Raw genomic sequence first — 69,506 nt, 5'->3', positions numbered from 1 at the left:
TTTTTAAATTTAGCTTGGTAATATGAGTTGTGTACTGCATAGATGATGGTAGTTCCCTTATCCCAGAGCATTCCATCTTAATCTTCAACTCCGGCTTCATTCTTCCGAGGATTTCTGGAAATTTCTCTAAACTATAGCAATCATGTAGATAGAGATATTCAAGAGATTCCCCGCTAACAATGGAAACCTCTTAAGGAGTGTACAAAAACACAAATATAACAAATTGAGTTTTCTAGAACATTCCAACGAACAGTGAACCTCTTCAAGATTACTACTATATGATAGATTCAAATACTCCAAATTTGGCATCCCCGTGAAATCTGGTGTTTGCATCAGGTTTGTAGAGTAGCTGAGATCTAGTGTCCTTAGAGACGACAAATACTGTTAGATCACAGAAAGAATGAGAAGTCTAACCTAAAATGGGAAAAACAAAGTGTTGAACTCTGAATGATGTAGAAAACTTATACAATATACAACAACATACCCGATGTGATCCACAAATGGGGTCTAGGGAGGGTGGACGTATGCAGACCTTAGACAAAAGAAAAAGGAAATGACATTCAGCTATTGTACCTTTGTTCCAGTCCATAAATGATGCAACGCCAAGCTGAACCGGAGATTAAGATGAACAAGCCTTTTGGGTTCAAAATTTTCTGGCAATGACTCCCAAGGATAGTGGTAAAAGGCAAACCAACGCAAGCTATTGGGCAGGTACTCAATGGAATCATCATGTATATGAAAACCACCGATGTATAATATTCTAAGCCTTTTCATATTTTTCATGGCTTTTTTGCTAAAGCATATTTTTTGAATATATTGTAGCCAGATTGCTTCCATTGCTTTTGTCCCCTGATAAAAAGGATCATTAGTCTACATAGTATAACTTCGAATGTTTGTATAAAATTTGCACAACAACAACAACATGCCCAGTGGGGTCTGGGGAGGGTGGAGTGTATGCAGATCTTACCATTATTTTAAAGAAAGAGAGGTTGTTTTTGATAGATCCTCAACTCAAGAAAAAACGTTCAAAGTAGTATAGAGAAAGAAACAACAGAAATGAAGATAGTCATGGCAAAATACAATAGACAACCTGACAAATCATCCTAAACAGTAGTCATAACAAAATAAAGCGATAATCAAAGCGTAAAATAAAACCACAGATAATAACCAAACTCAAAGGACAAGAGACTACAAGAGTAAAACTACAAATAATAGTATAGAAGTATAAGAGAAACAACACTCAACTATCTAACTAACCTCCTATGTAAGGTTATGTCCTCGGTAAGCTGAGGTTATGTCATGTCATGTTTAATTGTCTCTCTCCAATACTTCTTCGGCCTACCTCTAAAAGTGTAATATTAGTTAGGTCTTTCTAAGGAAATGTGTCACTTAAGATAAATATTGTATGAGAGTATAATCAAAGAGAGCTCCAGTTCATTTATGAACAATATGTTGATACTATAGCTATAGTACATAAAGTAAATAAGAAGTATGCTGAGAAGATAACAAAATGAGGGACCTCTGGATGGACATGGACAGAAAAATCCTAATTTAGTTAGTAATGATATACTTACTTTACATGAATAATTTATGTGTGGGATACTTAAAAGCCAGTCAACAAACTTCAACACATGGCAGATCATGTACATTCTCAACTGTGGTTGAAAACTATTAAACCAGAGGTGTAACTGGAACAAAAAAGGAAGTTGTATGGGATGCCAAGTTGAAATATGTGAAACATGGGCTGAAAGTGCTCATCCACTTTCTCTAACTCTTATGATCTAACCTCTTCTCTTTAGCCTACTAACACTTAGCTTCTAGGTTCCCATATTCGTAACTTAGTTGAAGGAAACTTGAACTATAATAGGAGACTCATGATTATCTATATGCAACTCCCTTCGACACAATTCTTATGGATACTAAATAGAAAGACAAACTCACATCCAGCCTTCTCCACATTAGCAGCTAAAGGATACTAACTAGTCACCCAAAGCAACTCATAAAATTAGAGCCTCATACAACTCTATGCTATCTCAGATACACATTTTAAGCCTCTTCTTACCAAATGGCTTAGCTCTCAATTCACTATTTACATCTGAGGGTCACATAACCCCCATTCGTAATACACACTCCTAGCAAGTTAATATCTTAATCTCTCGCATACGCCATGTCAAGCCTACTAAATCAAATCTTAAAACTAGCACTATCACACTTATTCATTACACCTTATTACTCGCCTTATAGATACTTCACTCTAGTTACAGGCCTTAATCAACCACCATTCTCACTATTTGAGTTCTACTTCTCTAACTCTCCCCTTCTAACTCTAGGATCATCCTACTAATTATAGGTCACAATGCCTCCAATCACATTCTGTCGGATGGTAACACTAATCATTTAGAGACATAACTTCTCCATCAAAGATAATATCTGAATCAAGGTTTACAGAAGATAGTCTGGGATACATCTTGCTCTGGCTCAACGCACAATTCATATGAATAAGAGTGCCTTCTTTCGAATCAATAGACTTAAGCACACTAATCGGCTCCTCACAAGCCTGGTGCAGTCCCTTTACTTTATCAAGACTTTATCTTAACTCATCAACAAAAACCTCAGATTTAATGTTCCAACTACCTTGAGTATGAGGGGTAGTCAGATGAATTTGAGCAACGCACGAATTAGAAGAGAACTTTTATAGAATTAAACTCTATCGTACGAACTCAGAATATGAAAGAAGTGAAACAATTCCTAATGTCCTATAGCCTCCTGAGTATAAGTGTGATGCAACACACCCATAAACAAGACTCTACTAGATACGACTTCATATACTCTCTAGGACTCTTGAACTATGTACTCTGATACCAAGTTTGTCACGCCCAAAGAGGGTACCCTAGATGTGGCGGCATTCAGAAACCATTACTGGTTCCCAAGCGAACCATTTGGCCTGATCACACATCCGTTCATTCATTCAAGCACTTAAAATAAAGGGATAATTAGGTGGACAATTCCAATCAACAATCTAACTCAAGGAAGAAAGGCTATGGGCCAAAAAATCGAACTCCAATCTATGTCATTAAAATAGTCTGACAAGAACAATTCAAGGAAATAAAATACTCAATCAACCCATCACTATCTAATCTATGAAGCCTCTATCACTATTATCTAATTGGTGCCAATGACAGGTTCATGGCTACCTCAAATCAGAATAAAAAGACTAAACTTAACGCAAGAATAACATAAGTGGTAACCTCCAAATGTAGGGGAGAACTCATTAATAAGCTGAGTGTGAACAGGTCCTCAACGATGCACCTATTGATGATCCGTTAAACCTGTCTCTGCATCATGTAATGATGCAAGTCCAAATGGACGTCAGTACGTGGAATGTATGAGTATGTAATATGGCAAAATGAAACATGCATAAGGTAGAATAACATCAACTCAAGTTACTCAATCACGTGTAAGGAACTCAATCACGATATCATAAGTCTAAAGAAAGAGTAAGGTTTAGACAAAGACTAATCATATACAATCCAATCCAATCCAATCATTAGAGTACTATCAAGACCAATCTGGATCAACTCTAAAAATACTCATGTCGACTCAGAGGACTTAACTCGATAAATGTGCAAATTAGAATTTAGTAATGCCTTTCAGATCGACTCAATCATCTACAATCTCAATCAAACCAATCACATCATGCACAATCCACTCAATTTGAGAGTTTCTCTAACCGACAACCATCACCTATGAGCCAGTGATGTACAATAAAGTAGTGTCATTGCTTACACCCGTCTAATACTTTGCCAGGGTAAGGGACAAATCACTATCATTGGATCCACAATTTATCAAAGTACATCATTTTGGGACTTAAGAGGTTTAACCCTCCATCCTACACTGCCTATGTAGTTCATGAGATTCGAGTAGAGACTATACTTTTACCCAATTCGATGCTCAATAATCCTCCTAAGACTCAATATGTTCATATCTATCAGGTAAGATATTCAAGTCATCTCATCTGGTCTCATTGGACCCCTTTTTCAACTCATTCCCTCTATCAAATCAATCTTTTCAACTAATCAATTTCCCAATCGTTCTCAAATCATTTAGTTATGACGGGTTTTAGACAATCATTTATGACAACATACAAGACTATCAATTCGCCAACACTATCAATCATCATGCTCACATTCCAATCACAAGCATGCATTCACAGTTCAAGGCTCTAGACTAAATCCTTAATCATGATATGCTCTTTCAAATCAATTCAATCAAATCCACTCATTTAAATACTCAACTCTTTTAAATCTCTTTAAAAACATGCAATCTCGACTCAAAATAATGCATAGAGAAATCATGATCACAATACTGTTATAATCTTAAAGACTCTTTCCAATTCAACCCGGGCTCGGCTCATGCTCAAATCATCAAGTTCTTTTAGTAATATATATATATATATATATATATTCAAAATAATAAAAAACTTTCAAAGACTCCTTAGACTCAACTCATGTGAAAACTTAAACTCTTATAAAATTATTGCTCAAAATCAAATATAATCATTAATTAGGATTCATATGAATGAAGACATGCATGTATCCAAATCAAATACTCAACCCATGAACAACATCAATACGTATTTAAATAAGTACAAGAAACTCAAGAGACAATAGATAAATCAAGAATTTAATTCAGAGAACTCGAAAACTCCAACTCAACTCAACTCAAATCAATAAAGATGAAGGGGCACGTGGACGAACTCAGTCAAACATTGTGGTAGCCTTACGTACCTTAAAATCTTCACAAATCTTGATGAAAAATCTTAACTTGAAGAAGAACAATCAAGAGACCCTTTCTTGAAATTCTTAGATTTGTTTTCTTGGAAATCCTATGTTTAGGTTTTAAGATTTCTCTTAGCAATTCATAAATATATGAAGATGTTTGGTTTGGAAAGCTTGAAATCTATGAAGAAAGACTTACCTTATTGAAGAATCTTGAAAAAGAACCCTAACTTGATGCTTTCTTGAAAATTCTTGAATGTTAATGTTTAAGAGTGAATGGGAGGGTTTTTAATGAGGAAAAACTAATTTCTACACGTTTATGGACATTGAAATAGCTCCTCAAAGGGTTATAGGACAAAAATACCCTTAAAAAATAAAAGGGGCATTGTTTAGCTTAGGTAGTGGAGTCCACATCCTCTCTGCGAAGCGGAGCCATCGCTGACTTCTGCCAGGATAGAGCATCTCTTGTAAAATGGTCATAACTTTTTACTCAAAAATCCAAATGAGGCAAACTTGGAGGCTTTGGAAAGAGGACACGTTGATATTTAATTTGATAGAGGCCACCTAACTCTTACTATTCAGAGAGATATGATCGTTTAAAGTCGACCCTTATAAGATCTTATATGAAAACTTTATCGGTAAAGGATCTTTCAACTCAACTTAGTACTAGAGGTTCCTTACGATCATAATTCACCTATAATACACTTAAAATATTTTGGAATTGATCCTAACTCATATATACAATTATAATTCATCAAGTTTAAGTCTATACGCATATGAAGAATGATTCGAGTCTTGACGAAAATTTTTGGGTTGATAGCTTGTGTCCAAGAGACCAAATGGATAGGCTCTAAAGCTAAGGAGGTAGACGGGTATAAGCTTTGGTTCTCTGGTAGATCAAAGTACAGGAATGGGGTAGGCATTTTAGTAGACAGTGATTTAACGGATCAGGTGGTGGAGGTTAGGAGAGTCACTGACAGGATGATGTCAATTAAGGTGGTCGTTGAAAGGATCACATTGAACATTATTAGTGCTTATGCGCCGCAAGCGGGATTAAGCGATGCGGATAAGATGCGCTTTTGAGAGGATTTGGATGAGCTAGTGGGAAGCATACCTGTCACGACCCAACCCTGTAGGCCGTAACTGGGGTCCGACCTGGACCCTCTTATGCGTATTTATCAACTACACTTAAGTTGAACCGTGTGTGATGTGATACTATATACAAAAATCCCAATAGTTTAAAACTTTTTTTTCATGTACATGTAGCCTCTTTCACTTGTATCATATCATGAAAGGGCACGCGAGCCGACAAGGCTGCTATAACAAAAACATTCATAACATATCGAAACTAACTCACAAACAACCCACATAAATATATGTCTACAGACCTCTAAGAATAGTAACAGCAACATATGGCAGGACAAGACCCCCGCCGTACCCCTGAATGTACAAATATATACATTAAGTGACCAGCATCAAAATTTAGGCTCCAGAACAGTGAAGCACTTCCGACACAGCTGAGAGGAACTCCTATGCTGATGGATCTCTAGAATAAACATCTGTACCTACGGGCATGAAACGCAGTCCCCCGAAGAAAGGGGGTCAGTACGATATATGTACTGAGTATGTAAAGTATAACACATCGTAACTGAGATCATAACTGAAATAGGGATGCAGGGGACAAGTATAATAACTAAATGAATTACTGTACCTGCACCTTAGGACACGTAAATCATACATATCATCATATGTTGTGCCCGACCCTCTAGTGAACTCGGTGTTATAATCACTTCTTCATAATCACATATCATCATATCATAATGCATTTCATTTCATCATATCATCGTATACGGTATCATACCATCGTATACGGTATCATCTTATCATGTATATCATCATTTCACACCCGGTTCACTGCGGGGCTCAGGGTCACAATGTATTGCTTTAATCTCTTATGCATGCCAATATAAAGTATCCGGCCCTTTAGTGAGGGACTCGGTGAATGGAGTGGTGTACGTCTATAGCGTACCATCATAATATACATATGTACCCGGCCCTCTAAGGAGGGACTCAGTGTTCCTTCCTTATTTCACCACATATACTCTCATATTACTGCCGGCCCAGGACTCGGTGAATAATCGTATCTTCATAACATATAACATATATCACACCTCACGTACGGCATCGTCTCCTCGTGCGTAGAACTATATACATCTGGCCCAGGACGCGGTGAAAGAAGTAGTAACACTGTGCACGATAACATATCCCGGCCCATCGTGGGACTCGAGGAAGGATGGGTTACAGTATGTACGAGTAGAGTAGTGAGAAACCATATGCAACTAAGTCATTATCTAAGACTCGATGAAACAGTCAAGTGAACCGTCACCTGAAGACTGGGGGAGTAATTATCCGAGGTATCCCTTTAGATGTCATTAGGGCTTACATCAGTTGGGGCCTCAAGAATCACAGACATGCATCCAGATAATGCCATATAGCTTATGCAATCAGAAATATGGTTTATGCAATCAAGGACACAATTATGCAATCAGAGACACAGTTATGCAATCAGAGACACAGTTACCTAGTCAAAGACTCAACTTATGCAATCAGACGCATTTACCATTTCAGAGCCTTTAAATGGAGAGGAGCTGGTACTTCCACTTATTATTCATTATATAGCAGGCTCGAGAATAGTAGTTTGACTACTTTCAGACTCTTAATGTTCAAGAGTGACTACAAGTCACGAGTTACAATCAGAGCTCATAAATGGAATTACCTCTAAACCTATATCATATACCATTTAACTCAAAATTAAGCCATTCCAAAGGAAAGAAGAAATAGGCTTTACATGTACTAGTTTTCATCACATAGAAGACTAAAAGGCAAGGACTCAGCTATTACAGAAGTTCTAATACCAAGAAGTAAACAAGAGCCTCAACTCATACTCAGGGCTTTACGAATGGATTGAATCCCAAATATCATATACATATCATTTATAACTTATATCTAATACATGCCAAAAGAAAAGAAGAATAGGTCTACATATCTCTTCCAAAAACACGCCAAAGAAAAGCTTCACATACCTTGTATGGACTTCTCTTAATCACGTCCACATCGTTGTCCTCGAAACCTATTTAACATGGAAGTAATGTAAGTATTAACAACCTTGGACTTTTCAGCAACTTAGACTACCCACGAGTATTCATAACATTCATCCCTTCGCTCGCTTTCTCGGCTAGTTCCTTAACTAGTTAGGATGTTAACGAAAATCGGGCAGCACCTCCCCTATAATGTGCCCTATCCAAATTCCCAACCATGTCCTTAGAACCTGAAGCCAACCAAAAATGCAACTAGCAGCCCATACATATACATATTACGACCAAAATTATACAATATAAACCCCCAATAATTCACTCGAAACTAAGATACCAAAACTAGAGTTTTTAATCTTTCTTTCGCGAATTCTTTAATTACAAAGCGGAGGGTCATGTGGCTGAAACCAGCAGCTCCCACACCTCATTTAGATAACTTTTAGACCCTGCAAAATGCCACAACACAACCAGCAGCAGCCCCTATGCGTACAACACCTTATTTCGACGACAACTTAACTATAGCGATTCTAAATTCGTTTATTTCGAACGCCGAACTTTTCAAACGTTTTCCCCAACTTCCAGCAGGTACTAAGGTGTGTAATACACCATAATTTAATATTATAAACTTCAAATTAGAGGGTAAGAACTTACCTTTCCCGAAATTGGCTAGAACTCGCCAAAATCGCGCCTCGGAAATATTTTCAGCGTGCTGTAACGTCGTGGCAGCTTGCTGTCCATTTTTTGCTGCACCAAATCCTAATTTTGTACTACTAATACTTCCATATCATCATAGTATACGCTAATTAATTAATTTACGGAATGAAAATGGGACTTACCTATTTTTCTCCCAAAGCCGTCGCAATTTTCTCTCCTTAGCTTTAGGGCTTTTTGTTCACGTTGCTGCTGGAAATTTTGATGAACAAGCTGAAGATTTTTGGATACATATCAACTAATATAGGTGGTCCCAAGTGGTGACACGTGTCAGCCCCTAAGGATGACACGTGTCAAGCCATGATTGGCCACCGTGTCATGCTGCCAATTAAGGGCTGCCACGTGGCAGCGGGGTCCACCTCCCCCAAGCAGCTGCATCACCTACTTGACCCTAAGTAGGTGCATCACCTGCTTGCTTGAGGTGATGCCACGTGTCGCTTCTCCATTGGCTGCCACGCGTCGTCTTTTTCCCTTCCTCGTGGGTTCGTAATCTCGTCTTATTTTAAGAGCTCATGTAATCCGAACTACGTAAGTTTGGTATATCCTTAAGCAACTTAAGTGTATAAGACTCTTAACTTAGTGTCTTACGTAGGTAAATCGAGTCCTACGACTCATTTCTTAGCCTCCAACTCTTTCCGGATTCTTATGACTCTATCTCCAACCTCCCTTCTCGCGAGGTATCACAATCTTCTTTCCTTAGAGTTGTTTGATAGTGTCGTAGCTTATCCGGCTCACATGATAGTGTCTAAGGAACTTAAGAAGACGTCCCGAGCTCAAGAGTGCGGGGTGTAACATCCTTCCCCCTTTTAGAACATTCGTCCCCGAATGTTGAATAAAACTTTCCTTAAGACTTTATACAGATCATAGGGAGATGCCTTTCTACCGGAATGACATACATTTTCATCCAAGTAATTAATATACGAGTTCCAAGACTAGGGCTATCTGTAGACATCGGGAATAGGTACGGACACTTGTGTTTCATGTCCTTTTCAACCTCCCAGTTTATGTCTTCACGATTCTTATTCTGCCACAGTACCTTGATGGAAACTATGTCCTTAGTTCGCAACCCGTTTAATCTGCTGATCCCGGATGGAGATAGGTTGCCCCTCGTAGGATAACTCCCTGTTACGTGGACTCCTTCCACGGGAAATATTCTGGGAGCGTCGTTCCCATTCTTACGGAGCATTGATCTGTGAAAACTGAATGTATTGTTTCAAATCGGACGGTAGGTCCCACTCATAGACTACTTTATCTATTCTGAAAATGCTCTACGGAGGATCAATGTATCCCCTTCTTACCGACTTTAGGCTTCTAATCGATATCTTGTCCCAGAATAAGCTTTACTTCATCAATAATTTAGTGGATCACATCTGGGCCTGTCCCTTAATCGAAGGGCAAAATGTCATACTAAGATTCATCTGGGTTCCTCAATCCCTTTCGAAATGATTTCCAGCAGTTAGCTGTAAATTGAACTTTTCTATCTGAGATAATAGATGTAGGGACTCCGTGAAATCTTATTGTTTCCCTACTATGTAATTTTGCAGAACCCTCAGCTGAATATGCCTTTCTAACTGAAGGGGAACAGGTTGATTCTGTCAGCCCATCTACCATAGCCCGTATGAACTCCCAGTTCCTTAGAATGCGAGGTAAGCTCGTACTATAATACATATTAACTGCTTTCTACCTCTGAGTCGGGGTTTCCATTCCCTGAGATAAGCTATCAGACTGCTGATGCTTCTTTTAACTTAAGCTATTGTACAACTCCTCTTAATCCAACTTGTAATACCTTAGGTAGGTTATCTTTCTCTTTTACTCAGATCTTTTCTCCAGTTTTCTTACCATACATCATATTGTAATCCTTACATAAACGTGTGTACGGACATAGAGCAGTCTAGAAAATTCCTTAGCGTTGCTATACTAGTGGCTTACCTCCTTTAGTCGAGGTCAAGGCTCCACTATGGCTCTTGTCCTTAATACCGATTATATCTGAATAGTTCTGCCTCAAACCATCTTACACTTTTCCTGAATAGATTCTAAATATGGCAATCACATTGTTATTACTGACTTTCTTTTATCGAGTAATCATTTAACCTCGCTCTTAGTATGCCAATATTCATAGGTTGCACAACTATTATTGTGCCATTTTCACGAGGTGCATTGTATTTCAGTCATAATCTTTTTCTGCTCCTGGCGTACTCTGTTCTATATGTGTCGTTGTGCTAACCCGCTTTTATAATCTCTTTTTGTCATACTTGTTTTGTTCTCTTTTTCACTTCCCAGGGGGTCACCCATCCCAATGCTACTCTCATTCGAGCACGCTTAACTTCGGAGTTTTGATGGAATCCGGTGCATCAGTTTGGGTATGATCACGTTCATCCCTTATGGGGTCTCGTTTGACGTTTAAGCGTCCCCATTTACATGCGATAGCATCAGTTGATTTTCTTTTACGCTTGTACTTCTTTTGTCCACTTCCCCTCTTTTAGGGTGTACCTATGTTATTCTCTGTATATCTTTAGCTATTTACACGCGAATGATTCTATTCCAACATAATTAACGGGCTGCACCATATCTACATCTTCTGTTAAATCATCCCCACGTTAGGTTGCCTTTCTAGGAAACCCTAGCATACCCGTAGGGTGCTTTAGTATTCGCAATGTATCGTATAAAATCTCATCTAACAATTGATATTCGAGTAATATCCATAATGTAGAAGTACATTCAAAGCCATATTCCATTCATCCTAATCAGTAATTAGGGAGGGCTCATAATTGGTGCACATTCCCCACTCGAGTGTACTTATACTTTAATGACTCATGTTTCGAGCTTCGTTATTATACTAACTTCATTCCAGTGGATACTACTAATCATTAGAGTGGAGTCACGTGTACACCATACTTCTTTACGCCTCCTGATCTTGCACCTTTGTCGTGTGCCTAAGGCTCATTTCTAATCCTGCTTTAAACCACATCAACTTCGTGGTAGTAGTAGCCTTGTCTTAATACTTTTTCATCGTACTATACCTCCAGTTCATAACTGTCTATGTCTCTTTTTGTTCGATACTTATACTTAATTAATCGCATCTATCTCGAGTGCCTTTATTAGAACTTTTGTATTATTCCTTCAACTCATTTCCATTTTTGGTTGGGCGTAAGGAATTCCATATTACCTTTTATTTCCTTGCACTAGCCATCCTTTTCGTCATCATATAACCTTTATTCGAAACTTTCCTTATGGAACTTGATAAATCTTCCTTATTTGTTCCATAGCTTGCTTTTCTGTTCCACACCTATATTTACATTCCATTTACATGGACCACATCATACCTTCTAGTTAATTCCTTACTAAGTTTTTCTTATTCTAATAATGGTTTTTGTTATGTTCACCTGGTACCTTGTTCGCATTCAGACCCATAGTATAATACCGCTTGACTTTCTTCACGATTCTTACTATGGGTTACTTACCTTTCTTAGCTAGTCTTGTCCTTAATGTCTCACAAGCTATCTTATTAACGCTTCATATCCGTCATAATTCTTTTCCCTTTGTACTCTTGTCTTACTGTTGTCTTAACCATACTATTACTTCCTTCAACTATCACCTGTCATAGTTTATCCCTATGTATCAATTTAGGCAATGCCTTACTATCTCATTTTATCTCGATCTATCAGTCCTCTCTGAGTCATTTTCTTTGGCTTATAGTTCCTTTCTAACTTATTCTACTATTCCAGTATCGTCCTCCTAGTTTCTATTGCCATTAACTCAGCAATTAACTTATTTCTCGAGGTCAGCCATACTTGTTTAATCAAATCTCATCATTGTTGCGAGGACAACCTTTTAAGACATACTATAGCCCTGTATCTCATTCTCCTCTTATTTCTAGGAAAATTTGGGCAGAGTTTCCTCTGTATTTCTTACTATCTCAACACCTGCACGCAGAAAATACCAACAATGCCTCACAGGGCACACATATATACATTCATATTGTATAACATCTCAGCCACACAGGGCACACATATATAGTCATATCATCTCATATCGCAGCCGCACAGGGCGCCCATAATTAACAGTATGGAAATGAACTTACCTGTTATGTCCACTCGAATTGCACCTGTTATACTTTCTTGTTTACCTTTCCTCTCACTTTTCAATTGTATCTGTCAATCGCATTTCAATACCTTACCTGACATAGGGCTTTCGTGCCTTTGCTTACCTGTGTGCTTCGTAACATCCAATATTGTCAGTTACTTTCTTCTATCGGCGTTGTCTTCCTGCTAAAATCGCAGGTTAGTATGAGGAATTTCATTTCCTATAGCTCGGCTCTATCGCACGATCTTAGATATGAAAGAAAGTAACATCCTAAATATCCTGTAGCCTCCTGTCTATAGATGTGGTGCACAACACACCGATAAACAAGACTCTACTAGATACGGTCTGTAGACATTCCAAGGACGAACTGCTCTGATACCACTTCTGTCATGACCCAACCCTGTAGGCCGCAACTGGGGTCCGACCTGGACCCTCTTATGCGTATTTATCAACTACACTTAAGTTGAACCGTGTGTGATGTGATACTATATACAAAAATCCTAATAGTTTAAAACTTTTTTTTCATGTACATGTAGCCTCTTTCACTTGTATCATATCATGAAAGGGCACGCGAGCCGACAAGGCTGCTATAACAAAAACATTCACAACATATCGAAACTAACTCACAAACAACCCACATAAACATATGTCTACAGACCTCTAAGAATAGTAACAGCAACATATGGCAGGACAAGACCCCCGCCGTACCCCTGAATGTACAAATATATACATTAAGTGACCAGCATCAAAATTTAGGCTCCAGAACAGTGAAGCACTTCCGACACAGCTGAGAGGAACTTCTATGCTGATGGATCTCTAGAATAAACATATGTACCTGCGGGCATGAAACGCAGCCCCCCAAAGAAAGGGGGTCAGTACGATATATGTACTGAGTATGTAAAGCATAACACATCGTAACTGAGATCATAACTGAAATAGGGATGCAGGGGACAAGTATAATAACTAAATGAATTACTGTACCTGCACCTTAGGACACGTAAATCATACATATCATCATATGTTGTGCCCGGCCCTCTAGTGAACTCGGTGTTATAATCACTTCTTCATAATCACATATCATTATATCATAATGCATTTCATTTCATCATATCATCGTATACGGTATCATCTTATCATGTATATCATCATATCACACCCGGTTCACTGCGAGGCTTAGGGTCACAATGTATTGCTTTAATCTCATATGCATGCCAACATAAAGTATCCGGCCCTTTAGTGAGGGACTCGGTGAATGGAGTGGTGTACGTCTATAGCGTACCATCATAATATACATATGTACCCGGCCCTCTAAGGAGGGACTCGGTGTTCCTTCCTTATTTCACCACATATACTCTCATATTACTGCCGGCCCAGGACTCGGTGAATAATCGTATCGTCATAACATATAACATATATCACACCTCACGTACGGCATCATCTCCTCGTGCGTGGAACTATATACATCCGGCCCGGGATGCGGTGAAAGAAGTAGTAGCACTGTGCACGATAACATATCCCGGCCCATCGTGGGACTCGAGGAAGGATGGGTTACAGTATGTACGAGTAGAGTAGTGAGAAACCATATGCAACTAAGTCATTATCTAAGACTCGATGAAACAGTCAAGTGAACCGTCACCTGAAGACTGGGGGAGTAATTATCCGAGGTATCCCTTTAGATGTCATTAGGGCTTACATCAGTTGGGGCCTCAAGAATCACAGACATGCATCCAGATAATGCCATATAGCTTATGCAATCAGAAATATGGTTTATGCAATCAAGGACACAATTATGCAATCAGAGACACAGTTATGCAATCAGAGACACAGTTACCTAGTCAAAGACTCAACTTATGCAATCAGACGCATTTACCATTTCAGAGCCTTTAAATGGAGAGGAGCTGGTACTTCCACTTATTATTCATTATATAGCAGGCTCGAGAATAGTAGTTTGACTACTTTCAGACTCTTAATGTTCAAGAGTGACTACAAGTCACGAGTTACAATCAGAGCTCATAAATGGAATTACCTCTAAACCTATATCATATACCATTTAACTCAAAATTAAGCCATTCCAAAGGAAAGAAGAAATAGGCTTTACATGTACTAGTTTTCATCACATAGAAGACTAAAAGGCAAGGACTCAGCTATTACAGAAGTTCTAATACCAAGAAGTAAACAAGAGCCTCAACTCATACTCAGGGCTTTACGAATGGATTGAATCCCAAATATCATATACATATCATTTATAACTTATATCTAATACATGCCAAAAGAAAAGAAGAATAGGTCTACATATCTCTTCCAAAAACACGCCAAAGAAAAGCTTCACATACCTTGTATGGACTTCTCTTAATCACGTCCACATCGTTGTCCTCGAAACCTATTTAACATGGAAGTAATGTAAGTATTAACAACCTTGGACTTTTCAGCAACTTAGACTACCCACGAGTATTCATAACATTCATCCCTTCGCTCGCTTTCTCGGCTAGTTCCTTAACTAGTTAGGATGTTAACGAAAATCGGGCAGCACCTCCCCTATAATGTGCCCTATCCAAATTCCCAACCATGTCCTTAGAACCTGAAGCCAACCAAAAATGCAACTAGCAGCCCATACATATACATATTACGACCAAAATTATACAATATAAACCCCCAATAATTCACTCGAAACTAAGATACCAAAACTAGAGTTTTTAATCTTTCTTTCGCGAATTCTTTAATTACAAAGCGGAGGGTCATGTGGCTGAAACCAGCAGCTCCCACACCTCATTTAGATAACTTTTAGACCCTGCAAAATGCCACAACACAACCAGCAGCAGCCCCTATGCGTACAACACCTTATTTCGACGACAACTTAACTATAGCGATTCTAAATTCGTTTATTTCGAACGCCGAACTTTTCAAACGTTTTCCCCAACTTCCAGCAGGTACTAAGGTGTGTAATACACCATAATTTAATATTATAAACTTCAAATTAGAGGGTAAGAACTTACCTTTCCCGAAATTGGCTAGAACTCGCCAAAATCGCGCCTCGGAAATATTTTCAGCGTGCTGTAACGTCGTGGCAGCTTGCTGTCCATTTTTTGCTGCACCAAATCCTAATTTTGTACTACTAATACTTCCATATCATCATAGTATACGCTAATTAATTAATTTACGGAATGAAAATGGGACTTACCTATTTTTCTCCCAAAGCCGTCGCAATTTTCTCTTCTTAGCTTTAGGGCTTTTTGTTCACGTTGCTGCTGGAAATTTTGATGAACAAGCTGAAGATTTTTGGATACATATCAACTAATATAGGTGGTCCCAAGTGGTGACACGTGTCAGCCCCTAAGGATGACACGTGTCAAGCCATGATTGGCCACCGTGTCATGCTGCCAATTAAGGGCTGCCACGTGGCAGCGGGGTCCACCTCCCCCAAGCAGCTGCATCACCTACTTGACCCTAAGTAGGTGCATCACCTGCTTGCTTGAGGTGATGCCACGTGTCGCTTCTCCATTGGCTGCCACGCGTCGTCTTTTTCCCTTCCTCGTGGGTTCGTAATCTCGTCTTATTTTAAGAGCTCATGTAATCCGAACTACGTAAGTTTGGTATATCCTTAAGCAACTTAAGTGTATAAGACTCTTAACTTAGTGTCTTACGTAGGTAAATCGAGTCCTACGACTCATTTCTTAGCCTCCAACTCTTTCCGGATTCTTATGACTCTATCTCCAACCTCCCTTCTCGCGAGGTATCACAATCTTCTTTCCTTAGAGTTGTTTGATAGTGTCGTAGCTTATCCGGCTCACATGATAGTGTCTAAGGAACTTAAGAAGACGTCCCGAGCTCAAGAGTGCGGGGTGTAACATCCTTCCCCCTTTTAGAACATTCGTCCCCGAATGTTGAATAAAACTTTCCTTAAGACTTTATACAGATCATAGGGAGATGCCTTTCTACCGGAATGACATACATTTTCATCCAAGTAATTAATATACGAGTTCCAAGACTAGGGCTATCTGTAGACATCGGGAATAGGTACGGACACTTGTGTTTCATGTCCTTTTCAACCTCCCAGTTTATGTCTTCACGATTCTTATTCTGCCACAGTACCTTGATGGAAACTATGTCCTTAGTTCGCAACCCGTTTAATCTGCTGATCCCGGATGGAGATAGGTTGCCCCTCGTAGGATAACTCCCTGTTACGTGGACTCCTTCCACGGGAAATATTCTGGGAGCGTCGTTCCCATTCTTACGGAGCATTGATCTGTGAAAACTGAATGTATTGTTTCAAATCGGACGGTAGGTCCCACTCATAGACTACTTTATCTATTCTGAAAATGCTCTGCGGAGGATCAATGTATCCCCTTCTTGCCGACTTTAGGCTTCTAATCGATATCTTGTCCCAGAATAAGCTTTACTTCATCAATAATTTAGTGGATCACATCTGGGCCTGTCCCTTAATCGAAGGGCAAAATGTCATACTAAGATTCATCTGGGTTCCTCAATCCCTTTCGAAATGATTTCCAGCAGTTAGCTGTAAATTGAACTTTTCTATCTGAGATAATAGATGTAGGGACTCCGTGAAATCTTATTGTTTCCCTACTATGTAATTTTGCAGAACCCTCAGCTGAATATGCCTTTCTAACTGAAGGGGAACAGGTTGATTCTGTCAGCCCATCTACCATAGCCCGTATGAACTCCCAGTTCCTTAGAATGCGAGGTAAGCTCGTACTATAATACATATTAACTGCTTTCTACCTCTGAGTTGGGGTTTCCATTCCCTGAGATAAGCTATCAGACTGCTGATGCTTCTTTTAACTTAAGCTATTGTACAACTCCTCTTAATCCAACTTGTAATACCTTAGGTAGGTTATCTTTCTCTTTTACTCAGATCTTTTCTCCAGTTTTCTTACCATACATCATATTGTAATCCTTACATAAACGTGTGTACGGACATAGAGCAGTCTAGAAAATTCCTTAGCGTTGCTATACTAGTGGCTTACCTCCTTTAGTCGAGGTCAAGGCTCCACTATGGCTCTTGTCCTTAATACCGATTATATCTGAATAGTTCTGCCTCAAACCATCTTACACTTTTCCTGAATAGATTCTAAATATGGCAATCACATTGTTATTACTGACTTTCTTTTATCGAGTAATCATTTAACCTCGCTCTTAGTATGCCAATATTCATAGGTTGCACAACTATTATTGTGCCATTTTCACGAGGTGCATTGTATTTCAGTCATAATCTTTTTCTGCTCCTGGCGTACTCTGTTCTATATGTGTCGTTGTGCTAACCCGCTTTTATAATCTCTTTTTGTCATACTTGTTTTGTTCTCTTTTTCACTTCCCAGGGGGTCACCCATCCCAATGCTACTCTCATTCGAGCACGCTTAACTTCGGAGTTTTGATGGAATCCGGTGCATCAGTTTGGGTATGATCACGTTCATCCCTTATGGGGTCTCGTTTGACGTTTAAGCGTCCCCATTTACATGCGATAGCATCAGTTGATTTTCTTTTACGCTTGTACTTCTTTTGTCCACTTCCCCTCTTTTAGGGTGTACCTATGTTATTCTCTGTATATCTTTAGCTATTTACACGCGAATGATTCTATTCCAACATAATTAACGGGCTGCACCATATCTACATCTTCTGTTAAATCATCCCCACGTTAGGTTGCCTTTCTAGGAAACCCTAGCATACCCGTAGGGTGCTTTAGTATTCGCAATGTATCGTATAAAATCTCATCTAACAATTGATATTCGAGTAATATCCATAATGTAGAAGTACATTCAAAGCCATATTCCATTCATCCTAATCAGTAATTAGGGAGGGCTCATAATTGGTGCACATTCCCCACTCGAGTGTACTTATACTTTAATGACTCATGTTTCGAGCTTCGTTATTATACTAACTTCATTCCAGTGGATACTACTAATCATTAGAGTGGAGTCACGTGTACACCATACTTCTTTACGCCTCCTGATCTTGCACCTTTGTCGTGTGCCTAAGGCTCATTTCTAATCCTGCTTTAAACCACATCAACTTCGTGGTAGTAGTAGCCTTGTCTTAATACTTTTTCATCGTACTATACCTCCAGTTCATAACTGTCTATGTCTCTTTTTGTTCGATACTTATACTTAATTAATCGCATCTATCTCGAGTGCCTTTATTAGAACTTTTGTATTATTCCTTCAACTCATTTCCATTTTTGGTTGGGCGTAAGGAATTCCATATTACCTTTTATTTCCTTGCACTAGCCATCCTTTTCGTCATCATATAACCTTTATTCGAAACTTTCCTTATGGAACTTGATAAATCTTCCTTATTTGTTCCATAGCTTGCTTTTCTGTTCCACACCTATATTTACATTCCATTTACATGGACCACATCATACCTTCTAGTTAATTCCTTACTAAGTTTTTCTTATTCTAATAATGGTTTTTGTTATGTTCACCTGGTACCTTGTTCGCATTCAGACCCATAGTATAATACCGCTTGACTTTCTTCACGATTCTTACTATGGGTTACTTACCTTTCTTAGCTAGTCTTGTCCTTAATGTCTCACAAGCTATCTTATTAACGCTTCATATCCGTCATAATTCTTTTCCCTTTGTACTCTTGTCTTACTGTTGTCTTAACCATACTATTACTTCCTTCAACTATCACCTGTCATAGTTTATCCCTATGTATCAATTTAGGCAATGCCTTACTATCTCATTTTATCTCGATCTATCAGTCCTCTCTGAGTCATTTTCTTTGGCTTATAGTTCCTTTCTAACTTATTCTACTATTCCAGTATCGTCCTCCTAGTTTCTATTGCCATTAACTCAGCAATTAACTTATTTCTCGAGGTCAGCCATACTTGTTTAATCAAATCTCATCATTGTTGCGAGGACAACCTTTTAAGACATACTATAGCCCTGTATCTCATTCTCCTCTTATTTCTAGGAAAATTTGGGCAGAGTTTCCTCTGTATTTCTTACTATCTCAACACCTGCACGCAGAAAATACCAACAATGCCTCACAGGGCACACATATATACATTCATATTGTATAACATCTCAGCCACACAGGGCACACATATATAGTCATATCATCTCATATCGCAGCCGCACAGGGCGCCCATAATTAACAGTATGGAAATGAACTTACCTGTTATGTCCACTCGAATTGCACCTGTTATACTTTCTTGTTTACCTTTCCTCTCACTTTTCAATTGTATCTGTCAATCGCATTTCAATACCTTACCTGACATAGGGCTTTCGTGCCTTTGCTTACCTGTGTGCTTCGTAACATCCAATATTGTCAGTTACTTTCTTCTATCGGCGTTGTCTTCCTGCTAAAATCGCAGGTTAGTATGAGGAATTTCATTTCCTATAGCTCGGCTCTATCGCACGATCTTAGATATGAAAGAAAGTAACATCCTAAATATCCTGTAGCCTCCTGTCTATAGATGTGGTGCACAACACACCGATAAACAAGACTCTACTAGATACGGTCTGTAGACATTCCAAGGACGAACTGCTCTGATACCACTTCTGTCATGACCCAACCCTGTAGGCCGCAACTGGGGTCCGACCTGGACCCTCTTATGCGTATTTATCAACTACACTTAAGTTGAACCGTGTGTGATGTGATACTATATACAAAAATCCTAATAGTTTAAAACTTTTTTTTCATGTACATGTAGCCTCTTTCACTTGTATCATATCATGAAAGGGCACGCGAGCCGACAAGGCTGCTATAACAAAAACATTCACAACATATCGAAACTAACTCACAAACAACCCACATAAACATATGTCTACAGACCTCTAAGAATAGTAACAGCAACATATGGCAGGACAAGACCCCCGCCGTACCCCTGAATGTACAAATATATACATTAAGTGACCAGCATCAAAATTTAGGCTCCAGAACAGTGAAGCACTTCCGACACAGCTGAGAGGAACTTCTATGCTGATGGATCTCTAGAATAAACATATGTACCTGCGGGCATGAAACGCAGCCCCCCAAAGAAAGGGGGTCAGTACGATATATGTACTGAGTATGTAAAGCATAACACATCGTAACTGAGATCATAACTGAAATAGGGATGCAGGGGACAAGTATAATAACTAAATGAATTACTGTACCTGCACCTTAGGACACGTAAATCATACATATCATCATATGTTGTGCCCGGCCCTCTAGTGAACTCGGTGTTATAATCACTTCTTCATAATCACATATCATTATATCATAATGCATTTCATTTCATCATATCATCGTATACGGTATCATCTTATCATGTATATCATCATATCACACCCGGTTCACTGCGAGGCTTAGGGTCACAATGTATTGCTTTAATCTCATATGCATGCCAACATAAAGTATCCGGCCCTTTAGTGAGGGACTCGGTGAATGGAGTGGTGTACGTCTATAGCGTACCATCATAATATACATATGTACCCGGCCCTCTAAGGAGGGACTCGGTGTTCCTTCCTTATTTCACCACATATACTCTCATATTACTGCCGGCCCAGGACTCGGTGAATAATCGTATCGTCATAACATATAACATATATCACACCTCACGTACGGCATCGTCTCCTCGTGCGTGGAACTATATACATCCGGCCCGGGATGCGGTGAAAGAAGTAGTAGCACTGTGCACGATAACATATCCCGGCCCATCGTGGGACTCGAGGAAGGATGGGTTACAGTATGTACGAGTAGAGTAGTGAGAAACCATATGCAACTAAGTCATTATCTAAGACTCGATGAAACAGTCAAGTGAACCGTCACCTGAAGACTGGGGGAGTAATTATCCGAGGTATCCCTTTAGATGTCATTAGGGCTTACATCAGTTGGGGCCTCAAGAATCACAGACATGCATCCAGATAATGCCATATAGCTTATGCAATCAGAAATATGGTTTATGCAATCAAGGACACAATTATGCAATCAGAGACACAGTTATGCAATCAGAGACACAGTTACCTAGTCAAAGACTCAACTTATGCAATCAGACGCATTTACCATTTCAGAGCCTTTAAATGGAGAGGAGCTGGTACTTCCACTTATTATTCATTATATAGCAGGCTCGAGAATAGTAGTTTGACTACTTTCAGACTCTTAATGTTCAAGAGTGACTACAAGTCACGAGTTACAATCAGAGCTCATAAATGGAATTACCTCTAAACCTATATCATATACCATTTAACTCAAAATTAAGCCATTCCAAAGGAAAGAAGAAATAGGCTTTACATGTACTAGTTTTCATCACATAGAAGACTAAAAGGCAAGGACTCAGCTATTACAGAAGTTCTAATACCAAGAAGTAAACAAGAGCCTCAACTCATACTCAGGGCTTTACGAATGGATTGAATCCCAAATATCATATACATATCATTTATAACTTATATCTAATACATGCCAAAAGAAAAGAAGAATAGGTCTACATATCTCTTCCAAAAACACGCCAAAGAAAAGCTTCACATACCTTGTATGGACTTCTCTTAATCACGTCCACATCGTTGTCCTCGAAACCTATTTAACATGGAAGTAATGTAAGTATTAACAACCTTGGACTTTTCAGCAACTTAGACTACCCACGAGTATTCATAACATTCATCCCTTCGCTCGCTTTCTCGGCTAGTTCCTTAACTAGTTAGGATGTTAACGAAAATCGGGCAGCACCTCCCCTATAATGTGCCCTATCCAAATTCCCAACCATGTCCTTAGAACCTGAAGCCAACCAAAAATGCAACTAGCAGCCCATACATATACATATTACGACCAAAATTATACAATATAAACCCCCAATAATTCACTCGAAACTAAGATACCAAAACTAGAGTTTTTAATCTTTCTTTCGCGAATTCTTTAATTACAAAGCGGAGGGTCATGTGGCTGAAACCAGCAGCTCCCACACCTCATTTAGATAACTTTTAGACCCTGCAAAATGCCACAACACAACCAGCAGCAGCCCCTACGCGTACAACACCTTATTTCGACGACAACTTAACTATAGCGATTCTAAATTCGTTTATTTCGAACGCCGAACTTTTCAAACCTTTTCCCCAACTTCCAGCAGGTACTAAGGTGTGTAATACACCATAATTTAATATTATAAACTTCAAATTAGAGGGTAAGAACTTACCTTTCCCGAAATTGGCTAGAACTCGCCAAAATCGCGCCTCGGAAATATTTTCAGCGTGCTGTAACGTCGTGGCAGCTTGCTGTCCATTTTTTGCTGCACCAAATCCTAATTTTGTACTACTAATACTTCCATATCATCATAGTATACGCTAATTAATTAATTTACGGAATGAAAATGGGACTTACCTATTTTTCTCCCAAAGCCGTCGCAATTTTCTCTTCTTAGCTTTAGGGCTTTTTGTTCACGTTGCTGCTGGAAATTTTGATGAACAAGCTGAAGATTTTTGGATACATATCAACTAATATAGGTGGTCCCAAGTGGTGACACGTGTCAGCCCCTAAGGATGACACGTGTCAAGCCATGATTGGCCACCGTGTCATGCTGCCAATTAAGGGCTGCCACGTGGCAGCGGGGTCCACCTCCCCCAAGCAGCTGCATCACCTACTTGACCCTAAGTAGGTGCATCACCTGCTTGCTTGAGGTGATGCCACGTGTCGCTTCTCCATTGGCTGCCACGCGTCGTCTTTTTCCCTTCCTCGTGGGTTCGTAATCTCGTCTTATTTTAAGAGCTCATGTAATCCGAACTACGTAAGTTTGGTATATCCTTAAGCAACTTAAGTGTATAAGACTCTTAACTTAGTGTCTTACGTAGGTAAATCGAGTCCTACGACTCATTTCTTAGCCTCCAACTCTTTCCGGATTCTTATGACTCTATCTCCAACCTCCCTTCTCGCGAGGTATCACAATCTTCTTTCCTTAGAGTTGTTTGATAGTGTCGTAGCTTATCCGGCTCACATGATAGTGTCTAAGGAACTTAAGAAGACGTCCCGAGCTCAAGAGTGCGGGGTGTAACAATACCGCCTACTGAGAAGCTTTTCGTAGGAGGGGATTTCAATGGGCATATCGGGTCTATTTCAGGAGGGTATAAGGATGTGCATGGAGGCTTTGGCTTCGGGGTCAGAAATGGAGAAGAAATTTCACTTTTGGATTTCGCAAGAGCGTTTGGGTTGGTGATAACCAATTCGAATTTCCCGAAGAAGGAAGACCACTTGGTAACCTTCCGTAGTTCGGTGACTAAGACTCAGATAGATTATTTACTCCTTAGGAAGTATGATAAAGGTCTGTGCAAAGACTGTAAGGTCATCCCGATCGACAACCTTACAACCCGACATAAGCTCTTGGTGATGGATTTAGGGATCAAGATGACGAGGAAGAGGAGGGTTGGGGATGACCGACCTAGGATCAGATGGGGGAGTTTGACCATGGCTAGTGCCTTGGAGATGGGAGAGAAATTGAATGATATGGGGGCCTAGAATAGTAGCGGGGATGCAATCAACATGTGGGATAGGACGGCTAACTATATTAGGGTTGCAGCAAGGGAAGTGCTGGGAGTCTCGACATATAGTCATAGCCGACATCGAGGGGACTGGTGGTGGAATGGAGAAGTGCAAGGGAAGGTGAAAACAAAGAAGATGGCGTATGCAAAGTTGATGGAAAGCAAGGATGAGGTGGCAAAGTGGAGGAATGGGGAACTCTATAAGATAGCGCGGAATGAGGCAAAGTCAGCGGTTGCGATGGCAAAAACGACAGTTTTTGAATGCCTTTACGCTGAACTAGAAGAGAAAGGCGGGGATAGGAAATTGTTCAGGCTAGCTAGGCCGCGGGAGAGAAGGGCACGCGATGTGGATCAAGTGAAGTGCATTAAGGACGAGCACGGTAAAGTATTGGTAGACGAGACCCTCATTAAACAGAGATGGCAGTCCTACTTCCATAAACTCTTGAATGAGGAAGGGGATCGAGAGATGGTGTTGGGAGATTTGGAACATGCAGGGAGGCATCACAATTTTGGGTGTTTCAGGAGTATTACGGTCGAGGAGGTTAAGGGTGTTGTTCATAGGATGCGCTGGGGAAGAGCAACTAGACCTGACGAGGTTCCTGTGGAATTTTGGAAGAGCGCGAGCCCGGCAGATTTAGAGTGGCTGACTAGGTTATTTAATGTCATCTTTAGGATGGCAGTGATGCCCAAAGAATGGCGGTCGAGCGTAATGATCCCTCTATACAAAAATAAGGGGGATATCCAGAGTTGCAACAACTATAGAGGTATCAAGCTTCTAAGCCATACTATGAAAGTGTGGGAAAGAGTTGTGGAGATGAGGTTAAGAAGAGGCGTGTCTATTTCAGAGAACCAGTTCGGATTTATGCCGGGATGCTCAACTACAGAGGCCATCCATCTCATGAGGAGACTGGTGGAGCAGTATAGGGAGAGGAAGAGGGACTTGCATATGGTATTCATCGACCTAGAAAAAGCCTGCGATAAAGTGCCACGAGAGATACTATGGAGATGTTTGGAGGCTAAAGGTGTACCTGCGGAATACATTAGGGTGATCAAGGACATGTATGAGGGTGCCAAAACCAGGGTAAGGACAGTCGGAGGCGACTCAGAGCATTTCCCAGTTGGGATGGGGTTGCATCAAGGATCAGCTCTTAGTCCAATTTTTTTGCCTTGGTGATGGACGGATTGACGCGACAAATTCAGGGTGAGGTGCCATGGTGTATGCTTTTCGCGGACGACATAGTCTTGATCGATGAGACTCGTAGCGGAGTTAACGCTAAGCTGGAGGATTGGAGACAGACCTTGGAGTCTAAAGGGTTTAAGCTGAGTAGGACCAAGACAGAGTACTTAGAGTGCAAGTTCAGTGAGACACCTCAGGATGTTGGTACGAAAGTTAGGCTTGGTGAATAGGCCATCCAAAAGAAAAATAGTTTCAAGTACCTTGGGTCTATTATGCAAGGTAGCGGAGAGATTGATGAGGATGTCACACATCGTATTGGGGTAGGGTGGATGAAATGGAGGCTCGCTTCCGATGTGTTATGTGACAGAAAGGTTCCTCCAAAATTGAAGGGCAAGTTCTACAAAGTGATGGTTAGACCGGCTATGTTATACGGGGCGGAGTGTTGGCCAGTTAAGGTATCTCACATCCAAAAGATGAAAGTTGCTGAGATGAGAATGTTGAGATGGATCTGTGGGCATACCAGAAGTGACAGAATTCGAAATGAGTCTATTCGGAACAAGGTAGGAGTGGCCCCGGTGGAAGACAAGATGCGGGAAATGCGACTGAGATGGTTTGAGCATATGAAGAGAAGAGACATAGATGCCCCAGTGCGGAGGTGTGAGAGGTTAGCCATGGATGGTTTCAGAAGAGGTAGGGGTAGGCCGAAGAAATATTGGGGAGAGGTGATTAGACAGGACATGGCGCAATTACAACTTACCGAGGACATGACCTTAGATAGAAGGGTGTGGAGGACCCACATTAGGGTAGAAGGCTAGTTCATAGTCTCGTTATTCTCTCCTATTAGTAGGCGTATTAGCGCACTATAATTCTCTATGGTCTGATATCTATTATCATTTATTACCTTCATTTATTACCTTCATTACTTTCTTTACTTTGATTGTCCTATCTTGCTTTTCTATAGCGTTTTGAACTCCTTATTCCTATTCTTATCTGACTTTTTTCTTATTTGCTTTTACTGAGCCGAGGGTCTCTCGAAAACAGTCGTCCTACCTTGGTAGGAGTCAGGTCTGCGTACACTATACCCTCCCCAGACCCCACGGTGTGGGATTTCAATGGGTCGTTGTTGTTGTTGTTGTTGTTACATCTATTGACGGGCTTAAAAACACCCCTCAACTTGACGAACTAAGCTTAAATACACCCCTCATTTCATACACAAAAATGTGTCATTCACGCGCTACACGTGGATTTTCTTAACTGATGTGGCATATATATATAATTAAAAAAAAGTATTAAAAACACCCCCAAATTTGGCGTGAATTATTGATTTCGTCCCTGAACTATTGATGTGCTTAAAAACACCCCTCAACTTGACGAACTAAGCTTAAATACACCCCTCTTATTTCATACACAAAAATGTGTCATTACGCGCTGCACATGGATTTTCTTAACTGATGTGGCATATATATATAATTAAAAAATAAAAAATAAAGGAATTTTTTTATTTCTTTAATTAAAAATACAAATTAACATAAAAAAAAATAAAAGAAAGAGTTTCGTTATTCTATAGTTCAGCAACGAGCCTTTCAGTTTCCACCTCTCTTTCCCACCAAAGCTTTTCTCTAATGTCTCAACATAACCCTTTAATTTCCATGGAAATCAAAGGGTTTTAACCTAGAAAACGTTGGTTAAAGTACTGATAAGTATATGCTTTGTTATTTCTTTATTTTGTTGGCATTTTTTTTACTGATTAAATTTCAATTTGAAATTGTTTAGGGCTTTGTTTGCTTTCATATTTTGCTCATCTTATTAAACATCGTCTTCAAAGTTAATATCTTCTTAGATTTGGGTTTTCAACAAGCTCGAGCATTCAACTGTAAGAAATTGAATGACTGAACATTAGTGATCAAGTTTAATACATAAAATAAACCCGACAAAAAAAAACTAATTCATAACTTATATGTATATGTCATGCTCAAAGTTGGAGAGCATAGATGTCCGTTAAAGCCAAGTTAAAAGGGTCTACTCTAGTAGAATGGAATTATTGCTATCGAATCAGTCAACTGATACATTCATTTTAACTCGTTTTTTAAGTTTCATATCAAAACTATCATCAAATATTTATGAAAAATACATCTTAATTACCAGTTGTTCACTTTTTCTACCGATGGTGATAAGTAGGAAAAAGTGAACATCTGATGGCTTTGTATGATTCGATAACTATTTGATGATAATTCAGATAGGAGAAGTAAACACCTGATAGTTGCCCACTCTCATATTTATGACCCGTAATCAGAGAGTATTTGGGACTTCAAATTAAGATAAGTTTTTTTGAAGATGGGTCTACTTCAAAAAAAAGAAAAGAATTATTGCTACCGAACCAGTCAATTTGATACTTTTTTTTAATTTTTGCAGACGGAAAATGAAAACAAAAGTGGGGGATTTTAACTTCTCTCAAATTTTTAGAATAGATCAACTAGTGCAATATACTGATATTCTTGTGCTCCAAGAGGCATATTTAACGCGTTTATTTATTCAATCGAATAGTCAAGAGGCGAAAAGCTACGCAGAACAAACTCAACATCGCAACATGAACACCAGTAATGCTAAATCTCCAATTATGATAACACCTCATTCAAACCATGGAAGAATTAAACGAAAACAATCACCTTATGTGAAGGAGTTAAAATTTAAATAACAATGTACATATAATGGAGGAAATAAGCCCCATTGTCATAAATTTCTCTGAGAGATATAACAGGCATGAAATGGTTCATGCCATTTTGTAAATGCAGAATCTAAACTGTGGGCATTATTCTACAAACAAAAGGAACTAGATACTGTACAGTGATGATTCATTATGTCATGATCTTTAAGGTTAGAGAGGGAGGCAAACTCATATCCGACCCAGCCTCAACAAATGTTGCTGGTGCTTTTCAGCAGCAGCCTTATCAGCAGCTTCACGCTTGAGTGCCCTCTTTGCACGCCGACCAACAGTTTCTTTAGGAACAGCAGTCTCTTTCTTCTTAGTCTGGCGTGACGAGCCAGCACCTGAGTCCTGGGAGTTTGGTCGATGAGCGGGTCTTGCTTCTTGCCTTCCTGCCCTGACATAACCATTATCGCCCCATCTCCTGTTGCCTATGTGGAGCCTTGGTGAACTAGTAAAATGGAAGTCTTCTAGTTCTTCGTCATCCTCATATGCATAGTGGTAATCCATGTCATCATCGACTTCTTGTTTTTCCTCCACAATCAAGGGTTTGAACCATGATGCTCTCAGGAGAAGGCAGACACTCTCCTCGAACATGTAGTCCTGGATACTGTTGAAACAATGCGTCATTTCTTTGGATAAAAACAATCAACCACGACTATGGGGATGTTCAAAAACAAAATTACAGGAAATAAACAAGGGAAAAACGATGTCAGACAAGATTTTGGTCCACAATACAACTCAATAACATGCTTTTGACAAGCAAACCATATTCTTCCAAGGACAGTATAGATCTCTCTTCAACTAGGAGAACCATTGCAAGGAATCTATCAAGAATTACCTATTTAGGTGACTTCAAATTAGATATTCGGTGGTCAATTATATGCATCTCTAGGAACTTAGTAACACCAACAATGGTCAGAATCTTTAGAAGTCAGCTTGTGGCATATTCAGAATAGAGAATTTGCAGTAAGACCAAGTAGTGGTGAGGATCTCTCTAGATCAAATTCTTTATATTCCATGACCTTTCCAGGTTGCACCACAATTGACCAAAAAAAAAATGACAAACATTTACAACTCCACCTTTACTGGTCTAGTTTACCAAGGCAATAAAACAGCTCTGGGACTCTGACAAAAATCAACTGGATGATTAATTGGATCATTATGTATGTGAAGTGAATAAGACAATCATAAATAACCTGTCAACATAACAAACAGATTAAGAAAATAAGTGATGGATCCAGAAAAGAAGTAACAAAACATTTTTTCCTCCTCGAAGAATTATGCACATGGTTTCATAATTACTGGTGCAAGTGCAACTAAGGATGTACATTAAATACCACATTTGCCACATTATTAGCATCATCATGTATCACATACCCAAAAAAAGTTAAACCAAATTAATCAGTTATACCTTCCATCAAGTGAGCGATGGATGTGGAGAAACTCAAATGGATGTTTACACTGAGGGCATGTTGGTTCCTTCTTGTAGGTTGCCCATTGAAGGATGCATGTCACACTGTACCGAAGTAAGGAGATACATATTGCTGTCAGTACTCTCTCTTTATTACCAAAAGTAGACTTGCAAGAGCCCATGAAGGCTAAGAGGCAAATGTAAACATTAGAAGATTGTTACGGTATCCTCCAAGAAGGTGATCATTTTATAGCAATTTAAACCTTTGTTCTTTTTTCATGTAAGCTTATAGATAACAGGTTTGGCTCAGCTGAAAACAGCAATGCATAATCATTTGAACCTAAGAAACCAACACACATCAATGCAATTGATGCACAAAAATCAATCATAAATGATAACTAGCACGAATCCCCCAAGATCAACAAAAAGGCTATTAATACAACTACTGAAACAGAACATTCTTTCGGGTGTAAAGTAGATTGAGCATAGAATCGCTAGAAGAGAGCATGCTATTGATTATGAGAGGAGGTAAATTTCCTTTCTTTCCTTCTTGTGTTCACACAACATAGAAAAGCAAAAATTCCCCTGCAGTAATAAAACCGGACAATGCCAACAAAATTTATTCCTTCTCCACTCTGCTGATGGAGAGGTGCTTCTGAGGGAATCGGTATCTCTGGCATGTGAGTTTCTTTTCTTTATAATTCATTTGCCATCTATTTACTGTGATTTTGATAACCTAATAACAAACATACAACAAGCTATCTTTCTTGATAGTTCGATGCAAACCAAATGCAAGTGATTTGTTCACCTAAACAGTAAAATGGATAAATCCTATCAGAGGCATGCTGATCATATTGCAGTAGATAACTAACAAAACGTAGGATAATTAGCTTGGAACCAATTTTAAGTGATCAAAATTATATAAAACAGTAAATTGGATACAATTCTATCAGGGGAGTGATGATCAAAAGGGCAGTAAATAGATAGAGATTGGTTCTATATACATACCAGTAGGCATGCTCGCAACCTTTTACAAGAGCAGTTTCTTGAAGCACTATCTTATTCAAACATATGGCACAGACACCATGATGGTTGTTCACACAATCCACTTGGCGCCTTTCCTCAGAATTGCTCTTCATTTTAGTCTGAAATTAAAAATCCACAACAATCAGCTTAACCTGTATCGGCTAATCAAATAACACAGCAGTAAGTCTGTACAATGCAAATATTATACTCTATTCGTTAAATGGTGACAAGCAACACAACACGAGCCATAATCATGTACCATGATGGAAACAGGAAGAAAAATGATTGGCATTAATGGACGTCAAGTATCTGATAAGGATAAGATACTTAACTCTCATTATAAGGACTGACCATGAAATCTATTTCAATGGCGCCAAAATATAGTTAAATCAAGAATCTTTAACTAACTGCTATATCCAAATTCCAAATGCTTCCAATTGACCATTGTTTAAAGATCTCTATGTCACTCGAAAATGCAGAAAATCTACCCAAGGTCAAATCCCAGCAGAGACAAAAACACTAGTTAACCCATCTATCCTAGCATTGACGGACAGAGTTGTACTTATTGCAAGAATCCCGTGAAATTAGTCAAGGTGCATGCAAACTGGACGAGACACCACGGTTATCAAAAAGGAAAATGCAGAAGATCTCTAGCAATAAAGAATCCCTGATTTGTATTTAAAGACAAATTCTTGAGTAGTCAAATAAAATGTGTTCAGCTGGAACTTGATGCTATTAATTGAATTTGTAATCAACAGATACTACTAATTAAACTTCTTATAATCTATTATTCCAATTTATTCAACAACAGTAAGTCATAACACCAGATCAATTAGAGCGGGAGCCACAATAGAAGTTACAAGGTCCATAGAACCCCTATATTTGTATTAACAAGCTGACTTGAAAAGGGTAGCCCGGTGCAATAAACTTCCGCTATGCCATGGGTTTGAGGAAGGGCCACACAATTAGAGTCTATTGTAGATTGCATTTCTGCAAGAGGTTATTTCCACAACTCATGGAGCAACTTTACCAGTTAAGCAAAACAAGAAACTGAGTTAATATGTATAAATAAGGTATCTTGAACCCATTAAGCCAAAAGATTTAGGGTTCAAAAACCCATAAACCTAAAATCTTGATTTTGTCTCTAAAATCAAATCGAGCAAACACCCAAATCAATTGAACCTCTGTAAACCCATAAACAAGAAAATACAACTGCAAACATGTAATATTTTCAATGAAAATGAAACTTCGGTACACACTTGGGGAACTCAAATGAAACCCCCCCAAAAAAGCATTTTGAAGAAAACCCATTATTACCTGTTCTTGAATAGATAAATCTTGAATATTTTTCACGAGTTGATGATCCTCAATCTCAAGCTCGACAACTGTAGACATAGCCTAAAGATAGGATTTGAAAAGGGGGAAAAAGAAGAGAGAGAAGTACTATACTAACTAATTTTTCAGATGTAAATTGCGGTATATATATGTACAAAGCTGAGTAAGATGGAGAAATTTACAGAAAAAGAACAAAAAGAGAGATTCTGCAGAATTATGCCTTATTCCACAGAGGAGCTTGGAACAGGGGAACGAAGCTGATGGGGGATTGGGATTAACATACACGAATGTTCATTTAGTCTATCTGCCTCTTGGACTCAACCGTCAACCGGTTACGAATTTTAAAAATATTTATTATATATATTTTAATTAATATTTTATTTTATTAAATTTTTAATAATTAGGCAATTAAAATTATTATAACTATGAATTTTTGATATCTTTTACTTTTGTGTTTATGCTTAATTTTTCATTTCTTCTTTTTTGTCTAGCTTATGAAAAAGATATCATGTAATGTATGTTGTTATGATAAATCTTATGAATGTTGACTGTTGTATCTTTGCATGTTCTGTTATTTTGTTAATAATTTGTATTTCACTAAAGTGTGTACAATTCATTAACATGTGAATTTTTGACGTATTAGTGTTGTGTTCATCAATTTTTGATAATTGTTTTAAGAGGTCAATGTTGGCAAACCCATTTCAATCCGTAGTCCGCTTAGGGTTGGATTGGACTGTTATTTTATAAGTCATTTATTTAAAAGGGTTAGCCCGTCCTAAACCATTTAACTCGCTAGCCCTTTAGGGTTGGATTGGATTGGATGGGAGCATTTTGACAGCTCTAGATGCAATTGGGCTATCTTTTGCGCATGACTAATTTCATGTGATACTAATTTCAGAAAATGTTGGGTTTAGCAGAATTTTGATGATTGACGAAAAGCTATGAAACATGTAATTACAGTTGGTTCATGAAAAACTGTTTCAAAAGACTTCTTCTACATATACTAGGACTGTGCAGATAAAGTCATATGTACTTAATTCAAGGAACACAATTACTTCAAATAAATACACATTAAAATATATAATGCTGCATATCAGAAAATTAGTGTTTGATTACAACTTTTCGAAAAAGAGAAGAGTTCGAATTAAAGAGTTCTGATGTCAAGAGAAGTCTCAACTGAAATATAACTCTGCAAAAAAGTTATATAAACAAAAGACTTTGAAGGTTATACATTTTCTAAGTAGCAAAGGCAATTCTCAAGTGAGCAAGCTGCGTCATTAACACTCTGTTTGGATGGTGGTTTCCCATGATTTTATAGTATACGGTATCATATGGTACGGTATGGTATTGTACAGTACAATACTATATTTGAATAGATTGTATGGTTTACTATTGTTTAATGATAATTTTGTTGTTTGATTTGACTATATGACACTATACTGTAACTGATAAATTAATGAAAATTCCCTTAATTATTATAAATATTAATAATAATTGAAGAGAAAATTTCAATTTGAAATCCCTAGAAGCTTCAATGGAAGATATAACGAGCACAATGAAAGAGAGAATTTCAATTTGAAATCCCTAGAAGCTTCAATTGAAGATATAACGAGCACAATGAAAGAGAGAATTTCAATTTGAAATCCCTAGAAGCTTCAAAAATTGTTGTGGAGGAGAATGAGTAATACGACGGTGAAAGCAGTAGATATATTAGGGGAATTTTTAATAAAGAATAAATGATAAATTAGAATTATATAAAATTAAGTATGGGTATAATTGAAAAAAAAAACAATGGGTGACCACCAAATTAGTGGTTTTAAAAAGTGAGGGTTTTCATGGTGTTACAAAACAATGAAACTACACCATATCATACCATGTAATTAAAAAAACAATAAAAAAAAACGTGGTTCTCTTACTAACCATACCATACCACAGAAAACCACCATCCAAACAAGCTGTAAGAGATTGACTTTTGAAGCGGATCTTGATACAATGGAACATATCGAAGAATTTGGTGCTAGTTAAGGTATCTTATCTGAGTTATGTTCGTTGTTATGTATTAAGATTGTTTATTGCATTGTATCGTTAAGGCTTTCTAGATTCGGTGAGTTGTAAATTGGAGTAGCATCATTGTCAAGTTGGGACGACTCGAATACTTGGAACATAAATTTTGGGAGGTTTGTGTAGTTATAGGAATTAGAGTTAATTCCTTAGGTTACAAAGTTTGTAACCTTAAATTGTTATTGGTTCATTGTGTTTTGGGAAGTTTGGGTTAAATCATGTAAAGCCATAGAGGTACAGATTGTGAATTTTTACATCCTTATAAATCGGGTGTTTTTCACATAAAAATGAAGTGTTATTTATTTACTGCATTTACTGTTTGTTTAAAAAACATGTTGAATGACTCGTTTCACTAGTACGCTAATCTAAAGTAAATCATTAGGTCGTGTCGAGATCTTGTGTTCAAGTTTAAAGTATGAAAAAAATAATATTTTCTTAGTCCCAAACTCCCAATTTATATGACACATTTATTTTTAATTTGTCTAAAAAAAGAATGTATTTTTTTTACAAGTGTAAACAATTTAACTTTAAAATTCCTCTTTTATCTTTAATGAAATGATTTACAGTCACATAAATCTTCAAAGAGATCATAAATCTTCAAAGAGATCATAAATTTCAAAAATCTTTTTTTCTAAATTTTATGTTAAGTCGAATGGTGTCACATGAATTAAGACAAAAAAATATGTTAAAAAGTGTTTTTTGCCCTATAAACTTTTTTCGAATTTGAATAAATTTTGTTTAAATATCACACAAAATCGTGAGGACAAAATAAAAAGACATTTTATATGAGATTTATGTAAATTAAATGACTTTGATGTGTATCTAAGCAGGAACAAATTCAACTTAAATTATAAACTAACACAAGGATATGTATTAAGAAATCATCACTAGCATGAAAGCTAATTATAGGAGATACAACAGAGTTTCTCATAATCTCAACACTTAGATTGTACTTGTTTATCCTAATCATTAATGAGTTAATTAATACAACATAAGTTAAAATTCTATGTTATATGTTATTTGAGGATAATGTTGTGCTAATTGGTTAAAATATTCAGCACATCGATCAAACTTTGAATTATGGAGAAATATTTAAAAAAGTGAAAGTTTCATGATAAACATAAATAGAAATAAGGCTCAATATATACATTGCAAGTTTCATTAATATGAGAAGAGTGAAATTAAGGTTATGAAATTAGACAAAATTGCAGTGCTTGAATGCAAACAATTCAAATATTTAAGCTTGCTACTTCAGAAAAATAAAATGATAAATATAAATATTAACCTAAAATTTGAAATGGATTGCTCAATGATCAATAAGCTCTATTGGGTGTTAGTGTAATTAATGTCTTGCAAACCAAAAGTAACAATTATAAGACTAACAATAATCTATGAATAAAAATTGGGTTGCTAAAGCACTAACACACCCATAAAATGAATGTCCCAAAAATACATATGTTAAAGATAGATATAAGATCATATAAGATTAAAAATTATCACAACGGAGAAACGTTCAAGTAGCCTATATTGATGCGGATTTAGAATTTTTAAAATATGATTAAACAATAAAATTAAAAAATGGAGAAAATTCAAGTGGAATTGATTCTTAGTCCTTTAGATAAAAACTTAGCAATCAATAATGCATCATTCACCCTTATGGAGCATAGGTGTTAGCGAATAATATTAGATCAATTCTAGTAAAATGTACATAAAATATCTAATTTGGCAGAAAGATCATGAGTTCACGTACACCATAATTTATAGTGTAAATTTGACATGTTTTGGATTAAAATTATTCCTTATCTATGAAAGTAAGTTCATTTTGATCTTTCAAATATAACTTGAGTATTTTTAATCTTAATTTTGTTAAAACGGAGTATTTTTGATCTCCTTAACGTAACAATATTAAAAACTAATGGAAAGAATAATTTTTCTAATGATATAAATTTCAACTGACAGTGCTACCTCTTTCTTGATTGATACACATTTTAATTCTTTTTTGCCTTCTTCATTTCTTAAGATTAATATAGTAATAGCTATTAATATCAAAAGACAACACTTAAAGAATGCAACAATTTGTTCCATCAAAAATAGTGATCGTTTTTCCTTAAAGGCAACAATAAAATGGTCTTAAGGTGCAGATAATATAATCTTAGAGAGGAGAATGAGTTTGTCTGATAGATTTTATTATTTTACGAGTCACGTGAGTGTCACATGACTTTAGCAAATTTAAAAAATTAGAAAAGCAGGCAAAATTTGAAAGATAAAAAATGAACGCACTCTCATAAATAAGTGATAATTTTAGCATAAAATTCTGAATCTGACTTTGCTTCCAAATGCACAGGAATCATAATGAATAAAAATACTAAAACCAAATAGATCTAAAATCACACGAAAGAAAAATATTTTAAAAAACCTAAAATTCTAAAAATTCGTGCTGATTTGGCGAAAGATAAAGCTAGATTTTTTTTTACATAAATTAATAACTGGTAGTTGAAAATATGTTTTAGGCATACAAGTACTTTTATTGTAGGTTCTATATTTTCTTAAAATAATTTAATCTTCCAGAGATTTAAGTATAATCAATAAATATACAAATTTTTATTATGCTTTATTTGTATTTACATAATATTCTCATGTGATTTATTTGAATAGAGTAATAAATAAGTAATGTATTTTTTTTCTTTTCTTATATCCATTGAAAATGATTCATATAATGTTTCTAAGTTATTTAGGATTTGAGGCGTTATTGGTGTAGTAATTAATTCATGTAATATAATTAAACGGCTTAATATATCAATTGAAATATGCCTAAAATTTTACCATTTATTAATGTTGATGAATATCATTAAAAAATATGATATATTTTAATTGATTAACTTATCTACGTAATGAATTTTTGAGAATACACACACAAAAAATATATTCAAACTTTGAATTGAAAATGTTCAAGTATTATCATGTGTTTAAGTGAAACAAACCTCAGTCCGATTATCTAAATGAAATTACGGACCCGCAAAATTCCACATGGCACAATATCTCAAGAAGTTGACGTGGCAGTCTCTGATTGGTTGAGACAACCAATCTCAACGTGCTTCTCCCAATTGAAATCCTTCAAATTCCCAAATAAAACAGTTTAATGACTATTTGAACCAAACCTTAAAACCCTAATTTGATTTTTTTTTTATATATATATATATATAAACGTTACAAAAATTCTATCTTGTTGAATTTTTTTTTTCTCTTGATCTGTGTACTCGGAGATCAGCAATTTACTTCTGTTTGTAAGGTAAAAATAAATTAAACATCTTATGATATATGTGTTTTGACTATGTGTTTTGATTGGGGTTCTTTAATTTTCCCAAAGATTGGGTTTTTGTTGAGAATTTTGATTTTTTGAAGTTTTCAATTAATTGGGGTTTTCCTGTTTTTGTTGAGAATTTTGATTTTTTGAAGTTTTCAATTAATTGTTTTTTTCCTGTGTGTTAGAGGTAAATTCATGCAATTAACAGAATTGGGGTTCTTTTTATCTAATTAATTTGTTTGTATATTAAGAGGCAAATTTATTCATTTCCAAGAATTGGGTTTTTGTTGAAATGTCCAGAGAGACAAATTTTGATAAGTTTGGTGAGAAATATTGCTAAAGATTGCATTTTTTTCATTTTACATTAATGTTTTAGGATCTGAAAAGATGTACATGTTGATTATTGTTACTGATACTTATTTTTTTTCTGGCTTGTTGTAGCTTATCTCTGTTACTGTGGGACGGAGACGGACAGTGTTTCTGAGTTAGTAGTCTGTGAGGATGATGAATAGCGAACGATTAGCAAATGTTGCTTTAGCAGGTTCGGTTTCACTGTTCGATTTGTTTCATGTGTGTTTCTTATGGTAGCTGAATTACATAGTACAATGACATTATCTTGTGCAATTCGATTGATGAATGTTTCTTTTGGTAATGTATAGTATAGGGAGTTTGATTTAACTTGGAAATGAAGGAATCCATATACAGGATATGAGATGAGCAACGGTGTTTAATGAGTTTATTTTGATAAATCTTTAGAACTCGTGATTGTTAAGTTTCTTCTTTGATTATGAAGAACGGATTTATGAGTGTTTGGATGTGTGCCATTTAGATTTGCAGAGTTAATAGATGCTACAACTGATTATATATGATTCTGTGTTATGCTTGTTATTGCTATAATATTTTTCTCACTTCAGATGTGTTGTAAAACAGAACAGTTCCTCTATTCCAATGCTTTACTTTTATCCCCTTATTCTTGTTCAAAGTTAAGACCAAATATCCTACTCTAAAACTGCCATAATATTTTGTTGCTCATTCTAAGCAATAAAACCTCTGGAAATTCTCATTGGCTTCACATTAGCGTATTTCTTAAGCTTGATGATTTTAATACTATGTTTGATCAAATGGTGTGATGATTTGGGCCCACAGGAATCATTTTATGTATATATGTTTCTGAAGTAGGCATTGGGCTTATTATTCAAGGGGCCTATGGGACCTTCCTTTTTACTACTTCAATGCATGTCCAGCAAAATGTACTTTACTAGGCTAGGTGGTGTTTGACCCTTGCTGATCCCAGCTAGTTTGGGAGTAAGGCCTAGTTGATTGATAGATTGATATGCTGGTGTTTAGCACCCTCCCCTAGTTGGCCATTTCCCTTCAAATATCACAATCCTTTGTGGATTCTTGTTTCTTGGTTTTCTCTGCAATCGACTTTCCTTGTTAGTTTTGAGCTGATGGAATTGGACGATTATCTGATAGCCTGATAATCTTAGCTAGGTACTGTCATCAAGTCAGTTAGCATACATGCTGATATAGTGTTCTGATGGCTGTTCAAACGTTTCCTTCTCGTTCTGTTCCCTGTTGGGTGCCTGCTCATTACCTAATTTCCTGTATTTTAATCGGTCCAACTTTGTGGGTGTACATTGATGAATTTGTATTGAAAGGAATTTTAGATTTTTCCTTAGAGTCGGATGCTTTAATTAATCAAATGGATTCCTGTTAGGACAGTTCAGTCAACACACCTTAGGGAGCTCTATTATGGTTGTCCCTTTTCATCTTTTCTCCCCTTCCCCCAATGCATCATCTTTATGATAAGAAACTTGTTTCTGGTTGTTTGTGGTATGTTGAGAGGAGAAAAGGCTGCTGGTTATTCCAAATCTCCTTCTAGATTTCATGTTTTTGAATTACCTTGAGAACTCTTGCTTTTTGGTTGTGAATTTCAGGTTTGAGTTTGGCCCCACTGGTTGTGAATGTGGACCCAAATTTAAATGTCGTGCTAACGGCTTGCCTCACTGTTTATGTGGGTTGCTACCGTTCTGTTAAGCCAACTCCTCCTTCGGTATATTCCCGGACTCCTAATTGCAGTCTCCCTTCTATTTGTTTATTTGTTTATCTGTTTTGATGTTTCTTAAACTTATGCTGTTCTACTTTGTAGGAGACAATGTCTAAAGAGCATGCAATGAGATTCCCCTTGGTTGGAAGTGCAATGCTCTTGTCGTTGTTCTTGCTATTTAAGTTCCTCTCAAAAGACCTGGTTAATGCTGTATTGACGTGCTACTTTTTTGTACTTGGCATTGCTGCTTTTTCGTATGTTCTTTCCGTATGGATCATTCTACTATGCTTAATATATTCTTTTGCAATTTTCTAAGAAGTAGTTTCGTTATATGTAATTATATCATCCCTCTCTTTGGGCTTTGCAGTGCAACACTGTTACCTGCTATCAAACGATTCTTGCCGGAAAAGTGGAATGAAGATCTCATAATATGGCACTTCCCATATTTCCGCTGTATGGACCACCTCCTTTTTTTTTAATGGAGTAATATGATTTCATTGATAGCATCAACCAGATGCATAGGCAAAAATAATGGACTGCCTCTTTTTTCTCTTGTGAAAATGCTATTTAGTGACCGGCTTTTTTTTCTTCCTAAAGATTCTGAATCTTGTTTTGCTCACTATGGACTTTCATCTTTTTCCCCACCCTTATAAAATCATTAATTAATGGCATTTTCCCCACATATCACACTGGATGGTACACCTTCACGTCTTTGACTGGAATTTGTTGGTTTTCTGCCTTTTCTTTTCTCTGGAGATGATGTTTATTTGCTTCTTTCTCAGCTTTGGAGTTTGAGTTCACAAGGTCCCAGATTGTTGCTGCAGTTCCTGGAACTATGTTCTGCGTATGGTATGCTAAACAGAAGCATTGGCTAGCTAACAATGTATTGGGCCTTGCATTTTCTATTCAGGTTTGTCTGCACAACTAGCATAGTTACATTATCTGTTGCTTTGAAATCCTGAAACAACCTTCCCACATCATCTTTTCTCCTTCTGATGGTTGGACACTGAATTGAGTTTTTTTTCTGTTGACAAAGCTTGTCACATTGTTGCAGCCAGTTCTCTTACCATTGTGTGTCTGATGAACTGTAGATCTTGTTTCGATTACTTGAAGTTGAAATAGTTATTTTTGGTTGATCTGGCTTCATTTTATGCATAAGATTTTCTTTGAGTTAGCACCCAAGGGTGTGACCTAGTGGTCAATGAAGTGGGTTAGACCTATTAGGTCTCAAGTTCAAATCCCATCAAAGACAAAAACACCAGGTGATTTCTTTCTAGATGTCCTAGCCGAGCACGGAAGCTGGCACGGACACCACAATTATATAAAAAAGATTTTATTTGAATTTGTATTTATTGAAAACAATTTCTACTTTTTAGTATTTGTCATTTGTTCTGACGAAAAAATATGCTATCATCAATCATTCCTCTGGATCAGGTTCGTGACATGAATGTGTCACTCTCTCTCTCTCTCTCTCTCTCTCTCTCCATTTGATGTTGCCAATTAATTTAGCCCATCCTTTTGATCTTTACTTCTTGATACGTCATATAGTTTGGTAGTTCAACTTTCATTCATTACTACAGTTCACCTGTCTATGAGTCCTTTATTTCCCAAAAATGTCGTTGATATTCTTTGAAGAAGCTTATAGCCCATAGGTCTAAATAGCTTATAGCTACCATTTGGATCCGCAATGGAAGATCCTGGCTTACTTTCTCCACTGAATTTTGATGTCTTCCAGTTTATAGATAGATATTTCTTTATCTGTACAAAAGTTCAAGAAGTTAAAGGTGGCCATGCCACTACTCTCCTTGTATAACTGAAGTATTGAATGGTGGACTTTGTTTTGTCGTTTTAACTTGCAGGGGATTGAAATGCTTTCACTTGGATCATTTAAGACTGGTTCCATACTATTGGTAAGGAGAGAGGTTTTACTTTAATTTGCACTCCCCCGTCCCAAAATAAGTGTCACTTTAGCATAAATCACGTCCATTAAGAAATTAATAGATACAAGGTGTAGTTTACTAAACTACCCCTATTTAATAAATGTTTCTTGAGAATTGGACACTTTAAGAAGATGGCGTTTAAGGTTATAGTTGGAAAAACATACAATTTTTTTGTCTTGAATTCCTAAGGTGACACTTGTTTTGGGACAACTTTTTTGCATGGGACAGAGCGAGTAATAATTAGTTGTGCATAGTTTAGAGGTGTCATTCTGTTTATTCCTATTGGGCTCAAACTGCACAACTAAATAGTTGAAGTGGGACATTTAAATGAGCCATCTCCTAAGTGTGCATTGCATAAACACATCCTTTTTCCCGTGTATAATACATGGTGGGTCAAGAATTAAAAAGAGTTTCCTGAGGTTTTTTGTGTGTGACATTGGTTCTGGCACTTTCTCTATGCATTAAATTACCGTCTTTGTGCTGAATGAATCCTATTTTCTTTAACTGCAGGCTGGACTTTTTGTGTATGACATATTCTGGGTCTTTTTTACCCCAGTGATGGTTAGTGTTGCTAAGTCTTTCGATGCTCCTATCAAGGTGCGTATAGTGATTTTTTGTTCATCTAGCCTTTCTTTCAATTCAATGCTGATCTTTTTTGTCGTTTTAACTTTATGTAATTAGAATTTGCTTTTTGTTTCCCTTTGCAGCTTTTGTTCCCCACAGCGGATTTGAAACGTCCCTTTTCAATGTTGGGTCTCGGGGATATTGTAATTCCTGGTATAACATCATTCTTACCATAAAGGCCCGTTGCTTTTAAGTGACCTGTCTACAAAAGCCAATTTATGAATTTGCAATGGAATTTATCCACTGCTGAACTTACTCTGTTTCTTACCTCCCATTTATTTAGCTTTTGTCATAAACTAGTAATTATCCCGTTATTCAGGCATTTTTGTGGCATTGGCACTCCGCTTTGATGTCTCCAGAGGGAAGGGGCCTCAATACTTTAAAAGTGCATTTTTGGGATACACAGTTGGTGTGGTTTCAACCATTATTGTTATGAACTGGTTTCAAGCTGCACAGGTTGGTGTCTCAGAAAAGCTTGTTTTGTTTTATTCCTGTAGCAGGATGACGGTGCCCTTGTTTTTCAACCTTCTTGATATTCTCTAACTTTGCACTTTATTTACTCCTTTTGTTCCAGCCCGCGTTGTTATATATTGTTCCGGCTGTAATTGGATTTTTAGCCGTGCACTGCATTTGGAATGGGGATGTGAAGCCGGTAAACTTTTCTTTTAGTAATCTATAATTTTCTTACTCCATTTGCTTTTGTCTTACTGTTTATGGTCTTGAATGTTTGTTTACTCTTTAAATTATTGTGTATTCACAGGGGATTACATATATTAGAATTTAGTCCTTGGTTTTTCGGCCAAAATAAATAATAATAGGTCATTTTACACCGAGCATGTCTCGTCGGTCAATTTCTTTCAGTGACATCATTTAGGATAAAAATAAATGAAAAACATTCTTCATCGTTTGTTCGGAACTAGGAAGAGAAAAATCCACTGCTAGGGTTTTGTCATATTTGTGCAGTTTTCTCCTCTCATTTATTTTACGTCTTTTGATAAAGGTAGTGTCCAGAGAAAAAACTTGGGCAAACCTCAATTATTCTGTCATGTACCTGCTATCTCTCACCAACATATGTGCCGAATAAGTTTGCCTAGGCAGATAGGAAGAAATCATCTAGGTCGTTTTGCCTCCTCTAGGATTTGAACCCTGTTTTCCCACGATTTTCATCCCGTTTCATTGACTACTATGCCACGATGTGGCCCTCCTCTCATATAATCAAATTATGTGCTTTGTAAGGGAAGAATAATCTCTAATCTTGATTTGTTCTGCTTCTTATGAGAGCAACACTAGATGGGGCTTTTCTAAAGCTTTAAAACATAAAATTTTTCATCCAAAGCTGATGAATTGTATTCTTGGTTTTCTGGTTGAGCAGTTGTTGGAGTTTGATGAGTCAAAAACACAGAGCACTGAAGAAGCCGCCGCCAAGGAGAGCAAGAAAGTAGAGTGAGGCTTCAAGAAGACTTACAGCAGGATATATGACCTTCCAACTGCAGAGATTGTTGGTTAGGGAAAAAAAGAACTTTTTTGATTGTACTTAGATTATTGTTAGTGAAACATTGATGAGATTGGCTTCATATGTTATTTTACCCAAATTAACATTTAGATTGTCAATCTTAATATTTCACCCTTACTTCATGAGATTTATAGTGGTTATCTTTGCAATGATTACATATTTGTGGTCTTTGATCACTCTACCTTAGTGGTGTTTTTAGCCATAAGGTGCTTTGTCTTGGTAGATGTTTGCTGTGGTCCATCGGAAACAAGCTCTCTACTTTACAAACGTAGGGGTAAAGTAGCATATATTTTACTCATTTTAGCTATAAGGTGCTTTATCTTGGAAGATGCTGCCAATGCATGTCTCTTTATTTCAGAAAAATAGAAGTAAAATATGCGTACATCTTACCTTTCTTCATTTTTGAACTTGATGAAAAAATGATCATACTTAATAATATCCTTAGAGGTCATTTGGTTGGAAGACAAGTAATTAGGGATCATTTCGTTTGAAGATAAGTTATGTTGGAATTATTTATAATAGTTATATTGAGATTAGTTATTTTGATACTTATTGATTGATTGGTTTATTGTATAAACAATAGCATAGATTATACCCTCTACTTTATTTAGAAGAAAAGGGGGGTTTAAGTACTTTAGGAATATTTTTGTCATTTTATTATTTTATCTTAGGATAACTAATCCAACACTATTTGTCCTTTCTTTGATAAATATAGCTTATTCTGATACTAATTAATCTTAATATAATTTATCGCATGATTAATAACCAAACAAAGGATTAAAATATTAATTTTTTATACGAGAATTATATATCTATGCTTGTCCGACGTGCCAAACAACCTATAAGTCAATCAATAGTACCATAGTTAGAAATTAGGATATAGTAATTAATATGGGCTATTTGTTAGGGTTTGTGAGTTCTAAGAGAAGGGGAGTTTACATGGGACAAATAGCTTTCTCTATTAGCATTTAGGTTTCTCTGTGTTATATCATTATTATATCAAATTAATTCAGTATGATTCAGTATTTTAAAGGTTAATTTTTGATATTTTGCTGTACAGTAAATCGTTAATCATAGTTTGTTCTATTTCGACTTACATATACTTGTATAATAGAGAATTATGACTTCAACTTTTCAAAAAATGTCTCATGAATTATATCATACTGATACCTTACACATGTAGAAATATTCAAACAAAAGTACAAGCATTTCTTGTTGTTAATCAATCATACACAAGGACGGTTCAAACTTTTAGAAATTTGAACCAAAACTTGAATAGAAAAACAAGTGGACACACCGAGATAGAATAGTCAAAATTTAAACGTCTAAATAACCAATTTTGTACTAATACTTTTATATAGTTGCTGGTGTTATAATAATATGTATGATGTAATGTAATATTTACTTCAATATAATATTTAATATTTTTTTTATTTAGAATTATTTGACATCTACGTACGATGCCCACCTCTAGTCATTACCTCATAATAAAAGTGTTTGTAGTCTTTTTAAGAGCAATTAGTAAAACAACAACACATCTTGATGAAAATTTTCAGCATTAAAGATTAATAGTAATATATAAGAATTGGTGGGATCAAATAATATAAAATTAGAAGTCAAGATAGTTATAAAGAAAAAAATATGCCTCAGAAAATATTTATGGTAATCATACACCAAAATATAACTATCTAATGAAAAAAGACGTTTTTGTGAAGTATCAACAACAACAACAGCAACAGCAACAACAGCAACAGCAGCAACAGTAGCCGCAGCCAGCAGTGGCAGCGGCAGCGGCGGCGGTGACGGCAGCAGCAACAGCAGTGAAAATATTCCATAAAATGAGGTTTCAAGATGATAGAGTGTATCCAGACCTTACCTATATTTTTGAAAGTGGAAAGGTTATTTTCGAAAGATCCTGACTTAAATGAAACAAATCAAAGTAATAATAGAAAGAAAAAACAACACTAACAAGAAAGTAATGCGGAACATATATGCAAAGAACCGTAACATCAACAATCTGGTGTAATCACCTAAACATAGTAAATATAGTGCTTTAGTACCACCAAACCAAAAACTACATGAATTGACTAATACTACGAAAGCACTCGACTACCTAATATCAATTCGTTGTTCCAATTAATTTCGTTTTGTGATTTATTGTTTTTTTTTCCGGTCATGAAAGGCATTTAATTTCGTGATGGTAATTCTCTTGAAAATACAAAAAGAAAAGTCCTGAATTCTTTATACCAAATTAATGGAATAAATTTCCTTCATATATACTAGTGTATAACGAATTTATAATAATAAAAAATAACAAAGAAATGATAACACATAGTACGATAATTAGAGCCACATAGTACGAATGAATAGCATGTAGGAATATATGCACCATGTAATATGGTTGTGGTATTTGGTTGGGTCCCATCGTTCTTATTTAGAGATCTCATATTTGAATTTTTGGAATTAATTTTTTTTTGTTGAGAGCGCTATTTTCAAAAATGAATTTTATAATACGTTAATTTTTTAAATCTAGTCGAACTTTAATATAAATATCGAGTGAAAAAACCAAAAATAAGAGGAATATATGCAATAATAATAGCACCTCATTCCAAACACGACTCTAATATCACCCCGCCTCCCAAAGAAAAATGATAATTACAGTAGATGGCCATTCAGTTATTTTAATTACCAAAAAATGATCATTCGATGTATAATCATGAATATTCGGTATATATTCATATATACTCAGTGTATATTTCATGTATAGAGTGTATCATAATGTATATTCAGTGTGTAGTTCATGTATAAGTAATCTATAATGTATAGTCAGTGTATACTTTCTATAACTTTTGACAAGCTATATAGTAAATTCACTATTTATTTCCTATGATTTTGATCCTTTTTTTTATGTAAATAAAACATGGCTATATTTGTTGTAACTTATTAGTTTATTGTAAATATTTGAAATTGTCCCAAAAATAATATTAAACAAGGAAGAAAATGGATATCCACGTGGAGCACCATTTGTTTTTTTTTTTTTAGTGTAAGCACTATTAGATATTAGTTGAGGTATGTTTCGATAAATATTTGTGATAGTCTAGATATAAAACTCACATTTAATAATTCAAATATAAAATTCGAAAAACAGAATACTTGTGTTTTTGGCTCTTTTACTTTTAAAAAAACCTTTAATAATATAGTATTAGCGTTTATCCTGTAATTTAAAAAGAACAATTAAATATTCATGTCACTCCCTATGTTCCAAATATACCATATGTCACGATTTAGCACGACCCTTAAGAAAATCATTTAACAACCTTAATCACAATAGTATTAATTAATTGTTCAATTAACTATTTTTAAAAAATCTTTCTTAATTGTCTCATTTAATAAACACTTCACTAATTAATTAAAGCAGTAATTAGATGACTTCTTATTTGTCTAAAACGTCAAATATTTTATAAAACAAATTAAAACCTAGAATTATAAGACTATTAGCATGTTTTGCCAAGTTTTGGAGAAGTTAAAAATACTTATTTTAGAAAGTTAAAGATGTTTGACCAAGCTATTAGAGAAAAAAATAAGTGTTTTTGTGCAGTATCAGAAATTATTTTTCAATTGAAGCTAAAAAAATAGTTTCTCGCTAAAAGCATTTTTTTTGGAATTATGACCAATCACAAATTAAATACTGCTATAATATTGAAAAAAGTGTTTTTAAAACTAATTAACCAAACACAAATCGTTACTCTTTAAAAGTACTTTTTCAAATAACATTCATAACAAAAAACGTTTTTTAAAATAAGTAAATTTTGAAACCTTTGGCCAAACACCGGAATAACAATATTAGCATCCCCAATGTGATTTGAAAAAAGTGGGATGTGTATCGTGTAAGTACACAAATCTTAATTACCCCTACGTTGAAAAATGTAGCTAGAAAGGTTGTTTTCAATAAGACTCCGTCCTCTTTAATTTGACCGAACACCTCAACAACAATAACAACAATAATATATTCGATGTAATCTCACAAATAAAAGCTGAATAGGCTAATGTATATATATATATATATATATATATATATATATCTTATTCCTACCATATAAAAATATATAAAGAGACTAAGGCTGTTTTCGATAGATTTGCGGCTCAAATCTTCTTTGGCCAAACACCTATACACAAAAAAGTTACAAAGACAACTTCTTGGTTGTCTATATATCTCTCCCTTTGCAATGTCCATTTTGCTTTTTTAATTGTTAGTTTAATAAGAAGATGTCTTCAATATTAGGCATCTTCTTGTTCTTATACTTATTCTTGTTGTCATCAATTTCAGCCAATAATAGAGAGTATAAATGGAGAGTTGAGTACATGCATTGGTGTCCAGATGGTGTGGATAATGTTGTGATAGCTATCAATGGACAATTTCCTGGTCCAACAATTAGAGCAATTGTTGGTGACACCATTTTTGTTCACCTTACCAACAATCTTCCTACTGAAGGAGCAGTCATTCATTGGCATGGAATCTCACAGGTTAATATTATTACCTAAAAAAGTTTTATTTGGTGCAAGTGGCGAAACACCATTAAAAGATAGGAGTAAAGTTGTGTATATATTATATACTCTTATCAGATTTTACTGATGGAATTCGCTGAATTTGTTGTTGTTGTTGTTGTTTTTGTTGGTGAAAGCTAAGTGGCTAAGCCGGAGATTCCACTAAAGGTGTTTCGATTTTATGTATATTATATATAACGTAATTTTGACATACATACTTAATATTAATATAATTTTTTTGATTAAGGGTGTGTTTGGTATGATAGAAAATGTTTTTCATGAAAAATAAGTGAGTTCCTTAGCAAACATTTTCCTCCATATCAAACAAACCCTAAGGGTGTTTATTTGAACATCCTTCACTCTATGTCACTTATAGGGTATGCTTGGTACGAAGGAAAATGTTTTTTCAAGAAAAATATTTTTTAGAAAATAAGTGAATTTTTAATTTATTTTCTTGTATTCGGTAGGTAAATAAAAATTATTGTTTCTTTATCATTTTGGTTTTTCATTTGTGGATTTGGTAAATTTGCAATTATAGAGTGGAACACCATGGGCTGATGGAACTGCATCAATCTCACAATGTCCCATTAATCCTGGAGAAACATTCCTCTACAAATTTAAGGTTGACCAGGTAATCTATCTCTTTAGGAAAAATGAATTTATTCCAAAATATTTGACATTATATTCTAATTTGTAGAATAAGAAACATTTATAGTAGTATGGTCTTTCTCTTCAAATTCTTATCCCTCATGCTTAAACTAGTGAAATGTTAATTAAGTGAAACATGCATTTAAGAAAGAGATAAAAGAGTAGTGTAGATAAATATATACTTCTATAACTAAGGCTAATTATTCATTGTATTTCTGAGACATATTCAAAATTTGAAAATTATTTATGCGTTATTATAACGATCTCCAAATTATTAATATAGTAATAATTAAGATACTTAACAAATATATATGAAGGGGATATTAGAGCAATGATAAAATTATCTATGTGTAACCTGATTTGAGTCGTGGAAGCAACCACTAATGTTTGCTTGCGTTAGAGTAAAGTGCTTTACCCTACCCGCTCCCTGCATGAGCCTTAGAGCAACGGTGAAGTACTCTTTATGTAACTTATAGGTCAAAATTTGACCCGTGAAAACAACCACTAATGCTTAAATTAGAATAGGATATCTATATCATACCCTTTGGAATGAGTTTGATCTTTTTCAAACATACGTAGACGCATGATGCTTTGCCTTTCCTTTGTCCACTTTTGCAATATGAACACAATATACATCCAACTAAAAATTACATTTTTTAAAAATATATGTGTTGATTAATTAAATACAATAGGCAGGGACATATTTCTACCATGGACACTATGGGATGCAAAGATCAGCAGGATTATATGGTTCACTCATAGTGGAACTGCCAAAAGATGAAAAAGAAGCATTCCATTATGATGGAGAGTTCACTTTGTTACTTAGTGATTGGTGGCACAAAAGTTCTCATGACCAACAAATTGATCTCTCTTCTAAGCCTTTTCGTTGGATTGGTGAACCACAGGTAGGTCCAACAATATCTACTCCCTTTTTCCAATTTTTTCCTAAAGCAATTGACACTATTTTATTTTGTTTTTCGGAATCTGTATTGCCGCTTGACTAATCTGCATTCACGTATTGTATGCAGTGCCTATTTTTGGGTGTGACGTTTATAATAAAGCTTTTTTTTCATATTTAGGTATCGGACCCGAGACCTCTTATTAAGTGGAGGGATCGGATCCCAATCATCCCACAGAACACATGTTGATAATTGACACTATTTTTTTGTTTTCCTATTTGGTGTTCGGTATCTGTACTGGAGCTCAACTAATTTGGATTTGATTATTGCATGCAGTGTCCATTTCTGGGTGCGACGCTCCTAATAAGTTTTTTTTTTCATAATCAAGAATCGAATTCAAGACCTCTTATTAAGGGTGGAGAGATTCCAACCATCCCACCATAACCCATGTTGATAATTGACACCATTCATAAAGTCAAAACAATTTTTTTCCTTATATATGATTTTGAAATTTCAATTATAATATACTCTAGTAATTAACAATATCCATTTTAAAAGAATTATTGTGACCATTTTTCTAATTTATTTTTTAAAAAAACAATTGATTTTTTTTTGTCATTGTGAAATTAAACCAGAGTTTATTGATGAATGGAAGAGGTCAATTCAATTGTTCTCTTGCGGCGCAATTTAGCAAATTACCCATTCCTCAGTGCAAGTTAAAAGGGGATGAGCAGTACGCACCCCAAATTCTCAATGTTCATCCAAACAAGACTTATAGGCTTAGAGTGGCTAGCAGCACAGCATTGTCTTCACTCAACTTGGCCATTGGGGTAAGTCACAAAATTAATAGCTTTATTTATATATCTTTTGTCACATCAAAATAATTATTCTTTTTCACTTTTTAAAAAGTTATTATTCTTTAATTTGCAACCTTATATAATGTGTCAAGTGTCAATTCTTTTTTTTCTTCGTCAAGATGATGTCAGAATCAGTTTATACTCACTACAAACTACTAAATTGAACATAAGTAATGACTTTTGTGTAACAACAAAAAAAAAATTAGTAGCTTTTTTCATTTAGAGTTTTTAGGTTTGGGATTTAATGTAGTGTGGGGATAAAGTTATTGAAAGTTGAGACTTGAGACCACACTATTAGGGTTTAGAGTTAGTGGTTGTTATTCCTCTATTTCCAAGGTAAAAAATTGAATCTATTTCACGATTGAATTATTGATTCATTCCTTAAATAAGTGAGTTAACTTACGTGTATTTTAATTAATTTTTTTTATTAAGAGCTTTTAAAGTGGAACTACTAGAAAACAAAAAATTAGCGGCAGACAAAATTTTATAGCTACTAATTACAAAAAAAATCAATTAGCTAAAAGCTTTTTAGCAAAAAATTAGTTAGAAATTATCGATAAATTTCATAAATAATTCCATATTTTCTTATAGCAGTGGAGGTTAAAATATTTTGAATCCATTTTACATCGAAAAGTTGATTTATATATAGAATAAGCAATACATGCAGTTTCAATTTATTAGGAGCTTTTGAAGTGGGGATTAAATATAGAGTAGGAGATATAAATTGAAGTTGTTGAAAATTGAGGCAACATTTCAAAGGTAAAAAAATGAATTCATTTAATTTCGATAACGAGTCAGTGCTTTCTCTTGAATAGAGCTCTCAGAAATTTCACATCATTGTTTTCCACACCCTCCCTTGATAACTCTTGGTGATGTGACTATCACTAGTAGGTTGCATCGTACCAATATTAGAAATAAAATAATTTATGTTGTTATGGTTTAGACTTTTGAATGCAAACAATCGAATATACTACTGCAAGATTTTTCACTGCTTTTATTCTTATTGCTCTCACCTCTCTCTACGCCACCTCAATAATTGAGACTCCCTAACCCTTTCTATTATCTTTAGAAATAGGGCAAGAGAGTAAATTCCTTTTCATAAAGATTTTGAATATGTGATAAAATAACGAAAAGAGTTGACTCACGCTTATTTGAAATTGAATAAATTACAAGTTAAAATTATAATTTAAAATTTGGACCACTTCTTTATATCATCTCAACCTTTTAAAAAGAGAATTTGATAGATATGCATAATTGGTGCAAAGTTGAAAAGTACATAGCTTTAGGAAGGTTGTTCAATATTTTGGAAATAGGGACCTTAATGTCCACCAAATAAAAGTTGGAGAAAGTGGGGATTTTTTTTTTTAGCCAAACGGATCCTTAAAGTGACAAAAACTAAAAATTACACCATTTAAGGAGTCAATTTTTTTAATTTTTAATTATGATTCTTTTTAACGTTTAGAAAGATTTTAAAACTATAAAATTATGTTTTATATAATTTTTGCATTTACACATACCTTAATGTCCATATTTCCTAGCTAACTTATTTGAGACTGAAGTGTAATTGTTGACGTCTAAACTCATATATTAAAGAGTAATATACACATTATTTAACTCTCATACTCCAACTGCAATTATCTTTTGGTAATTAGAGGATGTAATACTTGCATTAAGAAATATATACTTAATATTTTACATTTTACCTATAAGTTAACTGGTATTAGTTTTAGGGTCCGAAAAATTCCACTTTGAGAGGAGGGGGGAGGAGGTAAGAGGATGTAATACTTGAGTTGAACAAATATATACTTAACATGTTGCATGATAACCAGAGAACTTAAAAAGAATTTTTTATATTATCGATGTATGTAAGTTAAATTTTATTACTTAATAATTCTTATACTAATTGTGTTGATATTTTATGTCTATATAGGGTCACAAAATGGTGGTGGTTGAAGCAGATGGAAATTATATTCAACCATTTTCTGTGGAAAATATGGACATTTATTCAGGTGAAAGCTATTCAATTCTCTTTAAAACTGATCAAGATCCTTCAAACAACTATTGGATTTCAATAAGTGTAAGAGGCAGAAAACCAAAAACACCACAAGGCCTCACCATATTGAATTACATTCCTAATTTTGCTACAAAACTCCCAAATTCACCACCACCTTTGCCACCTCTTTGGAATGATTATAACTATAGCAAAGCCTTTTCTAACAAAATCTTTGGCTTGATGGGGTTGTCCCCTAAGCCTCCAGTTCGACAAAATCGTCGTATTTTGCTTCTCAACACACAAAACAGGTACTTTCTTTATCGATGTTTGACTAGACATGAAGTTTGAAAAATATAATGTAAGTTTCAAAAAATTATGTATAGAATCTGGTGGGATCTACATGCTTAAACAATGGAACTTTTCTTATTGAGTTTTTAGCTATTCTTATAAAAGAGTTAGTAACCGAAAAAAAAAGAAAGATTACATGCTATACTAGGTTAAAAAAAAATATATTGTTGTTCATGTATATAAGTTAGATTCAAAAGATCATTACAATTAATTAATCGTCCATAAAAAGTGATTTTATAGCAACCTAGCTAGAAATTAATTAAAATAAGGTTGGTTAACTGCTACTTATAACAAATTAAATTACATTGAAAGTGTTAAGATCCCTATAATTAGTGTCTCTCTCTCTATATATAAGTTAAATCTTGTTTACTTATTTGAGTTTAAGTATATGGGCATGTAATATCACATTACTTATAACTTATAAGGTACTTACAAGTGAATTTTTATAAGAAAACATTAATTAGTAACATGATAAAATAAGTTAAATAACTACATGCTAGTATAAAACAAAATTACGTTATCAATATATATATAACTTAAATTATATTTACGATTTATACATTTCCTTACTTGGAATTTCTTTTTCTTGGATAAACACAAGAAAATATTTTTATTGATAAGTGATCATGATAAGACTTGGATAAGTGGATCCATGACCTTTATTTATTTTGTTACTATACATGTTGAATTATGAAAGTGATCTTAAATTTTAAATTATTAGAGATGATTTAAGATTTTTGACTCATTTATTTATTTATGTTTTGTAACAACAGGATTGAAGGTTACATTAGATGGTCCATCAACAACATTTCCTTAGTTTTTCCAACTACACCCTATTTAGGGTCAATCAAACATAGCATAAACAATGCATTTGACACTACATCTCCACCAAACTCTTTCTCAAAAAACTATAACATTATGAAACCACCACCAAACCCTAATTCAACATATGGAAATAGGGTTTACATGTTGAAATTCAACACTACTATTGACATAATCCTTCAAAATGCAAATGCTTTAGCTGAAAATGAAAGTGACATTCATCCTTGGCATTTACATGGACATAATTTTTGGGTATTAGGATACGGAGATGGAAAGTTTGTACATAAAAAAGATGTTAAGAAATTCAATTTGAAGAATCCACCATTAAGGAATACTGTTGTGATTTTTCCTTATGGATGGACAGCAATAAGATTTGTGGCAAATAATCCAGGAGTATGGGCATTTCATTGTCATATTGAACCTCATTTGCATTTGGGCATGGGAGTTGTCTTTGCTGAAGGTGTTCATCTTGTTAAGAATGTGCCTAATGAAGCACTTACTTGTGGTTTGACTGAGAAAATGTTTGTGAAAAACAAGCATTAATAGTTGTAGTTAATGTTGTCTTCATGATACTGACTTCTCTTATGGTTTGTAATATTATGGTTACCTTCTTGTGGTTAACGAAATTTTATCGTTCACAGGAAATTCAGATTATATTATAATTAATAATCTAATTATGTTAGGCTACTCCATTGATTTGGACTACAAATGATGAGATGCACTTTATTAATTAAGATCAAGATGTCAGTTTATTCAAGAGACTGATCAGTTTGATGTCATGTGTTAATGACAGAACACGTCAAGTCAAATAAAAGCATTAATATATACGATCATGCCACTTGTCAAAATGTCATAGTATGCCTGGTTAGATCAAACGCCGATAAAAATAAATCATGTACAAATAACATATTTCGACTAATCAAATATCATCATGTCAATTTTAATTTGATCGGTGGAATTTGTTTTTACCGGAGGTGTTCATCCTGTAAAGAATGTACCTAATGAAGCTCTCACTTTTGACATGTTTGTGTGTTTTAAGAATATCAATCGAAATTCAATTAAGAAAAACTATATTGGATATAGTTAAGGTATATTACAAAATGCAAATTATATTTCCCCAAGATATTTTTTGAAATGCATGGATAGTCAAATAATTTTCCCAAAATTTTGAACTATATATATCTAATATATTTTCTTATAAAATTTTTAATGTACTTAAAAATGTTTTAAATCATTATCTAAGCAAATTCATAAGTCACAGAAATTCTATAAAATAACTACTTTTTTTTAGTATAAAATAACTACTACCATTAATTGAATTACCTGAAATTTAGAAATATATTTTCCTGTACCAAAAAATAAAAACAAAAACCGAGCTAAAATTTCAGCTAGCTAAAAAAAAAAACAAAAACGGGACGCACAAATTTCTTCCTTAATACTTGTCAAATTCTACATTTTCCTTTGTTTTCAATCGTCTCTTTCATCTGAAATCAGCCATGGGTTCTGGTAATTACCCAAATTTTTTCATCAAATTCAATAATTTTTGGTTTCGTTTTGTATTCTTGGTCCGATTTTTGTGAATATATTGTATGTTGCAGATGCGGATATGGAGGATTATGGATTCGAGTATTCGGACGAGGAGCAGGAAGAACAAGATGTTGATATAGAGAATCAGTACTACAATTCAAAAGGTTTTACAACTTTAATTTTGAGAATTTTTGAATGTTTGTAAGTACGGTAATGTATTTGAGCTATCGTTTGGCCATATATTTAGGATCAAATTTTAAAAATTTATTTTCAAATATGTGTTTGATCATAGATTTTGGATATTCAAGTTCCGCACCCAAGGTTGTGACCTAGTGATCAATGAAGTGGATTGAACAACATGACAAAGAGCCCATTTGGATGAGCTTAAAAAAAGTAACTTTTATGTATGAAGTGCTTTTAGAATTTTAAAGTATTGAAAGTTATTTTTATAAATAAGCATTTGAGTGTTTGGATAAAAGTGCTTATGTTGAAAATAAGTGTTTGAATTTTAAGGTTAAAAGAATAAAAAGAGCAGTTTGAGAATTTAGTTAAAATATAAGTGATATAAAAGTAATTTCCATGGTCAAACAAAATGCCTTTAAGCAATTAGAAAAAAAAAGTTAGAAATCCTAACTTTTTATTTTTGACTGACTTTAAGAACTTTATGGCTTAAAATTAGCATTAGGCAAACACGTTCAAAAGCTAAAAAGGGGCTTACAAGTTGGTTTGACCAACTTAAAGCCCATCCAAATGGGCTCAAACACTAGGTGATTTTATTTTATTTGTTCTAGCTTTGGTGGATAGATTTGATTAGTACCTGTTGCTGGTGGAAGGTGGCAGATTTCTCATGTAACTAGTCGAGGTACGCACAAGCTTAGCTTGTATACCATGGTTATCAAAAAAGGACCATTTTTGGGAGAAGTTTCACTTTTGCTCACAAAACTTCAAATTTTGTGAAGAGGAGAGACACAAATGCGACTTAGGTGGTTTGGGCATGTGAAGAGGAGAGACACAAATGCCCCAATGAGGAGGTGTGAGAGGTTGGCCATGGATGGTTTCAGAAGAGGTAGGGGTAGGCCGAAGAAATATTGGGGAGAGGTGATTAGACAAGACATGGTGCAGTTACAGCTTACCGAGGACATGACCTTAGATAGGAGTATGTGGAGGACCCGCATTCGGGTAGAAGGCTAGTACATAGTCGCGTTATCCTACCCTATTAGTAGGCGCATTAGCGCACTATAATTTCCTTTGTGGAGGACTCAGATTAGGATAAAAGGCTAGGTGATTCATCCTTTGCACCATAGTAATTGTAGTTCTGCTCATTGTTTATTGCCTTTTGATTTCTGCATTGTATTGTTGTTTATAGTTGTGGCGCCGTTGTACTTTGACTGTCTTATCTATCTTATCTTATCTTATTTATTTATTGTAGTTAATGCCTCTTTCTTCCCGTACCACTCTACCACGACTTTCCCTTTTGCTAGTCCTGTTTTCATCTTGTTTTCTATATGCTTGCCCCTATCTGACCTTTTATCTTGTCCTCTCTTAAAGCCGAGGGTCTTTCGGAAACAGCCGCCCTACCTTTCAAGGTGGGGGTTAGGTCTGCGTACACTCTACCCTCCCCAGACCCCACATTATGGGATTATTCTGGGTTTGTTGTTGTTGTTGTTGTTGTTGTTGTTGTATACATGTTCAAACAAAATTTCAAGTTCCGAAAATCACAATTGTAAAAACTCAAATTTTCAAGTTTCAAGTTTTAACTTCAAAATCTATGGTCAAACGGGAGCTGAGCATTCTCGGTGATTTTCACTACATCATTCTACATTCTGAATTAGGTTCAGGTTTTTGTTTCCTTTGTTTAAGGTTTGCATCTTCTTGTAAATTTTGGTATTGTTCCCTAGAGATGTTCTATCTGTTTGTATATACTCCCTCTCTGTATGAACACATATCACCAAAGGGAATAATATTCTGCAATGATGTCATGCATAGGTTTGGTGGAAACTGATCCCAAAGGAGCACTTGAGGGATTTGCTGAAGTAGTACATATGGAACCTGAGAAGGCAGAGTGGTAAGGAGTTGAAAGTGTAAATTTGCAGTCTTCAACAATGCTTTTATAATAGATTACTGCTTGTGTAGCTTTTGTGACTATTAATATGACCTGAAAGTCAAAATCACATACCTCGGTTAACAAAAAGAGGTCAGAATCAATTAGCAGGACTTTATTTCTTTTTTAAGGTTTTAGAGCTCGTTGGATAATGGGCTTTTCCTCTATCTTTCTTCACTTAGGTACCAAGCTTGCTTCTCATCAGCTAGTAAAATTCGAACTCGTGACGTTGTACCTATAACACAAACCTCTCTTTCTTCTATCCATTCTCTTTCTCATTTCTTGTGCATATATGATTCAACAAATTTGAAATCACTAATGAAGATGGAGTCCTTTTATTTATTTTTGAACCGTTTTTTTTTTCATGTTCTCGCATGTGGTTTTCTATCCTCTTCTCTGAATTGGAATTGCGAATTTGCTTATTAAATCCCTTATCCAAAAAATTTAGCTATAGTTCAAGTTAGTAATGCTAAAAAGACGTAAGCCTCTTATCCAGGTCTCATGCCTTATGCTTTCAACTAATGAACTGATGAGTTTCCTAAAGCTTTTAAGGATTTTAGAGCTACAATTTGCTATTGTGTTGCTTTTATCAACTATATCATTATCTCCAGGGGATTTAAAGCTTTAAAGCAAACTGTTAAGCTTTACTATAAGCTAGGGAAGTTCAAGGAAATGATGGATTCTTATAGAGAAATGCTTACCTACATAAAATCAGCAGTGACACGGAACTATAGTGAGAAGTGTATAAATGGTATCATGGATTTTGTTGCTGGATCAGCTAGTCAAAACTTCAGCCTTCTGCAAGAGTTCTACCAGACAACACTGAAAGCCCTCGAAGAGGCTAAGAATGAGGTTAGGATGTATAACTTTTGTGGCATACAGTAGTCTGTTTGTAAGTTTCTCTCTTAAGTTCATGTGTCTTTTTGTTAAGGTCTCATGATCCCCTCTTTCTTTCACAGAGGTTGTGGTTCAAGACGAATCTAAAGCTTTGCAAGATTTGGTTTGACATGGGGGAATATGGACGAATGAGCAAGGTATCTTCCTTGCTCAGATTAGAAGCATATGTAGCTATTATTTTGCTATGGTTTTCATGAACATAACTTGACAACTTTGTTAGATTCTGAAAGAGCTCCACAAATCTTGTAAAAAAGAAGATGGCACTGATGATGAGAAGAAAGGGACACAATTGTTGGAGGTATATGCAATTGAGATTCAAATGTACACAGAGACAAAAAACAACAAAAAGCTGAAGGTATGTTAATACCTTTTCTTCCCATTTATTTGATGATACACTCTTTTGAGTTGGGTGTCATTTCCTTCATTTTGGCCTTTTTTTTTTGCATTCTGATGCCAATTTCAGTTACTTCTCTATATCTAAGTTTCTTCTTGGTTTTTGTTGTCTCTTTTATTCCTAAAGCATGTTATTTCTAGAAGCTCACGTTTTTTGGAAAGAAAAGCACCACACAAAAGGTAATAGTACATTCCGAAGGTAGTGATTGAGACTCTTTGGAAGATTCCAATCTTTGTAACACATAATTTGCTTTGATTTTTCCTTTCTTTTCCTGAAAATAGTGAGAATCTATTAATTCCTCCAATAGTAAGAGGTTGTTTCCCTAGACTTAGGCATGCTCTAGGGAAGACCTAAACTTCTAGATTTTTTTATTTTTCAATTTAAGTTCAAAAACAAGCATGCAGAGGTTGAAGTGAAACCTAAACTTTTTATCCAGTAAGTATTGCACCAAAAGAAAACAAAAACTAACCACTTTAAATGTTGTTCAAAGATTGCCATTTGGCAAAATAACATTGCAAATTACTCACCTTTTAATATAATATATTTAGTCCAAAGCTACATTAGCCCAAAAGGGTGGATTTCTGAAGGACTCAAAGCGACATTATGAGAGTATCATACATGTGTTGAAATCCAGTAACTTTTGGCATCTCTCTCTCTCTCTCTGTCTCTATCTCTCTATACTTGATGAGAGAGACACTTAAATGACTTGTTTGTATTACGTGCAGAGTATATATTTGTATGTTAATCAGAATTCTTAAACTTTCTGATATTTATTTTTGCATTAGTATCTTGAAAACATGTATTCCGTACTATTATTGTTACCTTCCTCAAAAAAATGTATTCCATAGTATTACATCTCAAAGGTATACTTGGTTTAGAATTTGCTTGACATGTCATTTAAGTGTATGTTGCTCGGATCCTCCAAAATGCCGCCACACTCATACTGGATCCCTCAAGATCTGACACACACCTGTCGTTTTCTTTTTGGAGGTTTTAGGCAACATAGCATGGAGTGATAAGCTGCTTTTCTCAATCCCTAATTCATGAAAATTATGAGTCTAATTCAGGAACTGTACAACAAAGCACTTTCAGTCAAGTCGGCAATTCCTCATCCAAGAATAATGGGAATCATTCGTGAATGCGGAGGTAAAATGCATATGGCAGAGAGAAAGTGGGCAGAGGCAGCTACAGACTTCTTTGAAGCTTTCAAGAACTATGATGAAGCTGGGAATCATAGGCGTATCCAGTGCCTTAAGTATGTGTGCAGTTCATTATGTGTGTGCTTCATATGGGTTGGTTGTGTGTGCATTTATTTGTTTTGTGTGTGCGTTTATTTGTTTCCTTTGGCATTTCCACTTTCTTCTTGCATTTCCACTATGTGTTCAAGCTAGGGATGGCAATGGACCGGGGAGGTTGCGGGGCGGGTTATAGTGTTTGGGGGGCACTGCTGGTTAGAGCTTTTGTGGGGGCAGGGTGGGTACAAAATATTTTTGAAAAAAAACATGCAGGGCGGGTAGGTATGCGGGTTGGGGATTTTTTCTTTTGAAACTTAAACTAAAGGGTAAATGTGTTAGTGTTTCTATATGTAATTGGAATAGGAAAAGCTCTTTGAATATATCAAAATTATTTTGGGAAATAGGGGGGGGCAAGTGAAACAAAGTCTTGTTCAAAGTAAGTTATTGGTTTCCTTAGAGGAGTCAATTGTTTTAACGCGTGCCATAATTATCATTAACTCATACTTAATTATTAATTTCACTCCTCTCTAGTTCAACAAACTTTAATGACCTTGTATAATTAATACACAATTAATCAAATTTATGTATAAAAGGAAAGGCAAAGATGGAAGAGGACTTAAAGCTTAGTTCAGTTAATGAACTATATATATTCTACAACTTGTCTTTCAAATGAAGATATATATATTATTTGAACGTCAGCAGTAAAGATCGATTACTGGTACTTTTCTTTTAATTTTAAAAAATAGTAAATTATGCGGGGCGGGCTCATGCGGAGTGGGGCAAAAACAAAAAATTATGCTATGCAGGGAGGGGAGGGGTGGGCCAAAGTCTTTGCAGGTTTATGCGGGTTTGCCCTGCACCTGCCCCATTTGCCATCCCTAGTTCAAGCTTCCCAGACTGTAGTTCGTTACTTAATCACTAACAATTAACTTTATAATGTGCTAGAGCCTAAACCTGGAGTTTATGACCTTGTAAACTGAATGTAACCTATGTTTTATAAACTTTTATCATTGTTATTGAACCATTTCCTCACATTTACTTTCACTATGTGATGTTTTAACATTGACCTCTGGTAGTTTGCTTAACATGAGATAACAAATAACTACTAAGCCTCAATCCCAAGCTAGTTGGGGTTGGCCATATGAATCGTCACTATCCGTTTTGCTCCAATTAGACCCATCTTTTTTCGAACATCAAAAATTTGGTTCTCTAACCTTAGAAGTTCTCCACATTTCTACTGACATACCAATTTCCCAACAATAGTATATTTACTCCTTGCAAATATTGGACTAATGGAAGTGTTAACAAGATTAAGCATTGATCTCAACTTTTGCTATTGCCTATATGGATCTTTTCTCTTCCATTATTCTCTTTTTTCCACAATGAGGAAAAATTGCTTCCTCCTCCCCCTTCAAATTTGGGAGGGTTGCATATTTCTCGACTTTTACCTTTTTATTTCCTTATCAAGTGAAGGAAACAGTTTTCACCACTCACTTTTTTTTAGCTACCATTCTTATGATCAAGCCAACGAAAAGTGTGTCAAATGTTCAATCATTTTGCTCCTCAGGCTTGTAGTTTCTTATCTCGGAAACAGCCTCTCTATCTCTATGAGGTAGTGGTAAGGTCTGCGTACACCCTACCCTCCCCAGACCCACTTGTGGGATCCCACTGGGTATGTTGTTGTTGTTGTTGTTGCTTGTAGTTTCTTATCCTGAAGTGGCAGTGTACCTCATGTACCTCCTGATGTTGGTTTTGTGAAATATGTTGCAGTTCGCTTAGAGGATATGTATGTGATCTAAACAGGGTGTTGTAGACGTGCAGTACACCTGGGGATATGAATATCTCTGTACAAAATTGAACTATTCAAACTCTTTTGTTATTTTATTGTGATGTAATACTATGCTTTCATTAGGGCGTGACATTGAGGATCATAACTATTTAATGATGCCTCAATCAATCTCGAAATCATATAGTTAAAGACAAAGACATTATATGGTACATTAGAAGTAGAATTTAAGCAAGTTCGTTATGAACTCAGTGCAAACATGTAAACGCACACAACACTTTTAGATAGCACTTTAGTATAGAATTTAAGGAATTTGTTTAATGAATTCAATGCAATAAGGAAGTTCTTTAATGAATTCAATGCAAACACACACTATACTTTTATATAGTACTTTAGAAGTAGAATTTAAGGAAGTTCATTAATGAATTCAATGCAAATATGCAAACGCCCACTACACTTAGTTTATGTCAGGATGCATCTGTCCACTACTTGGAGAAAATTGGCTACTGTTCTCTCAAGTACCAATTTCTGGTATTTTCTTTAGTGTGCCTTTAAGCATGGTTGAATAAGGACTGAATAGAACTATGATGAAAATAAGAAATGCTTACTAACATGGAGGGAGGATTGCATTGATAATCTGATACATTAGGCATTGCTGGGCCACTGGTATAGGTGATGGGGCGTGAGACAAATCTTCTGCTTCTCTTGGAAAGAGGTGCATTATTTGCTTCATAAATTGGAGGTCATGAAGATGAGGTGGAAGATTTTAAGTTCTCATATAGGCCAGTCCAAATGTTGATGTTTCCAAACATTTTACTGCTAAGTTAATTTGTGGAGAGGAGGTGTTGTTTAATCTGGTGCAAAACAGAATTAAGTCATTTTGCCTATTAGATCTTTTCAGAAAAGGTTCTTATTAGACTTTGAGGTTATGCTGTTTTTGGAGCGTTGTTTTTAATTTGAAGGTTCCTCACGAGTTCCCGTTTCCATGTTCAGCCCCTATATTCTCTGCTTGTTATGTGGTGTGTGAAATAATCAACGTGACAGTGTGCTTTTGGTCACAAACTGCATCCTTTTTGGTGGTTTGTTCTATCTCTTACACTTGAAATCCATTTCTTGATGTATCTTAAGATGTGGTTCTCTCTACATTTTTGCTGAATGGATGCATGTTTTGCACATGTTGGAAACTTTGTTTTGTTACTTGCATGTAAATGAAGGTTTAAGTTGTTCCATGCCAATTTCTGTAATTTGGTACTAGATGATTGTTTTGAGCATTCACCTTCCATCAGAAGATTACAGTATGTGAATTCCATTGTTGTGTTGACCATTGCAAACCTCTGCTTTTCCTAATGTTGCACTATGTTTGGTTCCTTTCATTTATAACAGGTACTTGGTCCTGGCAAATATGCTGATGGAGTCTGAAGTTAACCCTTTTGATGGCCAAGAAGCTAAACCGTAAGTATACTAAGAAGTTTTTGTTTGCAAGATTCAACATCATCAATTTGTCATTCTTATGACTTGAGCTGCATTGTGTCTGTACATGACTGTTTATTCTTTTCAGTTACAAAAATGACCCTGAGATATTGGCAATGACAAACCTTATCGCAGCATATCAACGAAATGAGATCTTGGAGTTTGAGAAAATTATCAAGGTACAGTCATTCTGTTAATTTCAATATTTTGTGTGTTGATTGATCCTACAGTCTGTAGTTGGTTTCTTCTTTATCATTTTCTAACGTGCTTTTCTCGAAATTTTAACAGAGTAATAGACGCACAATAATGGATGACCCATTCATTCGGAATTACATTGAAGATCTTTTAAGGAAGGTCAGAACTCAGGTTTTACTGAAGCTCATCAAGCCTTACACAAGAATCCGGATTCCCTTCATATCCAAGGTGATAAGCTGTCAGAGTCTTCTTTCTTTATTGGGAATCTTACAGCTTCTTCCTTTCCCCTTAGTTTTTCCGTGATGACCATTGTCTCTATCTATTCTATTCTCCGCTTTACCCATCGCCTCTTCATATTTCTTAGTTCTGTTTTGAGGTGCGGAGTGTGAGTGGATCAAATTCTATCAAGCTAGCTTTGTTTTGATGGCATAAATATTGTATAAGAGAATGTGTTCATACTTGGAAGATACATAGATACTCATCTTACTGATCTCCTCGAGGGTGAATATTACTTGACGTACAGGAGCTGAATGTGCCGGAAAAAGATGTTGAGGACTTGTTGGTTTCACTAATCTTGGATAGCCGGATTGATGGCTACATTGATCAAGTGAACGGACTGCTAGAGTGTCGCGACAGGTCAACTACTGATAATCTCTACGTACCATTGCTAATTCGCTTAACGCTACCTAATTTTACGTACTAACTTGTTTTACATGACGCGTTTGTGGACGCAGATCAAAAGGGATGAAGAAGTACACTGCCATAGATAAATGGAACACACAGCTAAGGTCTCTCTACCAGACTGTTGGCAACAAAGTATGTTGAGGTTTATATAAACGTATGCTCATCCACAGTTTTGTTTCATTTAATTTTAGTTTATACACTTGTTGCTAGTAGTAAATTTTATCCGCCTTTAATAATTTTGATTGTAATTTCTAAGGTTAAACTTAGTTTGTTTGTAAAAAGTTTGAAGCACTATGACATTTAATTCTGTTAAATTGTGATTTGGTTTATTTAACATTTAATTCTGTTAAATTGTGATTTGGTTTATTTGAGCACGTAATAATAGTAACATATTTATTGTAATTACACGAATGAAGTTTGAGGAGGGTAAAGTATACAAAGATTTTATTCATACTTCTTGAGAAGGTAAAAAGATCGTTTTTAAAAGACCACAGCTCGAGAAAAAATATTTCAAAGCTTGAGCACTTAAATCATATTGATATAGAAAATCTAATTGCAATCTTTTTCCAATATCCAATAACAAATTCTGCGTAAGATTAAAGAAAATAAATCAAATCGTCCTATTAAAAAGAAGTAATTACACCTCCAATTTTTCTTTTAAAAATCACCCCCACTCCCCTCCCTCCACACCAACAACTATCAATAAAAGAAAAATCTATGTAATAGTTTTCTATATTATAATAAGGGAAATGAGTTTGATATACCCCTCAATTTTACTATTTACACCTTATTTTTTATGATAATAAGGAGATTTTATAATACTTCTACGAAAAGCATTGCAAATTGTTTTCGGTATGCACCGATACATACTTATGGGACATTGTATGGCCTGAATTATCAACATTGCATGATTCAGTGCTTCTTGAATAAGTAGTTCCTAGGGTGTCTGCTTCAAAAAACTCTACAGCACACACCGGTGGAACTTCGAGTAGCCTCACTTCTTCCATAAACATGCGCCTTGCCCTTCCTTAGCCAAGCTGTCCGCTACCTGGTTTTCTTCCCTGAAAACATGCCTAATGGAAATGACCTGCAGCTCCCGCATTAAGAATCTGCATTCAGAAGTTATATTGTTAAAACAAGGGTAATTATTAGTAATCATCTGTATGGCTTGCCTTGGATCTGTATTGATTTCCAAGAGCCTTAAGTTTCTGGACAAGGCTATTCTTAGCCCATACAAGATGGCCAACAGTTCAGCTTGTGCCATACTAGTGTAGGCACATGATTTGATGTAACCAATTATCCAGTCCTTGTTATGGCTCCAAATGACTCCTCCCATCCCTTTTATCCCAGGTTCTGTTGGAACAGCTCCATCAATGTTGAATTTGAAGGCATTGATGGTTGGAGGTTTCCAATAGATTTGGACTTGAATTGTTTGTTTCCTGCCCAATGTTTTCTTTTGGGTAAGGAAGTAGTATTCTCTCGCCTGTGCAATTATTGGCTAGCATTAGTGAGATTCTTTTTATTTTGAAAGAGATTCTCATTCCTCCTTTTCCATATTTCCCACAGGCAATAAGGAAGTATGATACCCCAAGGTATCCACTTGTCAAAGGCCTTGTTTTTTAGGAGCTTCCAATTCTACTTCCAGTTGTTAGAGTTCATATGAGATGAATCAATGTAGTCCACAAAGGTGCTGAGCTTGACCATGTTTTCCCAGAAGTTTTTGGCTTTGGAGAAATGGAAGAAGATGTGGCCTATACTCTCAGTTTCCTGATCACAGTACTTGAATATAGGGTTCACATTTAATCCGATCCAATGAAGGTAGTAGCTGGTGGGTATTCTCCCATGTGAGAATAATCAAAGAAAGGTTTTGATTTTGTTAGGAGCTTTGATTTTCCAGATCCAGGATCTGTCAACTGTGTTGTCTTGGGGTTGGTTATGATGGTCAATGAGCCTGTAAGCACTATTAGTAGTGAACACCCTAGTATGGGTAGGGTCCCAAGTGATCAGGTCCTCTATTCCTTTGGAGTCTGGGAGGAAGCTATCCTTTATTCTTTTAGTGAGATAGTCTGGGAGGATGAAGGATAGAGGTGATAGGTCCCAGACTTTGTCTTTGTACAGAGAGCCGATCCTAAGCTATTGGTCTTGGATAGTGAGTGGCCCATAGATGTGGCTTCTGATGGTTCCATGGTTGGGGATCCAAATATCTTCCAGGAAGTTGACTCTATTCCCTCTGTTCACAACCCATCTAATCCCTTTTGAGCATGATTCACATCCTTTCCTATGGCATTGCCAAGTTCTAGAGACAATAGGTTTGTTGTTTTGGGAGAACTTGTTGTGGCAGTATTTATGGTATAGAACTTTACTCCAGAATGATTGGGGGTTGTGGTACATCCTCCAATCCATCCCACCATGTAATGTTTTATTCTTAATGTCACATTTCTGCATTTCTAGTCCTCCCTATTCTTTTGGTTTTGTGATTGTTTTACAACTCAAAAGATGAATTTTCTTTTTAGTGGAGGTGGTTACCTAGATGAAATCTCTTTGGATTTTATCTATATTCCTAGCAGTCTTGGAAGGGAGGCTAAGGTATTGCATAACATGGGATGGTATGCTGGCAAGTGAGGCTTTTGCTAGTACTGTCCTACCAGCTTTGTTAAGGAAGTTGGCTTTCCAACCATTACATTTTGCTTGCATGTTGTCAATAATGAATTGGAAGTCTTTATGGGTAGGCTTTGAGTGGAAGATGGGGAACCCAAGATATTTTTCAAAGTTGTTCCTAGCTTGTATCTTCAAGATTGAAGTGCACATATCTTGAGTTTCCTTTCCATAGTTTGTGGAGAAGATTACTTTGGATTTAGAAAGGTTGATCTTTTGTCTAGAGTTAATGCAGAATTCATCAAGGATCCTAGAGATAGGAACACAGCTATGAGGGTATGCTCTGGAAAACAAGTAAGGTCATCAGCAAAGAATAAATGAGAGATCTTGGGTCCAGACTTAGAAATCCCTATAGGATTCAAAGTCTTGTTTCCAACAGATTCATCAATGGTTCTGGATAATCTTTCCATGCACAGGATGAAGATATAGGGAGATATAGGGTCTCCCTTCCGAGTTCCCCTAGAGGGAAGGAAGTAGTCATTAGTTTCCCTATTAACTATGCTGGAAATGGAAGAGCTGGTAATGCATGACATGATGAGGGTGGATATCTTAGTAGGAAAGTTGAAGAAGGAAAATGTGTCTTTGATGTAGGACCATTCTATCCTATCAAAGGCCTTTTCAAGGTCAATCTTGAGAATCATATTACCATTTTTCCCTTTCATTTTCCTGAAGTGGTTGATGTATTCCTGTATAATGACAACATTGTCAAAAACTCTTTTTCCAGCTAGGAAACTAGTCTGACTAGGCCCTATAATGCTGTCCAAGTGAGCTTTTAGCCATAAGGAGATGATCTTGGTAATGATTTTGTAATTGGTGTTCCACAAACCAATAGGCCTATAACTTTTCAGAGTAGAGGCATTGTTGCACTTAGGTATGATGCACAAGAGGGTTGTGTTTACATTGGGATCTATTCTACTAGTCTCAAAGGTTGTTTTGCAGAAGGTATTGACTTTTCCTTTGATGTTCTCCCAGAACTTCTGGTAGAAAATTGGTTGGATGCCATCAGGGCCAGGAGCTTTCAGAAGCTTGAAAAAGTTGATGGTAGTTCTTATTTCACTATCCTCAATAGATCTATCTAACTGTGCTCTAGTGGTTGAGTTAAGGGTATTTGGTGGATGGCTAGTGTTTGGTTCCCTTCTCGTAGACTTGTAAAGTCCAATGGTGTAGAGGTTGGTGAGAAAGGTGATGGCGTGGTTCCTAATATCTTCCTGCCTAATAAACTCAGTGCAGTGTCATCTTTTAGGAGGAGGATTCTATCCTTCCTCCTTCTATTTATGGTGGAGACATGGAAGAATCTGTTAGTTGCATCTCTTTCTATCAGCCAATTGATTCTTGACTTGGTTTTCTAGAAGATCTCCTCATAGTGCAACAAGGTGTCATATTCAGTGAGAAGATCAGTTTCCAATTCATGGAACAATGAGCTATAAGGGTAATGGGGAGAGGTTTGGATACCTTATATCCTTGCTAAGAGCCTTTTTATTTTTTGGAAAGTATTTCCAAACACAGTCCTATTCCATAAGCTACTTTCATTTTGGAAAGTGGAAATGGCTAGGACTAGGGAGGAAGGAGGGGAAAAACACTTTTGGACAATATCTTTGAATTCAGGATGATTGCACCATATTGGTTCCATTCTCTAGGGGGTAAAAACCTTCCTTTTCCTATCACTATCAAGGGAGATTTGGATAGGACAGTGGTCAGAGTGTGTCCTAGGGAGGTGGACAATATTGGAATCTGGGTAAAGGGTTACCCAGTGGTTATTGGCAAGACATCTATCCAATCTTTCAAAAATCAGGTCTCTTTTGTTTTTATATCTTTTATTAGTCCAAGTATATTTGCTTCCCTTAAACCCTAGGTCTATGAGTCCACAACTATTAAAACACTGCTAGAGAAGATTGGCCCTGGTGTTATTGATATTCCTACCTCCTACTTTGTCTTTGGCTTGAAGGATTTCATTGAAGTCTCCTCCTATGAGCCATGGATCATTGTAGGTTTGGGAAATCCTAGAGAGGCTTTCCTAGAGGACAGTTCTATCAAGGAAAACATCACTTGCATAAATACCTGTAAATAACCAAGTAGTATAGTTGGGTAGTACCTTGACCACAACATGGATGCCCTAGGGGGTGACAGTCAGGTTGTCCAACTGGAGAGTTTCTTCATTCCACATAATAACAATACCACCAGAAAGGCCCTCAGAAGCAGATTGAACCTAGGCTCCATAGCTTAGATCTAAGACAATTCTCCTATAGTCTTTCATTTTTGTTTCTAACATAACAAGCATAACAGGTTTGTGGAGCTAGACTGGGGACTTACATTGCCTCCTAAATTTGGTGCTGTTAGTACCCCTTGTATTCCATATGATGAAATTCATCATTGCAGTTGATGTTTGTGGTGGATTTGTTAACAGACCCTTCCCCTTTCCCCATAGAGGTAGGTTCTCTTTGATCTCGATTGGATTAAGGACTACTACTGGTGGTATTGTCTCCATCTGATTTCTCAAATTTAGAGTCAATTTCCTCACTCCCAGTGGGCAATGAGCTAAAATAACTATATTGTAGGGCTCGTTGAATTCTTTCAGGCAGAGTCTTTCTATAAGCCAAGTCTCTAACTTTGGATCCTCTAAGGCCATTAGTAACTCCTCCATCTCTTTGTTGGACTGCCTTAGCAGTTATAGAGTTGTAAGAGTTATTTCTCCTAGGTTTTCTCCCGTGGGTGGTTGTGTCCCTAGTTCTTTCCATTCTGGTTGCCCAGTTGGATGAAGCTTGGGCTCAGTGTCTCTTGGTTCATACTTGGGAGTGGGAGAAGAAGGGTAGTTGAGGTTGTACCCATTCCATGGCCATGTTCCTCTCTGTTATAGACAACTTACTGGGGTTGCTTAACAACCCAGTTTGGAGTAGTGCCTGAGTCCAGAGGTATTGGCCATAGTTGATGAGAGCTAGATTAAAGACCTCTCTAACTATTTGTGCCAGAAACCTGGGGTCATCCACTACAATGGATATTGGTTGGTTCCCTAATAGGATGATGAGTGTGATTGATCTCCCTTGGATTGGTAGTTCGATCCGGGACTCCGGGGTGTGATCTATTGGGGTTGGTACTGACATGAAGATCACCGGTGGAGGAGTGGTTTGTTCCATTATTTTTGGAGATGTTTTCGAGAAGTTGTTGTTGATGATTTG

General features: G+C 36.0%; 4 protein-coding genes and 1 pseudogene across 5 annotated transcripts; 3 read left to right on the top strand and 2 right to left on the bottom strand.

The window, feature by feature from the left end:
* The window catches only part of LOC129887672 (TMV resistance protein N-like), a 2,418-nt pseudogene extending 1,581 nt beyond the window's left edge, over window positions 1–837 (bottom strand).
* Window positions 838–27,956: 27,119 nt separating this feature from the next.
* LOC129887671 (uncharacterized) lies at window positions 27,957–32,084 on the bottom strand. 2 transcript variants are annotated; one of them, XM_055962850.1, is made up of 4 exons: window positions 31,768–32,084; window positions 30,433–30,569; window positions 29,425–29,529; window positions 27,957–28,620 (listed from the first exon to the last, which is right to left on the bottom strand). In XM_055962850.1, exons 1-4 carry the CDS (start codon window positions 31,843–31,845, stop codon window positions 28,200–28,202), a joined length of 741 nt encoding a protein of 246 aa, XP_055818825.1. In that variant the 5' UTR covers window positions 31,846–32,084; the 3' UTR covers window positions 27,957–28,199. The 2 variants fall into 2 exon arrangements, with proteins under 2 accessions (XP_055818825.1, XP_055818826.1); XM_055962851.1 differs by lacking the exon at window positions 29,425–29,529.
* A 4,927-nt stretch (window positions 32,085–37,011) lies between these two features.
* LOC129887670 (signal peptide peptidase-like) lies at window positions 37,012–43,400 on the top strand. The gene is made up of 12 exons (XM_055962849.1): window positions 37,012–37,135; window positions 37,592–37,691; window positions 39,091–39,206; window positions 39,303–39,454; window positions 39,568–39,653; window positions 39,983–40,110; window positions 41,060–41,110; window positions 41,651–41,737; window positions 41,848–41,917; window positions 42,084–42,220; window positions 42,339–42,416; window positions 43,137–43,400. Exons 2-12 carry the CDS (start codon window positions 37,652–37,654, stop codon window positions 43,209–43,211), a joined length of 1,020 nt encoding a protein of 339 aa, XP_055818824.1. The 5' UTR covers window positions 37,012–37,135; window positions 37,592–37,651; the 3' UTR covers window positions 43,212–43,400.
* A 4,015-nt stretch (window positions 43,401–47,415) lies between these two features.
* On the top strand, window positions 47,416–53,961 carry LOC129887664 (L-ascorbate oxidase-like). Its single transcript, XM_055962843.1, has 6 exons — window positions 47,416–47,801; window positions 48,361–48,453; window positions 49,163–49,375; window positions 50,005–50,199; window positions 52,157–52,527; window positions 53,341–53,961. The coding sequence occupies exons 1-6, from the start codon at window positions 47,544–47,546 to the stop codon at window positions 53,930–53,932; spliced, it is 1,722 nt and encodes a 573-aa protein (XP_055818818.1). The 5' UTR covers window positions 47,416–47,543; the 3' UTR covers window positions 53,933–53,961.
* A 791-nt stretch (window positions 53,962–54,752) lies between these two features.
* Window positions 54,753–63,993, top strand: LOC129887665 (COP9 signalosome complex subunit 2-like). The gene is made up of 12 exons (XM_055962844.1): window positions 54,753–54,895; window positions 54,988–55,080; window positions 56,903–56,981; window positions 57,629–57,869; window positions 57,977–58,051; window positions 58,135–58,269; window positions 59,376–59,563; window positions 62,713–62,781; window positions 62,888–62,978; window positions 63,088–63,222; window positions 63,518–63,630; window positions 63,729–63,993. Exons 1-12 carry the CDS (start codon window positions 54,886–54,888, stop codon window positions 63,817–63,819), a joined length of 1,320 nt encoding a protein of 439 aa, XP_055818819.1. The 5' UTR covers window positions 54,753–54,885; the 3' UTR covers window positions 63,820–63,993.
* Window positions 63,994–69,506: the final 5,513 nt, after the last annotated feature.

Source organism: Solanum dulcamara, chromosome 4 (assembly GCF_947179165.1).
Source record: "Solanum dulcamara chromosome 4, daSolDulc1.2, whole genome shotgun sequence".
In the NCBI taxonomy this organism is placed as follows: Eukaryota; Viridiplantae; Streptophyta; class Magnoliopsida; order Solanales; family Solanaceae; genus Solanum; species Solanum dulcamara.
Note: the sequence above shows the minus strand (reverse complement) of the source record. Positions and strands in the feature narration are given on the sequence as shown.

Coding starts and splice junctions, on each gene's coding strand:
- LOC129887671 (XM_055962850.1), bottom strand. CDS start 31,845: ATGTCTACAGTTGTCGAGCTTGAGATTGAGGATCATCAACTCGTGAAA. Junction 30,570..31,767: donor ATTTATCTATTCAAGAACAG/GTAATAATGGGT, acceptor TTTTAATTTCAG/ACTAAAATGAAGAGCAATTC. Junction 28,621..29,424: donor CATCGCTCACTTGATGGAAG/GTATAACTGATT, acceptor TTGTTTCAACAG/TATCCAGGACTACATGTTCG.
- LOC129887664 (XM_055962843.1), top strand. CDS start 47,544: ATGTCTTCAATATTAGGCATCTTCTTGTTCTTATACTTATTCTTGTTG. Junction 48,454..49,162: donor ACAAATTTAAGGTTGACCAG/GTAATCTATCTC, acceptor TAAATACAATAG/GCAGGGACATATTTCTACCA. Junction 50,200..52,156: donor CACTCAACTTGGCCATTGGG/GTAAGTCACAAA, acceptor ATGTCTATATAG/GGTCACAAAATGGTGGTGGT.
- LOC129887670 (XM_055962849.1), top strand. CDS start 37,652: ATGATGAATAGCGAACGATTAGCAAATGTTGCTTTAGCAG. Junction 41,111..41,650: donor AGACTGGTTCCATACTATTG/GTAAGGAGAGAG, acceptor CTTTAACTGCAG/GCTGGACTTTTTGTGTATGA. Junction 42,417..43,136: donor GGAATGGGGATGTGAAGCCG/GTAAACTTTTCT, acceptor CTGGTTGAGCAG/TTGTTGGAGTTTGATGAGTC.
- LOC129887665 (XM_055962844.1), top strand. Junction 58,270..59,375: donor AAAACAACAAAAAGCTGAAG/GTATGTTAATAC, acceptor AGTCTAATTCAG/GAACTGTACAACAAAGCACT. Junction 63,223..63,517: donor GGATTCCCTTCATATCCAAG/GTGATAAGCTGT, acceptor CTTGACGTACAG/GAGCTGAATGTGCCGGAAAA.